This window comes from Marasmius oreades (assembly GCF_018924745.1).
Source record: "Marasmius oreades isolate 03SP1 unplaced genomic scaffold unpl_scf_1, whole genome shotgun sequence".
Taxonomy (NCBI): domain Eukaryota; kingdom Fungi; phylum Basidiomycota; class Agaricomycetes; order Agaricales; family Marasmiaceae; genus Marasmius; species Marasmius oreades.
In genome coordinates, this window is record NW_025064825.1 from 5,757 (window position 1) to 72,619 (window position 66,863).

The 66,863-nt window shown below is 45.7% G+C and overlaps 15 protein-coding genes across 16 annotated transcripts; 7 read left to right on the plus strand and 8 right to left on the minus strand.

Moving 5' to 3' along the window:
• Window positions 1–16,057: 16,057 nt before the first annotated feature.
• On the minus strand, window positions 16,058–16,929 carry E1B28_013830 (uncharacterized protein; the record flags this gene model as incomplete). Its single annotated transcript, XM_043160634.1, has 3 exons — window positions 16,058–16,716; window positions 16,779–16,859; window positions 16,920–16,929. 3 exons carry the CDS (start codon window positions 16,927–16,929, stop codon window positions 16,058–16,060), a joined length of 750 nt encoding a protein of 249 aa, XP_043001760.1.
• A 2,733-nt stretch (window positions 16,930–19,662) lies between these two features.
• E1B28_013831 (uncharacterized protein) lies at window positions 19,663–21,013 on the plus strand. Its single transcript, XM_043160635.1, has 3 exons — window positions 19,663–19,731; window positions 19,797–20,035; window positions 20,138–21,013. The coding sequence occupies exons 2-3, from the start codon at window positions 19,807–19,809 to the stop codon at window positions 20,839–20,841; spliced, it is 933 nt and encodes a 310-aa protein (XP_043001761.1). The 5' UTR covers window positions 19,663–19,731; window positions 19,797–19,806; the 3' UTR covers window positions 20,842–21,013.
• Window positions 21,014–21,314: 301 nt separating this feature from the next.
• On the minus strand, window positions 21,315–22,463 carry E1B28_013832 (uncharacterized protein; the record flags this gene model as incomplete). The annotated part of the gene is made up of 1 exon (XM_043160636.1): window positions 21,315–22,463. One exon carries the CDS (start codon window positions 22,461–22,463, stop codon window positions 21,315–21,317), a length of 1,149 nt encoding a protein of 382 aa, XP_043001762.1.
• Window positions 22,464–25,520: 3,057 nt separating this feature from the next.
• Window positions 25,521–26,753, minus strand: E1B28_013833 (uncharacterized protein). The gene is made up of 4 exons (XM_043160637.1): window positions 26,618–26,753; window positions 26,420–26,558; window positions 26,186–26,352; window positions 25,521–26,123 (listed from the first exon to the last, which is right to left on the minus strand). The coding sequence occupies exons 1-4, from the start codon at window positions 26,658–26,660 to the stop codon at window positions 25,714–25,716; spliced, it is 759 nt and encodes a 252-aa protein (XP_043001763.1). The 5' UTR covers window positions 26,661–26,753; the 3' UTR covers window positions 25,521–25,713.
• A 10,711-nt stretch (window positions 26,754–37,464) lies between these two features.
• Window positions 37,465–38,742, minus strand: E1B28_013834 (uncharacterized protein). 2 transcript variants are annotated; one of them, XM_043160638.1, is made up of 4 exons: window positions 38,603–38,742; window positions 38,254–38,538; window positions 37,853–38,173; window positions 37,465–37,772 (listed from the first exon to the last, which is right to left on the minus strand). In XM_043160638.1, the coding sequence occupies exons 1-4, from the start codon at window positions 38,699–38,701 to the stop codon at window positions 37,560–37,562; spliced, it is 918 nt and encodes a 305-aa protein (XP_043001764.1). In that variant the 5' UTR covers window positions 38,702–38,742; the 3' UTR covers window positions 37,465–37,559. The 2 variants fall into 2 exon arrangements, with proteins under 2 accessions (XP_043001764.1, XP_043001765.1); XM_043160639.1 differs by having other exon boundaries at window positions 37,465–38,173.
• Window positions 38,743–39,660: 918 nt separating this feature from the next.
• On the minus strand, window positions 39,661–40,894 carry E1B28_013835 (uncharacterized protein). The gene is made up of 3 exons (XM_043160640.1): window positions 40,488–40,894; window positions 40,308–40,410; window positions 39,661–40,248 (listed from the first exon to the last, which is right to left on the minus strand). The coding sequence occupies exons 1-3, from the start codon at window positions 40,698–40,700 to the stop codon at window positions 39,968–39,970; spliced, it is 597 nt and encodes a 198-aa protein (XP_043001766.1). The 5' UTR covers window positions 40,701–40,894; the 3' UTR covers window positions 39,661–39,967.
• Window positions 40,895–42,617: 1,723 nt separating this feature from the next.
• Window positions 42,618–43,786, plus strand: E1B28_013836 (uncharacterized protein; the record flags this gene model as incomplete). The annotated part of the gene is made up of 6 exons (XM_043160641.1): window positions 42,618–42,752; window positions 42,817–42,892; window positions 42,959–43,022; window positions 43,088–43,128; window positions 43,209–43,385; window positions 43,497–43,786. 6 exons carry the CDS (start codon window positions 42,618–42,620, stop codon window positions 43,784–43,786), a joined length of 783 nt encoding a protein of 260 aa, XP_043001767.1.
• Window positions 43,787–43,853: 67 nt separating this feature from the next.
• On the minus strand, window positions 43,854–44,955 carry E1B28_013837 (uncharacterized protein; the record flags this gene model as incomplete). Its single annotated transcript, XM_043160642.1, has 3 exons — window positions 43,854–44,619; window positions 44,706–44,875; window positions 44,935–44,955. The coding sequence occupies 3 exons, from the start codon at window positions 44,953–44,955 to the stop codon at window positions 43,854–43,856; spliced, it is 957 nt and encodes a 318-aa protein (XP_043001768.1).
• A 4,256-nt stretch (window positions 44,956–49,211) lies between these two features.
• Window positions 49,212–50,812, plus strand: STS10_4 (Sesquiterpene synthase 10). The gene is made up of 5 exons (XM_043160643.1): window positions 49,212–49,480; window positions 49,563–49,702; window positions 49,785–50,073; window positions 50,152–50,399; window positions 50,470–50,812. Exons 1-5 carry the CDS (start codon window positions 49,244–49,246, stop codon window positions 50,585–50,587), a joined length of 1,032 nt encoding a protein of 343 aa, XP_043001769.1. The 5' UTR covers window positions 49,212–49,243; the 3' UTR covers window positions 50,588–50,812.
• Window positions 50,813–52,670: 1,858 nt separating this feature from the next.
• On the plus strand, window positions 52,671–55,610 carry E1B28_013839 (uncharacterized protein; the record flags this gene model as incomplete). The annotated part of the gene is made up of 5 exons (XM_043160644.1): window positions 52,671–52,694; window positions 52,752–52,820; window positions 52,882–52,947; window positions 53,003–53,128; window positions 53,187–55,610. The coding sequence occupies 5 exons, from the start codon at window positions 52,671–52,673 to the stop codon at window positions 55,608–55,610; spliced, it is 2,709 nt and encodes a 902-aa protein (XP_043001770.1).
• A 3,672-nt stretch (window positions 55,611–59,282) lies between these two features.
• Window positions 59,283–59,681, plus strand: E1B28_013840 (uncharacterized protein; the record flags this gene model as incomplete). The annotated part of the gene is made up of 1 exon (XM_043160645.1): window positions 59,283–59,681. One exon carries the CDS (start codon window positions 59,283–59,285, stop codon window positions 59,679–59,681), a length of 399 nt encoding a protein of 132 aa, XP_043001771.1.
• Window positions 59,682–59,733: 52 nt separating this feature from the next.
• Window positions 59,734–60,102, plus strand: E1B28_013841 (uncharacterized protein; the record flags this gene model as incomplete). The annotated part of the gene is made up of 1 exon (XM_043160646.1): window positions 59,734–60,102. The coding sequence occupies one exon, from the start codon at window positions 59,734–59,736 to the stop codon at window positions 60,100–60,102; it is 369 nt and encodes a 122-aa protein (XP_043001772.1).
• A 2,098-nt stretch (window positions 60,103–62,200) lies between these two features.
• E1B28_013842 (DNA polymerase epsilon catalytic subunit) lies at window positions 62,201–62,458 on the minus strand (the record flags this gene model as incomplete). Its single annotated transcript, XM_043160647.1, has 1 exon — window positions 62,201–62,458. One exon carries the CDS (start codon window positions 62,456–62,458, stop codon window positions 62,201–62,203), a length of 258 nt encoding a protein of 85 aa, XP_043001773.1.
• Window positions 62,459–62,689: 231 nt separating this feature from the next.
• E1B28_013843 (uncharacterized protein) lies at window positions 62,690–63,496 on the minus strand (the record flags this gene model as incomplete). The annotated part of the gene is made up of 3 exons (XM_043160648.1): window positions 62,690–63,035; window positions 63,104–63,285; window positions 63,338–63,496. The coding sequence occupies 3 exons, from the start codon at window positions 63,494–63,496 to the stop codon at window positions 62,690–62,692; spliced, it is 687 nt and encodes a 228-aa protein (XP_043001774.1).
• Window positions 63,497–65,324: 1,828 nt separating this feature from the next.
• On the plus strand, window positions 65,325–65,948 carry E1B28_013844 (uncharacterized protein; the record flags this gene model as incomplete). Its single annotated transcript, XM_043160649.1, has 4 exons — window positions 65,325–65,431; window positions 65,492–65,575; window positions 65,631–65,704; window positions 65,776–65,948. 4 exons carry the CDS (start codon window positions 65,325–65,327, stop codon window positions 65,946–65,948), a joined length of 438 nt encoding a protein of 145 aa, XP_043001775.1.
• Between the last annotated feature and the right edge of the window lie 915 nt (window positions 65,949–66,863).

The following is a 66,863-nucleotide window of genomic DNA, read 5'->3' on the forward strand; positions in this document are numbered from 1 at the left end:
CTTCGAGGGTTGAACCTCTTCTAGTAGTACAAAGCAACCGTTCTTGTTCCGTAGATTCACCGTGTATGGAATCTAGGGAATTCGAAACTAGTGCTGATGAATAATAAGAAAGAAAACTGTCCGTAACACAAGGAGAAATAGAAGCACTGTTTTTGTGTTTTGTATCTTCTGTGTGTTTTTGGTCTTTTTCGTTTATATCAATGTTTTTCATCCCTCTCGAATCAGACTGACTAGTAGTCCTTTCACTATTTGAAGCTTCTATGAAGGCTCCAGCCAGCTCCGTAGGAGAGAATTTTGTATTTATCAAATTTTTATATTTTTCAATTCGTGGAACACCGTGAGCATCTACGGATATTTGTAGAGCCACCTCTCCTTGATCCTCTATCAATTCATCAAGGTGGACTGAAAATTTGAAGATTCAGTCCCTCGTTGTTCTCTTTCTTTCTGCGCTTCCTCTGAACTCTGCGTCCGTAGGGTTGGTTCCTGCTTAGGTTTTATCTTAATGCCTTCCCCTCTCATGTATGTAGGGATGACACTTTGAATTCCTTTGTTTGGGCATGAAACCGTAACCCACTGATCTCCATCCTTGAAGTTTTGCACTTTTGATTCCGTTAGGACATCGAAAGGTCTACCCAAGAGAATCTGAAAGGGAGCTTTCTCCACCACATGAAGTTGCAAGTATACTGTTACTTCACCAAACTTGAAAGGTACATTTCTGCACACTCCCAGTGTTGGTTTCAGTTGTCCATTGGCCGACTGCATGTGAATCACTGAATTCGGATCCCATTGCAAGCCTAATCCTTGAGCAACCCATGCGTCAATCGCGATTATTTGCGATCCACCATCGATCACTGCTTCTACTCTTTCCGTAGAACCGTTAACCTCAGGAAAAACACATCTGAGACCCTCGGACAATCCAGCTACTATCACGACCTTCTGCTTTTCTTCAGAATCTAACTCGGTGCGATAAACTTCCACAACATCTCGGTGAACTACTGATCCCGCTTCCAATCCGTCTTCTTCCTCTTCCAAGGTTTCGAACGAATCTACGGTCTCAATATTATCTACTTTCACGAACTCTGCTTCTTCATCAAAAGATCCCTCAGCCGCCGTAGAGTCTTTTATCGGATAGTCTAACGTTTGAAGGAACACTTTATAATTCTTCGTTCGAACGTGCTTATTCCTAACTCGCCGTAGCAATGCCTTTCGGAACTCTTCTGAAGCCGTGAGCTTGTTCAAGCAGACACTAGCCGGATTGGCCATCATTTGGTCAATTAGGTCTTGTATCACCCGTTGCTTATATCTTTTCGTTTCAACATTTTGAAGATTTTCCGTAGACGCTTTCTTCACGTTTTCGGAATGAACCTTCTTAGATTTTGAAGCACCCTTGTCTTCAGGAATTACGCTTCGGGGCAATACAGAATCCCTTGGTTGTGGGACACGTTCTACGGGTTGAATTTTATCGAATACCCTAGGCGGCGGAGTAGAAGGACGTCTATCGACCTGCGACGGAGGTTCTTCTTCATCTGATTCTGCTTCATCTTCTTCTTCAGAGACCTCTTCTTCGAAAGGCTTTCTCTGGGGTATCACATACGGTTGTTTCCTTAAGAACGACGGCGTAGATATTACTACTTGGGGTTTTGGTGGTAATTTTATTTTTTTGGGGTCCTCCGGTCTCCTCTGGGTATCTCGAGATCTATCTCTCTTATCTGAGGAGTCCATCATTGGACCTTTTAGTTTTTTGAGCTGTCGCCCGACTGGCGACGAGTCTCTACCTCCAAAGCAGCAATTCTCTGTAGCAAAACTTCTATCGTAGGCACAGATTGACGGTCTGGGAGATCATCATCAAGATCCAAGTCTCCTTGTAAGAAGAAACTGGTCTTTTCAGCACCTGGCCATCCCTTCTCTCTAGCGATAGCTCTAATTCTGTCTGCTCGCGACTCTTTCTTTACTGGATCAGGCGGTGGGAGGTTATTCCCATCGTACATCTCCAATCTATTTGTATGTTCATTCTTAACTATCCACTTCTTCTGGGATAGCTCTTGTGCTTGCCTGCATTCTCTCCAGAAATGCCCGGGTTCATCACAAATAATGCAATTTTTGTCCGTAGGCGCCCTATATGGCTGCCCCGCGGCCGTAGAGTTGGATGCGATCTGGTTCGAAGGCCTAGATCCACCGCTACTCTGCCCTTGGCTTCCATTATGATACGCCATAGCTTGCATGTTTTTGTAGAAGTTAGGCTGACTGAAGTCAGGCATCTTCTTCGAAAGCTCAGAAACTGCACGCGCGAAGTCGTTCATTCGAGTATTCTGTGCGTCTACGGAGGCCAAAAGTTTCATTGTCAACTCATCAGAAGCTATTTCCTTCTTGTACGAAGACAATGGAGCTATCGTAGGCTCGATTTTTGCACGAGTGATCAAAGGGGTTCCTACGGGAGCCGCCGCTTTCACTCCTAGAGTATAGCTAACCGGATCTAAGCCCTGAGGTGCGTAGCAATCGCCTACTAACTCATTACTTATGGTCAAAGCCATATCCCTAACTTGGGAGAAAGCAAAAGGGTCTAGCTGGGAAGCCACCCACCCACTATTTACTTCTACGGGCTTTTCTGCCTGCAGGTTTCGAATGTAGTGAGGGTCCCGTAGCCTCTTTCTGATCTCTCGCCAGAATGTCGGGTCTAGACATTCCGCAAACTTCTGTACTTTCTCTCGATTCGACAAACTTCCTGCAAGTTTGTCTGCTTCAAATTCAAACTCCATATTAAACGAAGTAAGCTTTTGTAGCTGCTCTTCTCCTATACCAGAGAACCTAGCCTTCAACAGATCTAAATTCTCCAGTGCTCCTATTTCTAAATCCCTAATCGACGGGAACGAATCAAACATCTCTTTCTCAAAGGCGGCCCAACTATAGCCTCTTGTAGATGGCAAATGATGTGCCAGGAGTCAAGAGGTCTCAAACTCCATTTGAATCATTGCTAGAATGATAAAAGATTCATCTAACTTCCAGCCCTTGACTTTCCCATACTGTAGGATAGCCGCCATCCATTCCCGTAGATTTCCAGGATCTAGTCGGTTGAACGTGGGGAGCCTTCGTTTCGACGTATCTTTGTCCAGTTCTTTCAAAGCCCCTTTAGAGAACTCCGTCCAGGACTTCTTTGTCGGTCTTTCTTCATCTGGCACACCTGCCGCTACTGGGTCATTCGATATATGGGACATACTTGTTAACGGTCTCTCAAGAAATAAACTCGGGTTTAGTTCAAAAGAATAAAACTCTTCTTCCCGTAGGTCGAAGTCTGAATTGTATTCGGAGGGTAGAGATGATAACGGTGAAGAAAACAGTTCAATGTCTTCAGTTAAAATCTCTGGGGTTTCGTATGGGGTTTCTAACGCTTGGTTTCTAGGACCTTGCGTAGATCTCGTATCTCGGAAAGCTTCTCTCGGACTTTTGTCAAAAGAGAAACCGGGATTTCTTAAATCGTTTGGGATAACTTGGGTAGCTTCTCTTCCTTGCGTAGAATTGCGCGTAGATCGAGAAGACTGACCAGCTCTCGGTACTTGAGCTGGGGTACTAGATGCTAAAGCCGTAAGACTATGTGTCTGTAAGGCTTGTTTGCCAGCCGCTAGTGAAGTGCGAGTATTACGTCGCTGTGAACTAATCTTTCTGAGAGAAGTTCTTTTGGTTTTTGCTGTTTTTGTAGTTCTCGCCGTAGGGCTAAAACTACCGGAATTTCACAATATTTTGTTTGATACTGAATGTAATCTTATTTCCACCCCCTGCGGTGGTCACCAGATAATGGGCGAAGTATACCACTCAAGAGTCAACCTAATATCAGAGCTACGGGAGTAGCACCAACACCAAATCAACCCAAAAACTAGTAAACCTCCGTGTAAAGTCTATCAATAACTCTACACACCAGGAAAGATTGCAAGGGTGGACTGCTTGGCAAAGGTTACGCACAAGATCACAGTCTCAGTATCGTATGAAGTTCTTATGAAATCAATGTGTAACTGCAAGTGTAAAAACACCACAGCTACGGGATTCTAAGGTTTGTAGGGGCTCTGTTTATTGTCCAGTGGACTAAGTGGGACTATGAATTTCGTCTACGGTAAGACTAATTTGAACGATTGGAGACTATTGCCCTCGACGGACACGAAAACTAAGTCCTCGGCGGACACGGACGCTAAGACCCTCGACGGATCACGAAACAGTAATCAAGACCTCGGCGGCCTACGGACGGATAGTTCTCTAGTTTTGACCTCGACGGTCTCGTATAGTTCAAATCAAATCTTATCGTTTCACTGCACAAAGACAGGGCAAATCTCTCTATTGGTGTCAAGAGCAGTTACTCACAGGCAACCCACTCAGGACTTTCCTACGCACGGGTAGTACTCTTTTATCTACGGATACATGAGCTGCTTTTATACTACTTCTACGCTAGCTTTGTAATCCTATCTCTACTTGTTTCATCTCTAAAAATAATGCACCGTAGCTACGAATCCATGTGGAATCTTATCGCTAGGGACTGCTACATGTGCAGAATCTTGTCTACGGAGCTTTTCCGTATTCGAATCATATGTTTTGGACCAATCTGGACCGATCTTCATTTTTGTTTCAGCCTGTAGAATGGACCTACATAGGCGTACCATATGGTATTTCCTGCCTACGGACCTTATCCTGCATTTCGACGTTATCAAATCATATGGACTTTGTGTGTCCAAGTAGTTCCAGCTTATGGATCCAGAGTTCCGAATCGCCATAGCACATGAACAGTGCGGACTCCAAGATCTGTTGTTCATTCCTGCCTGGTTCCTGGGTACTCTATCTGTGATCTGGGATCTGTATCATGTCTTTTTGTCTTTTCCTCAGATCGGGACTCGATCTACGGTCATATCAAATTTCTCCTAGTCTGTGTGGTCCAATGTCCGATTTCTTGTCAACTAAATCCCCTGTAGAAGTAGGTACTCCTAGTATGAAGGTCTTTTGACTTTGTTAAGTTCTGCTACGAACGGTTCTGTGAAGACTACAAGTCTTCTAATAGTACAATCCCTTGATATGCCAGTGCATAGTAGAATGTAGAGAGTAGAACTCGGTGAATTACCGCTTAAGTCCTCTGCTCATAGTGTTCTACAGGTTTCGAACGGTCATACAGTTTTCTGACACGATCTACGGCTCTCTCTAACTGGTCTAGCTGCGCCTACGGCACATTCTACTAGCGGCACTAGCTTTAACTAGCAATTCGGGCTCACTCTAGTTCTTAATACGATAAATATCGCTCCGTGGCACTGTTTTAAGGTGCAAAAAGAACCGTGTAGCATAGTCAACTAAGTCGCATTATCGGTGATGGGTGTAAGAAGATGATTGAAAAGTTCCATTGTTCTAATCCGAGTGCACCATGACAGATTAATGCAATCTTGCCATTTCGACTGCAAGAAAATTACACTGAAAGTACTCGAAAAAGCCAGCCTTGGGTGTATGGTATAACCACAAAGCTTTCGAGGGCGGAGGCCCTTAAGGGGGGGGTAATGTCACAAACTCATCATACTCCAAGTACTCCTCCATAGTGCTTCACATGTTATTGCGACCCCTTCTGTTTTTGCACTTGATCGTCCCGATCTCTATGATCACCATCCCTTCAATCCCTTCAGCTCCTCACCATCGACCACTCTGTCTGACTTGCAATCACTGTAGACCATCGTAGATAGAGAGGCTCCTACCTCCTTGACCCCTTACTCCTTAAGTAGTGTAGTATATAAGTACTCCAAGTGTACTGTAGAACTTCACTCTTGTTTGGTCAATCCTACCTAGGAGTCATTCTTTGCCTCACTCAAGGATCAACTCCTGACAAGTCACCACATTCGCTGTAACTGATACAGGTAAAAGTGATGTGATCATAGGATATAACTGGCTCCGACACCATAACCCAACAGTGGGAAAAAAGGGACCCTTCAGTTCAATCAGTGCCCACTGGAGTGTAAACGTTGTTGGATGTGGCAAATATGGAAGGAGGAGGATGCTGAAGCTATCGAAAAGGAGGATTGGATCTTCATGATGCAAATTTGCTTTGAGGATGAGAAAGCGGAACAGATTCGCACAGCAAGGAGCATAGCGGCAGAGTTGGCTGCCCAGTACATGTAGGCAGTGTTTGAAAAGGGAGATTTTGACTCCTTACCTGAGCAAAGGAAATGGCATCACGCTATTGAACTCAAAGAAGGTTCAGAACCCTTCAAGAGCAACTTGCATCTGCTATCAACAGAGGAACAAGAGGAACTCAATGTGTTTATAGAAGAAGACCTGAAAACTGGACGCATCCATCCATCCAAAGTGCCAATATCCTCATCCTTCTTCTTTGTAAAAAAGAAGGATGGGAAATTACATCCAGTACAGGACTATCGAAGACTTAGCGTGATGATGATAAAGAACCAATGCCCCATTCCTTTGATTTCCAACGTACTCTATAAACTTCAGAATGCCAAGATTTTCACGAAGTTACACAGTAAATTCATGGGCATTATTTTTTTTTTAATATTTATTTTATGTATCTCATAAAAAAGATCTATTTCTGTTTAAAAAGTGCTGTGTAGCAGTCTTACTTCTGCGAAACAAGGAACTAGATTAATTTTTTTTTAAATCTAAATCTTCGGAATCGAGACATCGAGACATCTCTCTCAAAGTCAAAAGTTGAGTTTGAGATCTCAAAATCTCAATCTAAATTCCATTATCTGAGTCTGGATAAACAGCTGAGGTGAGGGATGGCCTATAAAACAACATTATACCTATTCTCAAAAAATTCAACACATCTCAACCTATTTAATCTCTCAATTATTCAAATCTCAAAAATTATTTAAATTCTCAACTCGAGCTCAAATTTGAGAAAAGTGAAATTAGAATTTGAGAAGTATATCAATCAATCAATTTAAAGATAGATAACAAATAAGTAGGACATGTATGTATAAGTATACAAGATAAGGGTTACCAATCTGAAGTGTTAGAACTAGTGCTATTTACCTTAGGATGAGTTGGAGGGTAGTGTTAGCAATTATGATTGCATTACACTCGCACACACGCCATATCACAGACTAAGGAATGTTTCGGAAGTCATAAAATCACTAAGTCCATGATATAGCATGTGCGCAAGTGTAACACAACTAAAACCGCTAACATTACTCTTCGTCTCATCCTAAGGTAGGTAACATCACCTCAAACACTTCAGATTGGTAAGTCATTTAGTATACATCTATATATCTATATAGACTATATCCCACCTACTCCTTCTATATGTTTAAATCAATAAAATCAATATACTTCTAAAATTCAACAGTCTACTGACTCAAATTTAAACCTCAGTTGAGTTTTTGAGATTTGAACAATTGAGAAATTAAATATAGTGTTGAGATTTTGAATAGGTATAATTTTTTTTATGGGCCATCCCTCACCTTAGCTATTTATTGAGACTCAGATAATGGAATTGAGATTGAGATTTTGAGATCTCAAACTCAAACCTTGACATTTGGTTATTCACAGTCATTCCAGTTGTTCACAGTCATTCCAGTCATTCCATAGTCATTCCATCTTATTTCCTATTGGCTAAGTCTTATCCCCATATAGATAGCTCAGTAGTATATAAACCCACCATGTATCTAGCTTTTTCCCCAGCCTTGTAATTTTAAACCCTCCATTTGTGTTTTGTCTCTTGTGCTTTCTGCTTTTCTCTCTCTCTCTCCTCAGTGTTCCCAAGTGTTCCCCCAGGTATTCCAGTGTCCTCAGCCTCAGTATCCTTTCCAGTGTGCTATAAGCACTTCCAAGCTCCCTCCCAGTATTCTCCAGCAAGTATTTACTTTTGAGTAAATCTTGTCACCTCAGCAGTCCCTATTGTTTACACCACCAATTGTTGAACAGAAAGCTGACATATGTGCTACTTTATATAATCACCATCTGTCTCCACATATGTTCACAATATGTAGAGTCACATGACAATGCCATAAATACTCAGCACAAATGTTTCCAGTGGTCCTCCTGCCCTACTCCTGCATATGTTGACCTTTGGTAGGTAAAATATGCCATTTGGACCCATTTCCATCACGGGAGGAACAAGGGACGCTAGAATTTCCTTTGCTGGACTGTGTTATTGCATTATTACGGCATGGTCAACATATGTTCACGATATATTGAGTTTATAGGATATATAAAGTAGCACATATCTGTACGACATGGGCCGGTTTTGGTGGTGTAGCTTGCCACATAGGCCTTAAAACCCCACTAGTTGGGTGCAGTGGTTCTAAGGTTGAACAGTTTGTTTCACTGGGAAGGTTGTTGTCTATATGGACGATATTCTGATCTTTAGTGAAGACATGGACTCACACAAAGAGACGGTGGACAAGGTACTCTGCATTTCTTCAAGGAGTACCAACAGAACAACTTTCTGGTTCAGTGTTCTCATTTCTACAGTCATCGTGGGGGAACGCTGTAATCGATAATCTGTTCTTCTTCAACATCCTGTTAACCTCTTCTACCTCTAGTCATCCTCGGCTCCGGCTTCTGCCTGTCACAGTGTCAGCATCTTCAACAAGAACCTTCAGAAGGAGCCTTTTCTAACTTGAAGGACAGGATCCGTTGAAAACCACTTGCACTCAGTTTTGTAAATGAAATGTACTCACTTTGTTGACCAATTAGACAGGACTGTCGCCACAGATTTCAGTCGTTTTTCTGGAGAGAAAAGTAAAATCGTTTGGTAGTGGATGTGAGTGTCGTCAAAGAAAAATCTGCAGCATATAACTTGATTGGACCATTGACCATTGTTTGGCCTTAAATCACGATTGAATCGCGAAGCGCACTTCAAGTTCCTTCCTTATTCTTCCAGCTCTCCAGAAATAAACAGTCAAATAACTCAAAGTACGTCATATCAAGAAAGCACCTGTGGAGAGACTGGCAAGGGTTGATATCAGCAAAGAAAGAAGACCCCAACCAACTCAGATCTGTACCCACCCAAATCCTTCCCCTTCGTTCCATCCTAAAATCTCGGAGTGTAATTGCTAGAAATCGTTATCAGTAATGTAAAGAGAGGGATCCTAGTTTCAAGTAGGTAATATTCTTGAGTGATTGTCCAAACTCGTGACCTGCTGTATTCAGTACAATTGAGTCTCTGCAAAGCTCGGCTTAGTAGATTTCCAATATCCCTGTTGTTTCAAGGAGCATGAACTTAGATGTGTTATTTGAATATTTACTGAAAGCCATCCGGACTGGGATTCAAGATGGAGAGGTTCGTCAGTTTGTATTGAAAATTTACTAAGAATGAGAATGACCAGGACTTAAGAACACTGCAGTCTGCATTAACAAATCAGATGTGCTCTACTTATTAGTAATCTTAAACTAAAGTTTTATGTCCATTTAGAACAGACCACTAAGGAGTAAGAAAAATAAATGACTCACATCCTCCTTTGGTGCTACGGGAGCCTTTTCTTCAAGTGGTTGTGCAGCTGCAAGCATCATCACTAAATGAGGTAAGAATCAAAGACCGTCAGCGGACAGATGGTAGGAAAAAAACGAGCACAAAAAGGCTTACCAGATGCGACAACAATGAGGAAAGTAGAAATTTTGAATGACATCATCGTCGATAGTGAGGAGTAGTTAATGGTTAAGTACTGAAAGAAAGGTAGGAAGATAATGAAAGAAAAACAAGACACTCACCCCATCTTTATATATGTTTTCTCGAAGTATGCCTCAGCCAGCAAATCTTCCCCAATCATCCCATTCTGGCCGAGTACACCACCCCCCCCCCCCCCCAACCATTACAATGAAATATGGTGCACTCTGTAAAGGCTGTACCTTACAAGGTTGAATGTAGCGAGGATGATGCAGCAATCCGTGCCACATGTACATCCCATAAATCCTCTATCTCACAGTGACAGTAGATATCAAGGTGACATTGGGCACTGCCTGCTTGATACGCCTTGATTGAGATTATAGGACGGTGACTTTTGTAAGGATTCAGAGATGGCTGAACTGGCTGTTTATACTGATGATTCCTTTATGGTATCCAAATGGTATTCATTTTTCTCAAGTGGGCCACTCGCGTTGCAGAATATGACCTAAATTACAAACCACAGCCAGGAGAAATCTAGGAGAGAGCATGAAGAACTAAAACGATGGCAGAATGAATAGAAGAAGGAAAAAGACAAATAAGGGCGCACCTTTTCGGCGATCTCGGACTCAAAAATGCCCTTCGACCACCGAATCTGTCCACCTTCATTGAATATGAGTAGGTGTTTGTGAGGCATACTATCGGTGTCAATAGTTCTGTTTCCCTCTCCACCACCGTAACCGATGGCCACAACACCGAAATCAGCATAAAGTCTGAACACTCTCAGAACTACCCATAGTTGTAGAACCCAAGCTCAAACTGAAGCCGAAGCCACTTCACCAGCCCCAGAGCTGATCCCAACCTAGGAGACATGAGGTGCATATGTGGGAATGTGTTATGTGTTTACTTGACATGCCAGCCAAAATTGGGTCGGCACTTGTTTCAATCTATTGGATGTGATGTCGATGTCAAAGGAAGTGAAATGTGAGGTTGAAGCCAATGAAGGTGAGCACTGATCCACTGAACGATATGTTTGTGTAGGTTTGGATGAGTAAACATATGTTGTTCGAGGATTTCCATGTGCTGACAAATGGACAGGTGAATGAAGGTGGTTTAAACGGAAGAAACCATTGTCTTGGCATTAGAAAATAGGATGTTACAAGGAACACTACTCTTCTCAGTTGCACCGACCATCACCGTAATCTCCCGGTGTAGTTGCTGAAGTGGTGCAGAATTTGTCAATCGTGGAGAGCACTCGTCTTTTTCACGTTGAGGTCGAGATTGAAGATGCTGTTATATCCGTGCCGAATCCATCCAGTCCCTAGTCTATGACCAAGGATTGTTTGTAACAAAGACCAAGATGCTTTTACTTACTATCATTCCTATACTCCACACATTCACATTATTTACTCCACTATCTCTACTTGGCCGAGTGTCCATACGGTCTAGTAGCTTCGCTTAATTCCTTAGTCTGTCTGACTCAGACTCCGATCAGATCTCATCTACTTTCACTCTATCTCCTTTAGATATCTTGAGTACTATATAAGATGTACTTCTTAATAGCTAGTACTTCAGAATTTAACCCGACTCTGGTTATCTCATTGATCAGGTCTAAGACAGTTCGACTCAGGGAGCCGTTGTCCAATAACTTTGGCTACTGTCAAGACTCGTCACTCTCGTCTCTCTCATTGCTGTCTGAAACATTCCGATCACCTCCGATCACTTTTATCACTTCTTCTTTCTATCTATCTATCATTCTATTTGTTGGATCCACTCAGGTCCGATTGTCCTCCACACATTCTTAACAGATGCTGGGAGAGCTACCGATGGCGTGGAGAGAACATGATGTGTGTATTGTAAGTCAAATACTCTAAAATGTTGTTCAATGTTAGAGATTAAATCCTAAGGGTGTAGCATGCATGAAGATTCAAGAATGCCTTATTTCCATCCTCTGAGAACTTCTGTAGAGCATGGCTTACTCATTGAGTAAGAAAAGGGAGTGATGAGTGTTTAGAAATTAGGATAAACCTATCCAAGGCTCCACAACCTGGTTCAGAACTGTCCTCGATCCACAGATGATGGATGTCAGGAAGAGAAAATAGCCTGTGGGAATCTTGTGGAGGCTGTGCTGCCAGAAATTTTTGTTGCTGGATTCAGATAACTCCAATCTCATATCTCTCAATCTTTGTCTTCGGACAACATTGATGAACGATGAACGTGGATTGTGATGAAGATTAGAACCTGTAGTGCGACATTAGCATTGTCCTAGAATTCACTGGTAAACAACACGGAATATTTGACGGTAATATTATGTCTTTGAAGGAGTTAATCGTACGCCGCTATCTAGTACCTAAGAAGTTTAAGTTTTTCTGCTTGAATTTTTCTTCCCCATGAGAAGTTCCTGGAAACACACTGGCTGGTGACACAATATTTCATCTTGAATCTTCATTTCAACACAGGTAACAAACCCATTCATCTCCGACCACTACAGTGAAACGCCACCGTGAACTTGAGACATAGGTGGACTCTGTAAAGGATGTACTTGGTGTGGTACTACAGCCGAGTAAGTATTGGAGGTACAGTTGAGTTGAAGATTTCTTTTTTGTTCTCCCCCTTACCTACCTGTTTCGACCCCACCTATCCAGTTCCTCAAGTACAACAATGGTCCGGTTTTCTGTTTAGATGATGTTGTCTATATTGACACTGTACCTGTCAGGAATTGAAAACTCTTCTGATGCACTCAACAGGTGAGGTTTCAAGACTTACTCAGAGAATCATCAAGTTGACACAAGTCAGGGGGATTAGGGATGCACAATGAATACTACTAGAGGTTCACTACAGTTTTACAGACTAGAGTGTGATTTAGGAATGGAAATACTTATCCAAGGGTTTGTTGAATGGTTTCAGAAGGCTTAGAGATGCTATTTGAGCAGTAGAATTCAGACAGAGATTGGTTTGAGAGAGGAAACAGAATATATTGAGTAGATACTAGAGAAATAAGAGAAAGAAGCAAACAAACAGAGAGAGAAACAGAAGAGACAAAAGGGACAAAAGGGACAAAAGACTACAAGGGTTACAAATATCAAGGCTGAGGTTTGCTTGCAAACCTCAGGCCTTATATACTATTCTGTTATCTATCTAATGAGTCATTAATGAGTCAATTAATACATGAGTACAGCTATGCTATGACTAGAGATAAGAGATGAGTCAAAATGACTGTGCAAACCTGTGCAGACCTGTGCAGAGATGACTTGCCAGTTGGATTTACTGAGAATTGAATGGGGATAGTTGATAACAAGGATCTATTGATAAGATTAAGACTTAGAAAAATTGAAGGGGGGCCAGTACTATGTTGGTTGGCAGGGTTCAGCTGGCATAAGTGTTTTGGTTCATGACAGTACCTCTCCAAGCAACTTTGACATCATTGACATTGACCTCACCCACTGCGAAGAAGGCGATACTCGAGGCGAGGCAATGATCAACACTTTCATTACGCTTTTGTCCACAGTACATGCTACTCTCTCTCTTTCTCCAAAGGAAATCCCATGAAAAGACAGATCTGAACATTTCGTTCAAGATAGATTACTCCCCTGTTGAGTCTTGACCTCCCTCTCTACCCACTACCATACACATCACTCAAGAACAAGTGATGAGTCTACTTAAACTTTTCCCATATTCCTATCTTCATGCCCAAATAACTCCACCTTGCATCTCATGTTCCCATTTGTTTGTTCCTAATGGATATCAGCATGGAGGGTGAACACATTGACTTGGCACCCACACAGAGCTTATGAATGATGCCAGCATGCTTGTAGTACAGCCCACGCCCAACTAAATTATGGAAGAAGGATTTGGAGGGTACGCTTTGTTATCCGAGTCAGCCAAGAAGGCCGTCCTCTTCTTTCCACCTAACAAAAATTCATTTTCTCTCCTCCGTGGTTTCCCATCGGAACGGGTTTTAGAGCATGTTTGGCGGCGCAAGTGATGGGCTCATTTCAACGAAACTTACAAGTATGTACCACATTTCTAAACCTGACCCCAGGTCACCTCCGGAAGGAAGGTTCATAGAATATTTAGACAAAATCTGAATGTTCTATACACAGACTACATACAGCCTTTAAATCATCCACCAGCTCCCTTACATCCTCAAATCATTTGGCACAGTGGCGTAGTGCTCGGGATGAATGAGATGAACAGGGAAGATGGGCTGGTGACTAGCATTTATGAGCACCTAAATCTACAATCATTAGCTAGCCACACAGTGGTGTTTCAAGTACATAGCAGTCGGAGATGCATGGGATAATCAGGAGAACACTTCGGGGCCTGCGGGGTTGGGGAACAAGGGATACTCGGCCCTCGTTTAAACTGCATCAAGGCAGTGCAGTCCAATGGGCTCTGAGTCGAGGAAATGTATTTGAGAGGTATATAAGGATGGGTGAATGTCTCATTTTTCTTCATTATCATCTCAGTTTTTTTTCCAACAACCACTACTATTCTTTTTGACACAATGCAATTCAAAGTTTCTACTTTCCTCGTTGTCGTCGCATCTGGTAAGCATTTTTGTGCTCATTTGTTTCTCGCCATCCCCATCCACTGACAGTCTTTGACTGTTCCCTTATTTTAGTGATGATGCTTGCAGTTGCACAACCAGTTGAAAGTGTTCCCAAAGCACGGGCGGTGGAAGACGTGAGTGGTACTTTCTCTTATCCGTTTGTCACGGTCTGTTCCAACTGGACAAAAAATCTTTAGTTACTGTGGTGGTGGGCATCAGCAGCCATGGGAGAATAGATAAGAGTGGCTGATTCGGTGCATCTAAGCGAAAGCCCACGCAAAAAACTGCACTGTGTTTGAGCATTTTCACAGGTTGCAATTGCCCTCCGATTAACAATATACAATGGTGATCTGAGTACTAGGTAGTATAGTCCTGGAAGTAATAGAACAATATTTTTAAAAATTTAAGTCTGATTTTATTTCATTGTACTGATAATAAAATCAGTTGAGATCTTTTGCCCCGATTGAGAAAAACGCTCTATTTGAATATGGCGGACAAATTATAGAGCAGTTTCCCAAAGTTTGAGGTAAGGAGACTGTGATGCGCAGTGTTGAATACAGTGTAAGAACGGAGAAACATCGGAGTCTGTCGGAGCTCCGGAGTGCGAGAGAGTGGCTAAAGAGAGTATAACCTCAGTGACGGTTAGACACTTGTATTAAGATATAGTACCTAAAGAGAGTATACTATAGAGGGTAAGATGAGTACTTCTGAATATAGGAAAAGAAGAGAAGACGACTTACACCTCAGTGACAGTTAGACACTGAGGTGTGGTTGTACGTATTCAGTAACTATATCATAGACTAACGGAGATTAATACCACGTGTTTATTTTGATATACAACAGAGACGAAAAGCCCGACCTTGTGAAAGACGTCGACTCTCACCTTCCGAGTGGAGGCGCTTACTCGGCGCTTAATCTCATCGCAATCAGCCATACATTGTATTGATAGCCAGAGCTCGTGAGAGGGCAGCTAAGATGTATATATTGTATAGTTTGGCTAGTATATAAACTCTATCAGTGTATGGTCCTTAGCGTATGCACTTTCAAGCTTCAAGGCACAAACTGGAATGACCAGAATTTAGCTTTGGCCGGTTACTTTGAGGTTACCGGACTAAGCGAGCTATCAAAACCCTGCTGATGCCCACCAGTTACTGTACATGGAGGTCATTTTCTGAGATCTTCTCACGAGTCGGACCGGCTGATCGTTGCCGGAGCACGGGTCCTTTCCCGCTTTGAATCATACTCTATATTTCAAAATTCAGGAGGTAGAAGTTCAAATACAAGATATTCATACTGTAAAATCTTAGCTGTTTAATCTCTCTGCCCTCTCTATCACTCAGCGCTCAGCCCTTTTGTCAAAAGGAATATGCTCAGACCCGATGGCATTGCTTTCGATAGTTGTAGTTATTCAGCGGAAGTCGGCCAGTATACATGATGGAAGGAGGTGATTCAAATTACTTTGTAGCTACAGGTAAACGGGGAAAACCCAAAAATATTCATAGCAACATGAAAGAGTCCATTTCAAATACACTGCAATGATACCTGAACTGAGGGTAAAATAAGACTATCCGTTCAATGTTAAGTAGACTGTGTTACTAATTGTCAAGGGGTCCAAGGGACGACAAGGGAGAAAGAAAATACAAAGAAACGAAATGGCAGAAGGTAACAGGGTAACAAAAAATACAACGTACCGCGGCTGGAAATAAAAGGGCAGTGGGAGGTAAAAATACAAGGCGTCGTGAACCGAGGGGAGAACAAGGAGCAATAGAAATATTGAACAAACAAGAAGACTTCAGGAGGTAAGGCCCTTGAAGCCCTCTCTTTCCCTTCCAATTCCACAGACATACACACAAGTCCGATATCGGACGGTTCGTTCATTCAAATCCCTCACTTCCGGCACTCTCAAGTATACCTCCCAAATCGAAACTCGCCTAATTATCGTACGGCGGCCATGTAGGATTGGGTCCCGAAGAGCGTCCCTCCGGATTACCATCAGGCGTCGGAGAGAATCCGCCATGTTCACCATAACCAGGAGGCATCGGATACAGTGGTTCCTGGTGCGTGTACCCTGGCGGATGATAAGCTTCGAAACTGGTTGACGAGGCTGACGTGGTCAATTCAGGGTAGTACGACCCAAATTGCTGCTGCTGCTGTGGGCTCATCGGATAAGGGTTAATTTGTTGCGGCGGAGGATAGAGACCCACGCCGGCATGTGGCGGAAGAGATGGATACCGTTCGCTACTCCTGTTCCTGGATGGTTGGTGTGCCAGTGTATCGTTCTTCTTAAAATCGTATGGCGCTGCCGGACTGGGATAGGAATAAAGATGGGATGCGTACGCAGATGGAACACCAGTACTGGTGGCCAAAGTCTGGGAGGAGCCAGGTGGGATTTGGGATGTTCCGTCGCCGGACGGAGCAGTCGACAAAGAAGGCGTTTCCAAGGAGATAGCTGGTCTGGAAAGGTAGACTGGCGAACTTGAATATGTGGAATCGTGCTGCGTTGGATATGGGTTGGTTCGTGTATTTGAAGTGCTTCCGCCGTGTCGAGAAGATTTGGAATGTCGCGCCTTGGTCGCTTTAGGCTGAACACCTTCGATCAAATCATCGATCAGCTAGATACAGACACGAAGAAATTACTGTTCAGCAACGTACCGTGATACCTAGTATGAGCAAACCCGTTGGCTTCGTACGATTCCGGTGTGGTCACCACGAAACGTGTTTCGGGATTTGTCTCTACGCGGAATTGTCACTCGCTATTCACATCTCGGCCGACCGTGAAGCACGATCACTCACTTCTACTCATGATGATTATTGGGTGTTGCTTTCGTACCACGCTTGTTACAGTTGACGAACGCTGAATGTTCTCTTGCAATGTGCTTGTGAGGGTCGAGTATTCTGTTTATAATGACAATCGAGCTTTGAAGGAGACTTTCTTTTGCGTGTGTTCTTGAAGCTGCTAAAATCAGGCGTGTTTGTCTGTGGTTTGAGTTGCTTCTGAATTAAAGCGTTCTTCTCTCCAAACGAATATCAGTGCGAGCTTTTGTATCATCAATCCGCTTGGACTGTTCGACTACAACTGACTCCTCCGGTCTTGACACCCATTGTCCTGCCAGTATCGGCCAGCAGTACGCGTCACCTTCGACGCCGATCCCCTCCCCTCACTCACTTTTACGGCTATCAGACACGGCGGAATACACGAGGCAAAAGGCTGCCGATTAAGGGAAAAACGGGCAACGCTCCATTCGAATTTATCCTATAGCAGAAAGTGTATCCGGGTAAGTATGCTCAGTTTGGAACGGAAGGCGCACTCACAAGTCGGCATTCACACATTCATTCGCCCTGTCACGACGCGTGTGGTAATCCGCTTTGACTTTACGAAAACTGTATTCTTCACTTGTGGGACCAGATGAGAGTGTGGCAAAATTGAATAGAAGGACGGGCCCGGTCGCATCTGATGTGATGGAACACCTTCTATTTGCGAACTTAACGAGGATACCTGTGGATAATACATGATAGAGTCCACAGCCACAGTCGTCGACTTCAGGTTCATGTAGCTTGAGAGAGAATTTAGCGAACTTTTTGTTGGTTCAGAGAGATAAAGCGTACAATATAAAACCCCAGAGGTTCAATGAATCCTTGATCCTATGTGTCCGTAATGGGAAATCCCAAGCCGTCGGTTGTCCCGGTTTCTCAGTGTGCACAATAACGGCCCGTTATCAACGGGACATTGGCGGCACAAGAGGAAGAAGGATTGACTGAAATACCGGGAGAATATCAAGAATTATCCTCCACCTCTATTACCCGTCGATTCCAGATGCGGCGATGTTGGCATTCCCTACAGTAAAGAAAAGGTTAAGAGAGAAGATGTAGCTCGTCGATAGGGTGGCCAGAACTTACCACACATGTCAGCACGCTGGCACGTTGCCTGAGGTGATGTACTTGTACCTCTATGATCATCAAGTTCTTCCATAAACGTGTATTCGCCCTGTTTTACCCGATCAAAACGATGGATTTGCCTCGTTTTTCCGTGTGGCTCGAGCGTCGCTGGAGGGTGTTGACGTATTCAAGTTGTGGGGAAGGTGATGAGCGATGGGGAAGAAAAGGAGAAAAGAAGACTCGTAATGGATGATTGACTCGTAACTACACATTCAAAGTCCAAATAATTTCGTCGAGTTAAACGTGTTAGCGATTTCGTTAAATAAACCATGAAAATGCACGACGTGGATTTTTCCTATCTTCAACTTCTTTCACTCCGAGTCGCGTTGCGTTTGTGGTGGTACATATGTACCTAGTAGAAAGAGATGAGCAAGCTTGACGCCTGAGCATAGTAAAGCCAGTGGAGGATAGAAAGCTGTCTGTTGTTGTGTATATCGACAAGCGAGGTGGATTTGCGCAAGTAGGCACAGTGACGTGGCAATGGAAATAGTCGCACTGGTCCCTGGACTTCTTTCCCAAAAAGGAATGGTTTCAGCCGGGCCGGATTCGAGAGCGGGCAGAGCTGGGATCTTCAACTGAATACTTAGTGGATTGATCTAGATAGCTCGAGTAGGCTATACGCCGCTATAGACGACAAGCTGGCTCGAATGCGCTCGAATATCCTGTCATCGCTGCAGTGGTGCGCCGAGATCACTGAATCCCACCGATATCTTACCGATATCCTACGCCGCTTTAAGCTTTACTTGCGCTTCATTGAAGTTCCTGATGGTACAAAGGTACTAGGTATATGATCCCTAGTTTAGTTCATACCCTTTACGGCTACAAGTGATATAATTAGTTAGATATCATATGAAATTTGGAGTACCATAGCTCAGAGAAGGGTTAAAGAGCGATTATGGGAAGGTTTTGAGGCGGCCTCGTCAAGCGTCGTGGCCTGAGGAACGAGTGCCCGGACTCGGAGTCGGAAAGGCCGTCGAAGAGTGAGTAATACTGTTAAATTTGCGTGCCTGCCGAATGCGGCAACCTCCGCATTTTTCTGTTCCTGACATCCATCCCGGGCGCCTTTTTACGATGTTATGTTATGGGCGCCGAATAACTTCCTGAATGATAACAAGTAGGAATGTTAATGTTTTTGCCCCTACTGAGCTGCATCACCATTCCAATGATCCCGTCGTCAAACTTCAGAAGAACCTCAGGCGCAACCAACTTCCAAGCCTTTCGAAACACAAGCGCTTAGTGCCTTAGCACTTGGACTGCCTCAAATCGCCGTCGGCGTTATCTGGAAACCGAATGTACGGCGACGAGGCCCCTTAGAGTCCTCTATAAGAGGAGGTGCAACCCGCAAACCCAGGGCCAAGTCGACCCAAGGAGTCTATCCAAGGTCTTCGTGGATCGTCAGAAATCCCGTAAGAAGCAAACAGGAGGTATCCCTAAAACACAAGCGCGTTCCATTGACCGTCAGCATCGGGCAATGGAACGCGCTTGTGTGTTTGCGCCGACGGGGTATAGCCACGGCACATCATTACAGCCAGGCACAAACTGCCGGTCGTACGTACATAAGACGCGGAAAAGCAACCTTGGTCCCCCACTTTCCTTTTTCCCCTTACGCCCATCTATTTACTTTTAATTTGTCGCTCCTTCGTTTGGAATTTCAACCTTCTCAGAGAAGGTGAGTTATTCTGGCTTCAAGCGAGTGATAGTGGTCGTTACTCACAGACTTTTTGTACTACACAGTTTTAAGACAATGTCACCGTCTTCAACCTCCACCAAACTACGACCCTTCCTCTTTGCCGCCCTCTCAACCCTCTCCACCATATCCGCTGTCGTAATACCAACAGCTCCAGGTCCAGGTGCCGTTTTCAATCAAGGTTCAAAATGTAGTACTTCGTGGGTTGGGGATACAGAGGGAAAATGGAATGATATGACGATTGAGTTGATGACGGGTGATAACTTCAGGATGATACATTTATCTAGTGAGTGTCTATCTTGTTTTTTTACTGCATTTCTTCTATTTCTACTACGGTTTCTTCCTTCCCCCCCCCCCCCTTCCTTACTGAATTCGCATTTTATTACAGCCGTTGGATCAGGTCTAGACGGTAACAAGGATGGCACCCTCGACTTCACCTGTCCAGAAGTATCACCATACTCTGCGATCTACTTCTTCCAATACTCCTCTTCATCCTCTCCTGGAGTCTTGCAATGGGCAACACGGTTCACTATAGCGGATTCGAACGGTAACTCTGTACCTCCACCTGAAACGACTCAACCGGATGGAGCAAATATCCCATGGGGTGTTGGGTCGCTTGGTGGGGGTGGAGGGACCTCAGGTTCTTCTTCCTCAAACGGTGGTAGCACGGATACCTCCCTCATCATCACCTCTAGTACAAGCACGCTTGCCAGCGGCGCTTCGGATTCTACTACCTCTAGCACATCCAACCCGGTAACCAGCACAACTAGTACAACCTTTGCTACTCACTCCACCACTACATCCGTCGTTGGTACACCAATTACGAATGTCGTTGGTACTGGTACGGGTATGACAACCGTACGGAACATAAACACACAAGCTACGACCGGTGTTGGCCGCGCTACTACGACGCTGGGTGTTTCCGGAACTGGAGATGGAAATGGACTCGGAGCTAATAATACTAATACTCAGAACTCGAACCATGGAAGTTCATTACGGTTCGACTCTTTCGAGTTCGCTGGAGTGAAAGGCTCCCTTCCGGTCTCTTTTGTGACTGTGTGCCTTTTTTCAGTACTTGGGGTGTTCTTATAGGAGAGTCATCATTTTTTATTTATCCTTGGGTTGAGATTTGTCAATGGCTTTCGGACGTTTTATTTTAAGCAATGATATCCTTACTGATACTGATACCACTAGTGCATGGAGGTGTATCGTATTTTTGGCTACTAGTACACCTCATGCTTAATTGAATTTAATTTTGGGTGACCTGGTGGTTTTCACAAGATTCAGAAATACCAAGGACTGTATCTCCGAACATAATTTAAATATTAGGAGACGGTTCATGAACACTTCCATCGCGAATGGATAACAGAAACTTGGAGAAATAGGTATCATTGAATCATTTATTCATTTTCACTCTTCATCATGTCTAAACCCTTGGACTCCCCTCCAGAGAACATTACCACCCAGCTTCTCTGACAACCGTATAACCTATCAGACCCGACACCCAAGCCGCAACAGACTCTCGGACATCCGAAATCTTTGGCATCCTTCGTCCCATCTCCATCTCAAGGATCCGAAACCGTAGTAAGGGATCGTACCACTGGCAACTGCACCGAAGCCGAACCACCATTCGGAGTAGGCGACCCCGACCCCGTAACCAACCCCAACTTCCACACTTCCAAATCCGCCCGCTTCTCCACAAACCTAAACCCACACATCTTATCACGATGTTTCTTAAAAAACGCATCCACCGAATCCCAATATGGGAGATGAGATTCAGCACAGGTTTGGAATGAAGGGAGGGAAAGGGTATCGAGAACGGTTGATACCTGGCCCCGGAGGTGAGAAATAATGAGTGGGTCGCCTCGAACTGCCACATCAAGTGACAGATGTCTAAGTTCTGGGTGGTGGACCATACGGGATTCAGGGATATTCCTCGAAGAAAACAGTCCAATAGCCAGCGCCACCCTCAACTCTTCCACATTCGGTAAATGTTCCAACACTCGAAACACTTCTTCCGCCGAATACAAAGTATGCAAACTCAAAGATCTGAGCTGCGACAGCGGCCCTAGATCTGTAAGAGGCGGGAATATCGTACTGTCCACATTCCGCAGATGGAATGAATAAAACGACGTGGCATCCTTAAATAAAGAGATGAACGATACAATGTCCTCATTACCTCCAAAAACCGGCCCAATATCCACTTCCACCTTTCTCAAATACCCAAGCCCACCACCACCACCACCACCACCACGGGAGAGAGTAGACAAAAGGCATTTCCACACCGTACGAACACAATCCACTTTTACACAAAGCGTCTCCCACCTCCACGACTCCGAAATGATCTCTCTCAACGCCAAATCACACCCCGGAACAGATCGTGAAACCAGTGTCAGCGATATCGAGAGCGGACAACCGTGACGTTCTCCTGAACGCTTTAACCACGTTCGGATTCTATCCGAGTGGTTCTGGAGATGTCTGGGACGGAAGGAAACGGCAGGTGCGTAGGTGATGTGATTCCAAAATATGGGCGTTGAAAGGGTGATATTGCGCCAGTGACTGCAGATCGAGGGAAGAAGCAGGATGTTTTGGATGTAGTTTTCATTCTCGGGATTACCGAGGTAGTGAGAGAAAACGGATGACCAGAGTTCGGCTACTAGGTGCGGAAGTTGGGAAGCGGAGGTTGAGCAAGTGTTCTGTCGGGTAGTAAGCATAGGTAAGTAAGATCGAGTGAGGTACTGGTGAGGGGGAAAAGCCAATATTGTTGGTTTTAGATATCACGGGTGGAAAGGGGGCGTTGGAGGTAGGGTCACTGCCCGAATATATATGCCCTAAATACGCCTGCCTTCGTAAGTTTAGTTACCACGTCGGAAAGAAGGGATGATATTCGAGCCCGCAGTCACTCCATTGGGACGCCTTAAATGGGATCATGAATGCCCAGAATGCCGCTCAGAACACCGCCGAGTTCGTTCCTTGCGTATTGAATATTGAATGAGCACATCTTTTCTGTCTCTAGAGTCCGGGTTGAGAAAGAGAACTTGCTAGGCCCGGAGAATGCGGCATTGGTTTCGGGCCGGCCGGGGTCCTGATCAGTCTACCTTTCCTCTGCCAGCGCCCGTACCACGCATACACCATCCAGCTTTATACCCTACGGAGCCGATCCACTCGTGAGAGCGGAAAGCATTCATAGTCGAAGGTGAAAACTGAAACTGATGCATTTCTTTTCCTCCAAGAAACGGCGGAATTATAAAAAAAGGAGGAAAGAAGCCGGGAGAAGTTAAAACTCGGATGCCTTAGGTTTTGAGAGAGAACTCGTGTTTTAAAAGAACGCTCCGAACAAGTAGGAGGATCTTGGGATGGAGTGTTTTCGTTTGACGAGGCAGCGTGCAATATTGGAAGGTGTCAAAACATAGGCATACCGAGAGTTTAGAGTAAATCTAATCGAACGGGTGGATCAGCGCACTCGTAGGGCTAAGATACCTTGGAATGAGCTTTGGTACGCACGTCGTTGTCGTGGTTATGACTACACAATACGCGAGAGGCGAACACGCCTGATGGAGGAGCATGAATGATACGAATAACGTCAAGAGTTCGGGAGCCCTCAAATGATGTTCTCGTTGTTTTGAGCACTAATGAACCTCGTCCAATCTAGGCACAGCCTCGTAGTAGGAAACTTGACTTAAGCACGGTCATTCAGTACTTCAGTCCTTGAGCATCACAGAGGCGATTTCTTCTCTTTCTCCCATAATATACTGTACGATTCATGTCCCAGCCTCGTCCCCAGTAAATTCATGCATTTTGTTCAAAATGCATGAAACGACAGTCGTCCTTCGGATCATCTCGACGCCTTAAGAACGCGATATATCTTGTAGACGTTCTCGGCTCCCTTCCTCCGGCAAATGATTGGCCGGATCACTGCATAGGCGGCCCTATGAGATGCACGTAAGGCTTCGGCGTTCCCAAGAGCATTTCAGGTATTGCGAGGTAGGTGTGATGAGGGAAAAATAGGTCGTTATGAACTGTGACGAAGGTGTAGGTTGACTGGCACGGACGGTATACGAAGGGTGGTATGAAATTACTATGAATGGGGAAGAATTTGAAAAACAATGAAGCGCAATCGGATGGTGAATCGGTGGAAAGGGGTGTAAGTGCTTTGCAGTAGTTGAAGGATGTGAATTCGATTCGTCGTTGATAGCCGTTACACCTCGACAAGTGTGTGCATGTCAACAACGTTAACCTGCTCGTCTTCTGGCGCTCTCTGGGAGTGAACTGGGAACGAGTTTGTGACCGTGGATATAGTTGGTGAGGGCGTAACGGTAACAACACTGGCACATCCTCCGTCTTCCGAGTTTGGTGGCAAACCCACCCTCGGCAGCTATAGATTTTGGCTTTCGAGGCTTTTGTTCGTCGCCTGGGGTATTTCGTCTCTGACCAACTCCTCCTGCTCTTGCTCCTCCATTGAGCTCTGCTTCATTTCATTCTCTCCCAGCCCACTTTGACCTTTGAATCTGAGCACCTTCCTTCTGAGGGCTCGAAAGCCAAGTAACCCTCTCAAATATCCAGAACACCTCTTCTACTCCTCGCACTTGTGAACTCCAAAAGTTGTCCAGAAATACAGAACGCTCAGAAGACGTCGGGAAGGTGTACGCGCAATCATCGCCATAAATCTCAGGTGAAATGCTGACGTGTGGTGTCCAGGTGCAGAATTGCATCAACCATGGCTTCTATTGCTCTTCTTCGCGGTGGTCGAGGTCGATGTTAAAGTTGCTGGGAGATACACCGATGGCCTTGATAGAAAATGAGTGGATGTTACGTCGAATACTCTAAAATGTTATCAGTAACCAGATTCTGAGCCATAGAGGGCTGAGCACGCACGGAAGAACGACTCGTTTCTGTCCTGCTTGTGCATGTGTCAATATGTGTACCGTATCCTCCCTGTATGAGTGACTAGGGAGTGATTGTTTTTTTAGATCTATTGGTTCACATCGCGAGGGCATTCCTCGATGATGGGTGTCAGGAACAGAAAATAGCCTGTGGGAAGAGGCTGTGTGCTGCTGAGTCATTTAATCCGATCAAATCCGAGGACTTCAGGACCTTCATGAACCCATTCGCTCAGTTGCGGATTACAGAAAGTATTTGTAATTAAATAATGCAGTGGTCTTCAAGAAATTCCCGCTCATAAGCACTCATATTAAGTAGATTAAATTTTACTCTTCTCCCCGGTAGTTGAATCAAGTAATAAGTAATCGAATCGTGTACACGGTGTAATTGAATGTAAGTATGCAAGAAGAATCTGCCTCAGGCTACAGTGACTTCAATCTCAATAGTTAGTCACTATTCTCGGACAACGTGCTACATTGAAGTTGGACGGCTTCGAACGATTGACTGCGGATCGGGACGAATAATAGCAGAGCCTCTGGGGTAATATCAGCCACTCCCCTAGATTTCGCTAGTAAAGGAACTTGAAAGGGGGCAAAATGAACGACTTCGAAGTAGTCGATCTCGTCAAGCCTCGCCACCCGATACGCCACAATCTCCCGCATCCTTCACCAACCATGCCGTAGGGCCTGATCGTGAAAGCCAAGGACTGACAACCGTTTGGCTACTGAAGCCCGGGGTGTTCGTCGGGGAATTGCAGCTATCACAGCGTACAGATGGTTATAGTCTTCCTCGAGCCCTGCCATGTCGGAGTCGGCGTCACTCACCTCTGTCATTGGAAAATATATATGCCCCCCAAGTAGACACGATATAAAAAGGTCAATTTCAAAAGGTTAACCACTATTGATTCCTATTTGAGCGTAGAATATGTATATACATAAATAACAGGGTACCATGAGCATGGACGGAGGTTATAGACAATACACAAAGTATCAACACCCAACGAAGAGAATACCATTCAAGGGTCTCATTCATGTTCGCAATAAGAAATAACCACAGCAATTGGCAAAAACGACGACTGATTTTTCAAACCTGAGCATGAACTGGAGGGGACGAACTGTGCTGAGGAGGATACAGAGTCTGTCCCTGCACTGAGGCCTGACTCTGCTGGAACTGGGGTTGTACGACCGGTTGAACGTAACCCATCTGTGGCTGTTGACCTGTATACTGCGTACCCATAGTCTGGCCAGTAAATTGCGTAGGAATCGTCCCGGTATACTGAGGCTGGCTCATGAACGATGCATCACGCTGGGGGTTTTTCTTCCAAGTGAAGTAATCCGCAGCACTCGCATCAACCAACCAAACGTTATTCCCTCGAGATTTTCCGATGAGACAGAAGACGATAGTCGCAGCGGCATATCCGAAAAGAGCGATCCAAGTGATGAACGAGAAAGCTTCGACAGCTTTGAATTCTCTGCAGAATGTTTGACCGATGGCTAAATAGCAAATATATAGATTTAGCAAGTCAAAGACACCGACGGTAATTGAAAGGACGCACCGCTAAGCCGATCAGAGTTGCACTGAAGAGTCGCATACAAGATACTGTCCCATTCAGTGTAAAGGATTCCGTTTGCCAACCAGATGATGCTTAGAAAGCCCAACACTGGGACTTCGACAACGTTCATCGTGAACCAAGATCCTTTCCTCAGGAGTCCGACAACTAAACTGAAACCCGGGAACCAGTAAATGACGGGGAAAAGAGAAAAAGACCGAAAAATCGAAGGGGACATACAACACGGGAGCCGAAATGATGGTGAGTACGGCAATGGCGATGGCCAAATTCTCAAAGTCATATACGATAACTGCCCCGGTAACGCTGTACATATGCCCAGCGAGAGCAATGGTAACGAAGCTGAATAAGATCGCGATGCCTAGTTAGAGTCGTGGACGTCATTGGGTGGGTATTATGTGAGAATGGATGAAGGCTTACCCAGCACGACAATCCTTGCGATGGAGATTATCGACCAAATCATGTTCGCTCTTCGGTCTAAGAAAGAGATGATGAAAGGGGAACGAACTTGACACGACGAGACAGAACAGACAGAAACGGGGCGAAAGGGAAGTTGAGGGGATAAAGGAGAAGGGTAATAGAGTTCGGATACATATAAGTAAGGGCAGCCGTGTTCACGAGTCCGTTGTGGCGCCTATCAACTGTCAACTGTCAGTAATGTACTGTTTGAATCTATCAAAATTTAGCTGAGCTGATTAGGGTGTAAGTTTGTGGCCATTGCGGGTGACTCGGAGCGAAAGAAGAATGTTTACTGGGACTCACTTCACACTCTACTACTGGCTTAGAATACGGTATCCAAGAAGGCAAAACTTGGGGGAAAAATGAAAGGAGAGCGTGACTCCTTGATTGGCATTGACCATGAACCTTGATTGTGCAGTCGGGGTATAGTGGGCTTTTAGTGAGGCCTCGGCGTATCTGCCCAGTATTAAAAATTTCCACCTTGCTCTTATCTGTATTTCGATCTTTTGCATCAATGATATCAAGTGGAACGGTGTGAAGACAACAAATTGCACCCGAATCGAAGCCTTGCGCGTGTACCCTGAACTTTTCATCAGGACTGCTAAGCAACGGTTTTCAAGCCCACCATGACTCACATCAGCCAGCCAGAGAGATTCTTATATGTTACAGTCCTGGCATCAATAAAGAAGAATATAAGGCTACAACGATGGTTGTCAGCCAGATGTTTACGCTGAATATGGTGAAGGAAACACGTACCAGTTTACTATGCATCCTGTGTTTGATACGCGGGTCGTATCCACCTGTTTCTTCGCTTTTCAATCCACCCCCTCCAAATTTCCTCCCTTGCCGTTGGAAGCTATCGGCCCGGAGACAGAAATGGACAGTGCTGAGAGATCCGTCGTCGTCGTTGTGTGTTATCTTCTATCTACCACGTGTACCTACGTATATCTATGCCAAATACAATCAAACATTGCCTTATCTTATCTTTCGCTTCCTTGATCTCCTACTACACCGTCCACCGGTTGAAGGACGCTATCCTCGACGTTGTGGTAGTGATCCCTGGCCTTCTCGTGGATTCCGCTTAACGATGAGTCTCTGCTTTGATCCTAATTTCTTGACAATTCTCTTTATCTTGATCTTCCTAACTAAAAAAAGTCGTACTTATCTTTATTTCGAACGCAGATGCAATTTTCTTACGGCGTGTTCACGCTTACTGTCCTACCTTTCAAATTCTTAAATATGGTGAGATTCTCTTCGTTCGTTTTCCTTTTCCTTCATCCTCTTTCCGTCCGCTCCTGCAAGTCCTAGCCCAACTTGTGGTTAAATAGCCAAGCGCCGCGTTGAGACCTAATCCACCTCAAAGCGTAGTCTAAGTCAGCGTTGACGAGGATTGATAGGGATTGGATTTCGATTGATTAGATTCTCGCTATCTATTATCTTATCACGGAAAGAAGTAGATTAGCCATATAAGTCTTTTTTTTATTTGCTCTTCTTTTATTCACACGCACGGCTTTAGTACGATACATAAAATCTGTCAACGTTGTACCGAGGAAGACAATTCCTTTCTTCCCCTCCCACTCTGAGCCCCACTGAGCTGAGCGATATTTTCGAGCCTTCTCCTCCCGAGCCTTCTCCAACAATTCCGAGCTGATTCGCATTTTCGAGCCTCCTCATTTTCCATCAACAGACCGCATCTCCGAAATCTCCTTACATCAATTGACTTCTGCGGCGTCGCTCTTCGTTTACTTCTTCTTACCTACAAACGGGACTTCTTCTCTACGCTACCGATACCCGTCAGACTTCCGACCAATAGCCTCGCATTTATTTTACAAGCAGTCTGCTTTATCCTGCCGCAGTGGAGCCCACCGCGAGGGACTTGGTTTTCCGCGTTTTCTGACGAACACACTTCCTCATCATGTCTACTTCACAACACCGCCAAAACCCGTGGAATCCCGAATCCGATTCCGAAAATCCGATGTCCCGTGACACCAGTCTAGGCTCTCAGGTACAGCTTATCAGTCCGATGCCAACGCCCGGCGCTACCAATGCTCCGTACTTCTCCGGTACACGTGCTACCGTGTTCCTCGAGACGTTGAAACGCATGTGCGACGGAGCCGGACTTAAAGAAAATGAAGCCGTCGATCAGATCTACTTTTATTCTTCCGTTACCGTACAAGACACTATCAGGTATAATTCCGCTTTTAATATCGACCTTCTTGACAAGACTTGGGAGAGGGCCAAGAAGGTTTTGCTCCGACTTTACGGTTCTTCCGATTTAGCTCCAGCGGTTACTATCCTTGACCTTCAGAACTTTTGCAAGAAACAAAACGCCAAGTCTCCTTTTGTTACTCGGACGTCTATCGAACACTATTATCAAGCATTCGAGAGACTTAGCGGCGTTCTCCTTTGTAATTCTACGATCACTGATGCTGATTCCCGTTATTATTTTATCGCAGGTCTTCCTCAGGCTCAACGGCAATGGTTAGAAACGCAACTTAAAGATGACCAGAAGACTCGAGAGAATGCGCCGAGTATTGACGATGTACTCGACATTTTGTATACTCGATTCGACCTGAAGAGTCTCTTCTATGACCCATGGAAGGCGAATTCAGATCCCGATCCGAATCGCATTCGTTTCGACGATGAAGGTGAGCGTAAGGTTAAACCTAATACTGATACATCGAAGACAGGTACTAGAACGACTGGACAAGGCGTACCAGCCGCCTCGATAGACGATCTTGCTGCGCAAATGGAGGCTTTGAAGTTGAGCCAAGCACAGGTGTTGTTGTTCCTATCTTCTACTCCTAATAATCCCGTACCTCAAAACCCATCTTCCGATTCTAATAGATGGCCAAATTCGAATATTTATGACACGAAGCGATGTTTTATCTGCGGAAAAGAAGGACCTCAACTAGATCACAAGCTTCACCCTTCACATTGTCCTGAGACGAAAGCTTTAATATCTGAAGGTCTGGTCAAATGGGATGAAACTCAGCTCAAGTATATTCTAGACAACGGCAAAGACTTACCAAAGGTCGCAAGAACTCAACATGGAGGCGTAGCCGCATTCATTTGGGAACACCCATCTATCGCTAAGTCTGATTCTTCTTCGGCAGCTGACAAACATCGACAAGTTAGATTCCAGCGAGATATACCACCACACCAGTCAACATCCCGAACTAGTACTCTTGATCTTTACATTGGCGGACGCCCCGCTTTCGAGAATTCGGTTTTTGCTTCTTCTACTCTTGAATATGAAGCTAATCCCGCTACTAGGTCCGGAAAAGATACAAGTACTCGATACGACCCTATGGCTAGACCCGAATTACCTACATCGAAAGCGAAGGAACGAGCCGAACCAGCTAAACCTCTCCGCGGTCCTGGCATACCTGGTCCTTCAAACGAACGTCCTCCTCAGCAACAACCGAAACCAAAGGACAAGTCCATTGCTATACCTACGCCGCCTAATCCGATCAATTAAAGTTGATAATTGAGAGGGCAACTTCTCTTTGAAAAAAATAGATAAACCGTAAATTAAGAAATAGAACATTTCTAGTTAGGCTGCAAATGAACTTACAGACAATCTAATCATTTTAAGTATTGAATACCTTTTAAACCAATTAAAGGATGTAGCCCTGAAAATGAAAAAAAATTAATAACTTCTTGTATATCAGCTTTAGAACTTACAGAAGATTGATTATATAAGCCTTTTTCAATATATATTTTTCTTGTAGGGATGGGTGGAAGGAGTCAGTTCCTTCGAAATCAAAAGAGCAAAAGGATATCAAGATGAACGAACCGAAAGCAGATAAGCCGTCGTATCATTTTACTTCTGATATTCAACAAAAATCTGATCCAAAAGCGGTTTTTGATCATCTTATGTCGCAGATGGTATCCCTCCCTATTGTACAGATTATCGGTATTAGCCCCAGCCTACAGAAGATGTTTTCAGAAGCTACGAAATCACGTCGAGAATACAACGTGAAATCAGCTGAGTATTTTGATTCACATTCTTTTCAATCTGTCTATTCTTCAGAAGATGTCAATTGTTCTGAGGACGTGATTACTATGCGTCTTACCGAAAGAGATGAACGCAATGATACATACCGAGTTGAAGACTTGGTCGTTGATGTTCATGATGCTAAACGGATACGGGAATTTGTCGCTCGCGCCTCCACTGCATTGATGAAGGAGCCGTCGAAGAAGTTCTTCGCTATGGTTACAGGAGCGTTGGATATACAAATCAACGGACATACCTTTTCGGCTATGATTGATACTGGATCGGAGCTTAATGTTGCATCTATAGATCTTCCGGATCGTGCATCGCTCGCCACCGACTTCAAAGGTATGAATTGGAGTCTAAAAGGAATACACGGACGTCCCGAACAACTTCAAGGAGTCGTAATCGATGCGCCTATACAACTAGGACGTCATGATTTTCCTCACCATATTTTCATCTCTCACCAACGAATGGAAAAGCAAGATATCATTCTCGGACAACCATTCCTAACGACTTACGTGGCTCGTATTCAATACCACCAGTCGGGATTGGTCAATTTGATGCTATGGAAGAGTCCCGAGGAAGGTAAACGCGCTACGCTAACTATTAACTTGACACAGGCAGATGATCCTCGCAACAAGTCAACTATCGGATGCCCACGCCACTCTCAATCAGCCCGAGTAGATGAGTACGATTCCGACGATCAAAATTTCTAATGCTGGAGCCGCAACCACAGATCTTCCAAGCGTCTCCAGCAGTGGTAGGAAGATCGATGTTAGCCTTGTTGGGCGACGCTAAGTACTCTGAATTTGATTTCCTTTTTGATGTTGCTCTTCCGTCTCAATATGATTCGTTACTTTATCATTCTATTAATGCTACGAGTGATTTTTCGATCCCTTTTGACTCATATGATACCTCTCCATGGATACGGCGTGCTCTCGCTGAATCATTTAATGTTTTTACAGGAAAAATTGCACCTCCGCCTCCCAAAAAGTACAAGACCGTTGATCGTAAACATCGACCAGTACCGACATATTTCCCTAATCCCGCAGCTCAAGAGTTCAAGTCCATACCTCCACCCGATATTCTGCAACTCCCGACGCATCCTCCTCCTTGGGAAACTCTGATTTTCGGTTCACGAGTTACTCGAGAACGATGGGAGAGTATTCTCGCAAAAATAGACGTCAAGTCTTTTTCAAAGCAAGAGATTGACTTACTCGCTTGGGTAGTCGTTAAAAGGGAGCATGCTTTCGCTTTTGAATTCCACGAAAAAGGGTTCTTTTCACGAGAATTTTATCCAGACTACGAGATCCCGACTATAGAACATACGCCATGGCAACTTCCGCCGATTCCAATACCAGTTGCTATACGAGAAGAAGTACGCAAAGAAGTCCTTCTTCAAGAGAAGGCCGGACGATTCGAACCTACAACTTCAAGTTACCGTTCACCGTTATTTGCTGTCAAGAAGAAATCCGGTTTGCGTCTCGTCATTAACCTCGAGAAACTGAACTCTGTCACTATACAGGATGCTTCTTTACCTCCCAACGTACATGAATTCGCTGAAGACCATCTAGGATACGCTGTTTATGGTTTATTTGACTTATTTTCCGGATTCGACGCTCGCTACGTTCATGTCCAATCTAGACCACTACAAGCATTCACTTCGCCGGCTGGAGCTAAACAACAGTGTACGCTCGTTCAAGGTTTCACCAATTCAGTACAAGAATTCCAAAGATGCGTAGAACATTCTCTTTCTAACATTTCTGATATTGCTAAGAACTATCTAGATGATTGTACTCTCAAAGGACCCACTTCTCGATACAACGACGAGCCTATTCCCACCAATGTTCAGATCCGGCGATTCATGTTCGAGTATACGGAGAACCTCGCTCTCCTTCTAGGCGCTCTCATCAATGCTGGTATCACCGCGTCTGGTACCAAAGTTGTTTTAGCTGCATTCAAGCTTGAAATCGTGGGCTCGATCGTCTCACTCGAAGGATGGATTCTCAAGCCCAGCTTAGTCAAGAAGATTCTCAATTGGAGAACGCCTGAAAGCGTTACGGAAGTACGACAATTCCTTGGAGTAGCAGGCGTAGGTCGACGATGGATAAAAGGCTACGCTATGATAGCTAAGCCCCTTACGATTCTATTGCATAAGTCCGATGATCCTGCTGAATCTTTTGTTTTTACAGACGAAGCCAAAGACGCCATGAACGTTCTCATAGAACGAATCACTAATGCTCCAGTACTCATCAAGATAGACTATCAAGTAGCTATCAACGTTCCCAGACGTAACCGCAAGAACGACGAAGGACTTATTGTAGTAGGAGTAGACTCGTCATGGAAAGGTGCGGGATGGGCTGTTTACCAGATTCGTGATGGCAAGAAGCATCCGGCTATCTTTGGATCTTGTACGTTCAACGAACGAGAGCAAAATTATGGTCAACCGAAGACAGAAGTTTACGGGATCTTTCGGGCATTGAAAGAGTTGCGATTCAGACTTTGGGGAGTTCATTTTCGACTTGATCATGACGCTAAGTCCCTCGTTCAAATGCTTAAACAACCCGATGATGTCCCTAATGCTCCTGTTCTCCGATGGGTATCATGGATCAAGTTATTCGATTTTGAACTACACCACGTTCCGGCGGAATCTCACAAAGTCGAAGATGCATTATCCCGACGAACTCCTCATCCGGATGATCAGGACAAAATGGAAACACCAGAAGCTATCGACGAATTCATAGAAAGTTTTCTCAATGCAAGTGTCACTGCCGAATATGATGGAGATGATTATTACGCCGCTAAGTCTTCCTTTTCATTGAATGTTCCAACTATCTCTTTCGAAGAGGCTATTCTTGATGATTTGATCGCTTCCTCATTACACAATTTCCGATTGTCTGTCCCGGACGAACCTTTTCTTTCAGACGTTTACAAAATCAGAACTTCATCCTATCCGATAACTGACAGTTTCTTACTAGGGAACGAGATGCTTAGCTTGGAATATCAGGAATACGAGACTTACGCTCAAGACTTTACCTTCAACGTTCACGTAGGACACAAGTTTGGATTAATCAATCGGGACGGGCCAGAATTTTGGTCGCAGATAAGGTGTTTCCTGGAAGACGGAACTTATCCAGCTGAGTGTAGAACTTATAAATCCCGCATTTCGTTTGAAAAGAAAGCCCGTAGATTCTTCCTTCATGATAACCGTCTTTGGCACCACAAAAATCGGAAACGAAATTGATTACCTTTGCTAGTTATTGAAGACCCCGACAAACGCGAGCAACTCATCGCTCAGTCCCACAATCATATCGGACATAAAGGTAGGGACATTACTTTCAAATTACTTACTGAACGTTTTTATTGGCCCAATTTACACGATTCCATCTCCTTTTTCATCCGTTCCTGTATCGAATGTCAATGTTTCATTCGCGATCTCCCCCTCATTCCGTATAACGTGTCTTGGCAAGCTCCATTACTCCGACATTTCAATTTAGATTGCATCCACATGCCCCCGGGAAAAGGTGGTTTCAATTATATAGTCCAAGCTCTCGAACCCACGATTTTATGGTACGAAGCTCAAGCCCTCAAGGAACTCAAAGCCTGAGCAATCGCAAAGTTTATTTATCAAGAACTCATTTGCCGATTTGCGTGTATTCCGAAGATTTCAGTAGATGGCGGATCGGAATTCAAAGGTGAAGTCGAATATCTACTACGTACTCAATACAATTGTACTGTGATTATTTCTACAGCGTATCATCCGGAAGGCAATGCGACCATTGAACGTGCTCATCAGCCGCTATTAGACGCGATTTTCAAGTGTTGCAGAGATGCTAAAGGATCATGGCCGACGTTTCTACATGCAGCTCTCTTCGCGTCACGAGTTACTGTCTCTCGTGCTACTGGATATTCGCCGTACTATCTGCTATACGGTGTGCACCCCGTCTTCTCTTTCGATATCACTGAATCCACTTGGCAGACCCTGGATTGGGATCGAGTTCGAACACACGAGGACTTACTAGCTATTCGGATACTACAGCTTCAGCGACGATCGCCAGATTGGGAACAAGCGAATCAAGAAATAGTACGGACAAGACAGAAGTCCATCGATCAGATGCAACGGACACGAGGCTCGCACTTCGACTTCCACGATTACGAACCCGGAATGTACGTCTGGCTACGGGAATCGCACCTGGACAACCTGAAAGGCGCAAAAGGGAAATGGACCTATGCTGGACCATATGTAATTCACGAGAAAACGGAAAATGGAGCCTACATTTTAAAAGAGCTAAGTGGAGCTATTCTTAAAGGTCCCGTAAACGCGCAACGATTACGCCTATTCTTTTTCAGGCCGAATAACCAGACGCTTCGTACTGCAATCCCCGGAATTCGACAGACTCTTACCATGCGAGCAAATATCCCTCAATTCTCGAAATCTGTGGCCTTAACTACCGACTGTCAAGCCCGCACTTTATCCTCGACGTCTTCTCGTCATTACTCATTCGTTTTGCTTCCTTGAGATTCTTTTCGCTTCGTACTCTCTTCCAAAATTTTACCTTTTAAACTTTCGATTGGTCTTTCAGTAACCGTTCCTTCCCTCCTTTTACTTCCATGACTACCTCTGTACCCTGTTACTTCTGCAATTCCCCTATTGCTCACGCTTTTACTGCTTGTCCGGCTAGACCTTCACCCAGATCCTCCCTTCCTACCAACTCATTCAATCTCCCTCCACTCTGCGACTATACGTTCCTCTCCAGAAATTTGGTATCGTTGATGTGCCCCGATTATTCCTCTCTCGATCGATTCGCCATTCACTTTCCGATTCCCGGTCCTTTCGAACTAAAGCCCATATATTCTGTTAAATTTCTTGGTCTCAATCATTTCACATACGACGCCGATTCCTGTCCACTCAATGAGTTCGCTGATGGTCTTTCTTATACTGAACAGAACCTTATATCCTGGTGCAAAAGCGGGAGTTATCCGGACTTCGTCGGATTTCCTTACCACGGCGATGCTAAGCTTCCATTTTCTTTTCCTTATGTTTATCGTGACATTCAAGCTAAATCAGTTCTTTTTGATACAGATACTCCCTTTCTCCCTATAACGAAAACCGTCTATCGCCGCGACTGCTACCTTACGTGGTCCGAGATTGTTGAATACATTCGACTCAAAGCCGTTCCCCTCCGCTATGTGTATTATCGAACGCCTACTATGTCCGAGGATTCTTTTGCGACCCTATGTTCCGAATTCGACATTCTTGAAGACAGTCTTTTCCACTTACCAACCGGTATTGAAGTTTGTCGTTACGGCGCAGCGGCTACGTTCAAAGACGCCGCCGAAATCATTTACTACGAACCTGATATGCGAGACTGTTGGGAAGATTTTTCGCCGAAGGAGTTGTGGGATCTCGTAGAAAAGAAGACTAAAAAATGGTTTGCCGATGGAATCGTATTCGCCGAGTATTACTTGCGTTTCCCGCCACGCTCGTTGACTGAAGAGATGGAGGCTATCGCTACTCTTGGAGAGTCCGAGGACGAACTCTAAAATTTGCGCCACTGTGGTAGTGATCCCTGGCCTTCTCGTGGATTCCGCTTAACGATGAGTCTCTGCTTTGATCCTAATTTCTTGACAATTCTCTTTATCTTGATCTTCCTAACTAAAAAAAGTCGTACTTATCTTTATTTCGAACGCAGATGCAATTTTCTTACGGCGTGTTCACGCTTACTGTCCTACCTTTCAAATTCTTAAATATGGTGAGATTCTCTTCGTTCGTTTTCCTTTTCCTTCATCCTCTTTCCGTCCGCTCCTGCAAGTCCTAGCCCAACTTGTGGTTAAATAGCCAAGCGCCGCGTTGAGACCTAATCCACCTCAAAGCGTAGTCTAAGTCAGCGTTGACGAGGATTGATAGGGATTGGATTTCGATTGATTAGATTCTCGCTATCTATTATCTTATCACGGAAAGAAGTAGATTAGCCATATAAGTCTTTTTTTTATTTGCTCTTCTTTTATTCACACGCACGGCTTTAGTACGATACATAAAATCTGTCAACGTTGTACCGAGGAAGACAATTCCTTTCTTCCCCTCCCACTCTGAGCCCCACTGAGCTGAGCGATATTTTCGAGCCTTCTCCTCCCGAGCCTTCTCCAACAATTCCGAGCTGATTCGCATTTTCGAGCCTCCTCATTTTCCATCAACAGACCGCATCTCCGAAATCTCCTTACATCAATTGACTTCTGCGGCGTCGCTCTTCGTTTACTTCTTCTTACCTACAAACGGGACTTCTTCTCTACGCTACCGATACCCGTCAGACTTCCGACCAATAGCCTCGCATTTATTTTACAAGCAGTCTGCTTTATCCTGCCGCAACGTACCATCGCCAGCTCCGCCCAAGAACTCTGCTTGTCGAGTTTGTTGCTATCGTTCGTTCCATACTTCCATTTCTTGCCGTTGCTTTGCCGCACACATTTACTTACACTTCATTGTCATACCTAGAAAGATTATACAGTGTAAGTGAAGAATCAAAACATTATGAAACGAAGATATCGCATTCAAGGTACCTCAATCGGTCAAAAGTTCCGTTACAGTTCTTTTTTTGCTTCAATGGAAGTGATCGCCTTTTCGCATTCCCTTGAGGCTAGTCGTGTTTGCCACCCATCGTATGTTCGTTCACCGTACTGTGATGTTATTACACCACCGACAGATTGCTGCAGATAGCAAGTATGGAGCCACACAGTGAGCTCACAGGTTCACACTGATCGGTGTCTTGGTAGCCCGCAGACTCAAATCCCTCTCCAAAGTGAATAAGGTTTAGACGTTAAACTCGCTTTATCAGATTTGTTCACAGTACAGTACAGTAAAGGGTCAAGACGTCAAAGGTGAGTAAAAGTTAGTACTAGTTACTATTAATTCTTGCCATAAACCTGCTTCGCAACCTCCTCCAACCCAAGCGGGACATAATCAGGATACAAAACTCGTGCATCCAATGCTCCCAACGAAACAGCATTTTCAACCGTATTGTCCCCACGAATCAACGCCGACCGGTTATACTCGAAGAGAAGAGCGGTAAGAAAATCCGGTCCATCTCTGAGGGTAGACTCGATATCTTCCGCCGAGAGCTAAATGAGTAAAAAGAAACGTTCGTGAAATCAGCGCTTAACAAACAAACAAAACACCGGCAAAGAAATTCAATTTTCACCCGAGTATAATCATCAAAATTCTCTCCCGTGACTTTAGAAGCGATAGTCCAAACCTCTTCGAGCGTAGCCTCGCCATCGTAAGCTTGAACTGTCTGGTTCAAGGTTCGCGGATCCCCAATAATACGTGCAACGAATTCACCAACACGTTCGAGGGCGGTATAGGCTGTCTTCACTTTCCCCGAACCATAAAATTGTTTTCCCATCGGTGAATTACCCACGACCGAATGCGACTGTGGAAACAATAGCGATGTCAACCACCCAGCTTGGATGAAAGTGTATGGGATCTCGTTTTCGATTATGAATTGTCGTATCTTGAGTTTCTGGGTAGGGTGCCGAAATTCAATATTCAGCATTGGCCCGAGCAATACGGGGGCGAAAAAAATAGTGAACATTTCCTTACAGTGTCTTGATATTTCATCGCTCCCGGAGGCGCAGAAGGGCCAAAATCAGATGGAACCACTCTTTTAACACTAGCATTTTTGGCCGCAAGGAACAGTTTGTTCTGGTTCCCATCTTCAACCGGTATAGTGGCGTTAATGACTATATCCACATTGTTCAATTTAGTCTCCAACGACTCTTGGGTATCACCAGCCAAATCTCCCGGAACGATCTCAACTCCTAGGTTTCGAAATTCTTGAACGATAGGCTTGTCCATCGACGACCGTCGTACGAGGGCTTTTATAACCTGCATAAAACCATAACCATAAACAACCTGGAACACATAAAAAGAACGAAAGCCCTGGACATACATATTTCTCCGGCAGTTTCGCCAATGCACGAACGATGGATGATCCGGTTTTCCCAGTTGATCCTACGAGGAGGACAATGTGCTTGGTGTGAGATGCCATGAACGATCGATTAAAGATTTCTTGGACTTGTGGGGGGGGACCGTCATTGTCCAAAACATTTATACCTCTAGGCTGAATTCCCAAAAAGAGATGTGGGCTGCCGAGAGAAGATATAGCTAGATAGGGGTTAGGCTTGGGCTCGGCCTTGTTCATTTCAAGCCCGACTCGGAGCCCGCTTACCTGGACTGATATAGATAGTGCGACATACATATAAATATGAGACCGCTGTCCGAAGATAGATAGATAGATTACATAGCGTGGTCCCACAAGTAGTAACCTATCGAAGAAAAGCCACTTTTCCAAACTTCAAAGCTCTCAAGCCGATTCAGAAGCGGGCTCGGAGCGACCACACGGGAACCGCCGGCACTTTAGCAATGGTCGTTCTTCAAAATTCCTGGCAAGAAGGGTCAATTCCGGATCTCTCTTAAGTTATGACATTACGAGTGATAAGATAAGATAAGTATCTCTTTGCCGTTAACTGGAACTGGAACTGGGGTCGGCTACCCAGTGCCTTAAAAATGAAAACGAAAAACTTAAGTACGGCGCGAACGCGAACAAAACCTAAAGTGATTGGAGGTGTGCGTAGGACCTTACCGGTACCCTCGCCTGTTTTGGGTTTCGATCCTACTCGATCATCCGTGTAACATGTACGGAACAAAAGCTAAAGCGAGCGTTCAGGCAAAGTAGCCTGCATACTGCAGCTGTATGTATTTTACTGTTTTACACACTGGTAAGGGGAAATCCGAAGTAGATTCATTAATATAAATATATGCCTATAGAAATAGAGAACGGAATATGCAATACTATACAATACCTTCACATTCAATCCGGTGGTTTCACTGGCAGAGGCGCTGGTACGTTACATATTTCGACATTCCCCATGTACTTAAAAGCTTCGATCTCTAGTAACTCGTCTACAACGAATCCATTCTACATAAATAAAGAAAACCGCCACGAGGGCCGCTCGCATTCGTTCTACATTTATTATATATATAAGCTATTTGGACTCCCCTCCCTCCTCATCATAAACTCCACAATATGCGTTATAATCAAAAGAATAGGGAGAAGGGAGAAGGGACGCTGAAGCGCTGAAACGGTCGAAACAGTGAAAACGTTGAAGGCTGTATCCCGGTCCGGAAAAAGCCACGAAGAATCTTATGGCTGGGCCCCGGAACAGGGGTGCACGTGGTAAGACCTAGGTTCCTGAGCCTGATCGGTGGTATGAAACCACCAGTACCGGTACCATAGGCCTTTAATCCAATGTCGTCAAAAATACGAGGTTGAGGTTGAAGTTTCTGGAACCCGGCCCGCAGGAAGAGGACGAGGTGTTGGTGTTGGTGTTGGTGTTGGTGTTGGTGTTTTGACTCGGAGGTCGTCATCGTCAACTTCGAATTCTAGTATCCGGGGGAGAGTGCCCGGCGGGTCGCTAGTTTCGAATGTGTTGACAAAACTTGAGGAACCAGAGCGGAAGAGAGAGGTTCCGCCGGTGTATTGGATGGACTCAGTAAAGTCCTCGTCCTCGTGCGAGTGGTGGTCGTCGGCACCGTCTGTTTACGTGGAATGAGAAAGCGGGAGTAGAGGTTGGTTGTTTTTTGTTTTTACTCACTTTCTGTCTCGGACCTTTCGACCTTGGACCTCGTTGCCAATACACTGGTCCCCTTCTTTATTTTGTTATGCCCCTTTTTATGTGGAAACGACGAGTTACGATTCTAGTTGAGATTTTTCTCAGTTTCTAGCATTTAAAAATTTAAAAAAAAACGGAAATGGCAGCCTAGAACCAAATTACCTGTGAGTCTCCGTTCCCATTCCTATTCACCAAACGACCACACTGCTTTTGCTTTTTCCATTCCATCCCATCCAAATCACAAAACTCCACTTTCACACTCGCAAACTCCAACGTAAGTTCTTGATACTTGTCCTTTGACGATTTTATAGCCTCCTTCTCTTCTAGATGTTCCACCAGAAGGGGAGGTGGTACACAACATTCTGTGTTCGTCATGAATGATGACCGCCCCCCACCTCTGTGGAACCTGGGCGCGCGGACTATTTTAATTTTGAAGTAGTAAGGAGAAGGAGGTTTGGTCTTCAACTCGTCGCTAAGGAATGACTTGGGGGGGGGGGCAGGGAAACTTCAAAATTAGACTCGGAGACCCATGAAAAGATGGGGAAAGAATTCAGTGGTATCAGAGGTAGAAAAAGGGAGGTGTACAACAGGGGGGTGCGCGTGGCTTATATGGGAAAACAACCCGAAAAACCGATGACGTGCACGCGACCTAAGCGCACTGAGTTGATAAGATATTGGTGTTTGCTCTGTTGTTCCTGCCGCCCCACGACTCCATCGGGGTTAGGGCAACACGGCCTAGGCCCTGCTGCGAACGGAAAACACACATGTACAAGTTTTTTTTTTAGTATTTCGGTGGCCGTCCCAACAACCAAGCCACCAAGCCAAAGTACCGAGGCTCGGTATTGGTGGTATCGAAAGATGACGTGTTCTGCGGACATAGCGAATTTGACTCAAAAAAAAAAAACAAACACGGAATGAAGCTTAAGATAAAAATAGCAAAATCAGAGCGTTATCATCTTACAGTAAGTACTGGGTGTAGGGTTACCCACTTACTTGCAAGACTGTGATTGTAAGGGCGAAAAACTAATCTCCCCCTCTTCCTAATTAAATTTCGGCTGCTTGTATCCTCCGGATAGTAAGTACATCACGACTCTTGGCGGTATAAAAAAAAACAAGATTCAAGGTTCAAGCGCAGCGAATCAGATTGGCCCGACTGTTTTTTTTCAAGTTCGTAAATACGGCGGGCTGGTAAGATTAATTAGCTGGGAATAACGACCAAGTGAATTTTGGTTTGCGGAAGCGATGTAGAATCGAAGGTTCTTCAGTCCACATGTACAGTTGAATGCCGCATCGATGATCGACGTCATCAGATGAAAAGGTGCCTTCGCGTCTCAAGATTTGCGATGCATTGAACGACGAAGATCGTTAGGGACTGGTCGGCGTCATCGAAAATGGTACTTATAAGAGGGACTGACCGTTAGACCGGTGACCTCTTCCCAGAGGTCCCGGTGATCCCTGCATGTACAGTGTTTCCTGGCCACTGCGAGGCCATCGGAAGCCAGATTATAGAAGCTTGATGCTCCTGTACCGATATATTCGGGTCCGCATTAGAAACACTGTTCCAAATCGTATGTCCGATCTCGGATATCTCCGGCACCAACCTTATATAATTACTGCCATACTTCTTTGCGATCTCCTCCAACGCAAGCGATTCATAATCAGGATACAAAACTCGCGCATCCAGCGCTCCCAACCCAACAGCGTTCTCAACCGTATTGTCCCCTCGAATAAACACCGATCGTGTGTACTCGGACATCACCATGGATCATTTCTGAGGGTAGACTCGATATCTTCCGCCGAGAACTAAAAACAAGCGGTTAGTGCGACGAAGACGACAAATTATACCCTCGGATAATCATCAGAATTCTCGCCCGTGATTCTAGAAGCCACACCCCAAACCTCTTCGAGCGTAGTCTCGCCATCCCAAGTTTGCACTGTCTTGTTCAACGTCCGTGGATCCCCAATAATACGTGCAACAAAATCTCCGACGCGTTCGATAGCGGTATAGGCGATCTTGTTACTCTTTGACTACCAAAAACAGAAGACACAAGCTCGACGAAGTCTAGACTCGGACTTTCGAAGTCGTTAGGGAGTTCTAGAAGGGTACTAACGCCACCGGTACCTTCCCAGCCGATAACCCTATCGTACCAATCGCTCCACTTGAAAAAATAAACCTCCACTTCGAACCTTTCAGACCCGATCGGAATTTCAACTTTTTATTTTTTTAGTACCTATATAAAGTTTTGGGATCCTACTCGAAAGAGGGTTGTAACTAATACGACGGTCGACCTCATGAAATCCTCCGACCTTTTTTCGCTCTTCGCCGTGGCCCCTCAGATTATCATCATCCCTACCGTACTCGCTCATACGCGCGTGTACGGTGTTTGGGTTAACAAAGTTTTCAAAGGTGACGGGAGAGACATTTACGTGCGTGCGTTCTTTCTCCCTACTTAATGCTTTTCCCTGTGATCCATGGCTGACTAGGACGTAGATACGCTCACCCCCTACGAATGAGCCCGTGAAGGACATTTATTCAAATGATATGACATGTAATGTTCATAACCGTGGTACGCGTCTAAACTTCGACCCCCGCCCTCCCCATCGAGGGCTGACTATACTGGTACCCTATTTAGCGGTCCCACAAACGGTCAATGTGGCAACTGGCGACAACCTCACGTTTGAGTGGTATCACGAATCGTACGTGGTTTGTCCAAAAATCATTGTCTATTTCTATTAACGAATTCAAAATTGCATTTCTGAAGCCGAAAAGACGATATCATCAACGATTCACATAAAGGTGCTGGTAAGTCCCCTCCCCTCCCCTCTACTAAGTATATAAAATCGCTGTTTATATTTATATTATAAAACCGCGTCCTACTACAGTACAAGTATACATCGCTCCATCGGCATCCAACGGAACAGGCGGCGCAGTATGGACGAAGCTATTCAGCGACTCATATGCATATGCATTCGACAGCAGCTCAAACAACAAATGGGCTACGGATCGCCTTAAGAAAGCAAAAGGTCAACATCACGTTGTCATTCCTAATATCCCAACTGGTGATTATCTGTTCAGAGATAAGTGCTAAGTATTGTATTATTTATTTTTAAAAAAGCGGTTTTCGCTCGTTATTCACGAATCACCGGTTTTTTCCGTAAACGTTTGTCTAGCGGAAATAATCGCATTGCATCAAGCGCAAGTACGATATGATCAAGACCATGACAAGGGAGCGGAATTTTACATCGAATGTGTTCAAGTCCGCGTTCAGAATGATCATGAGACCTTGGGCTCGGTGGCGTTACCTGGTGGGACCAGTCTTCCTGGGACGTATTCCTACGATTCGCATGGGATTATTTGGAATTTGTTCGGATCGAAGGAAGACTGGGATCCTAGAAGCTATGTTCCACCTGGACCGGCGGTATGGGAGGGGGCCAAGGGAGGAAAGATAGAGATGGTATAAAAGCATTCAACTAGATACAGTTTACATGAAGCGACCAAAAACTAGAAAATCCATATTGAGTAACCTATTAGAATCCATTCTCCCGAGCCTCATGCCATTGCAACAAACTCTGAGCTTCAACATCCCAAAGATGCCTACTAAGCTCCTCCAACCTCCCAGAATATGCCTTCAATCCTCTCCTATCCACCACAAAATCCAAATCATCATGTCTCAACCTCCCATTCTGTTCTCCAACCACCAACCTCTCCCAAAGGTCCCTCAACCCAGTCAAGACATACCAATACCTCCCCGCCATCATTCCGCCCCCAAAATCGCGAGCGATGACATAGAACGTCGATTGTATCGCGTGAATGTTGACTGGTTTCCACGTTCTGAGATCCCCAGATAACATATCGAACAGATACATGATCTGTGCTGTAATCTTCCTATCTGGCATAGACAACTTCATCATGATCGTTCCTCCGTTCTTGATACAAAACATCCCAAGGATAAGAGAAGAGATGATCAATCGATCGCCTAGGATATGGACATCTTCGGAATCTCCGATAGCCTGTGTACGCAGTGGATGACCGTCGAGGATGATCAAGTCGAACCCTCCATGATCTGGAGCGAAAGGGAAAGTAGCAGTGAAAGTGTTGGGCCCATGGTTATGAACGAGACGGTTTCCTAGTTCAAATAACGTGATATCGGCCCATATGAGGTTAAACCGAGTGTGAAAATCTTCTTCGAGAAGTAGCTTGTGTCCTCCTTTCTCGACGGGAAGAGACATCCCAGTCCCATTCGCGAGAGGGTATCGTGAAAGGATGTAAGATGAGAATCCGCCTGGACAGCAGCTTGAAAAAGCGAAAGATAGAAACAAGAAATGGATTTGAAAATGGATCGTATATTTAAGGAAGGAAAACAAACAAGTTGAACTTACCCTACGTCTAAAAATTGGAATGGGGTGGTGAAAGGAACACACCAAAAAATTTCGTTGATTTCTTCAAACACATCTTTCATCGCATTGAACCAAGCTCGTTGGATTTCAGGGTCCTGATTATCCGCTTGTCGTTGTTGGTGGGCGAAATGAGCGGCGAGTGCAGGAACATGCTGGTCAGAGGGGGGTCTGAGTCTGAGTTTAAAACAGCGCGGAGAAACAGTGAACACACCTTTAGACTTCGTAGTCTCATCAGCAACTTACCCAATTTAGTGGTGAGCTTTCTCGGCTTTTAAGGGCTTTTCGGGGCTTTTCAGCCGGTTTGACCAGCTCGCAAGTTCAGCAGTCCACCAGCTTGTCTGTACATCGCAGCTATACTCCATAAAATAGATTTAAAACAACTTGTCTCAAGTCTAAAATATGTTATTTGCTCACCAAGGACCCCCAGCAGCAGAGGTTATCTCAAAAATGTATGTTGACCGGAAAATCTTGGCGGACGGACCCGAGCAAAATGGAGCTGGTCGGGAATCAGACATGACTGGTGGCTGGCGACTTGTTGGCTTGTACAAGCCCCAAAAAGCCGTAAAAAGTCCCCACCACCAAATTGGTAAGTTCCTGATGCTGTGAAGTGTCTTTAACTCTTTACTCTTCAACGGAAGATGCACGTTCATCGTGAAACTGGTAATGGTAGAACAGAACGAGAAGAGAGCCCGCAGCGCCACCCTGGAAGCTATATAAGGCGTGGCGTACCGCGGAATTAGGTCGTAGCAGGTCACCAGACAAGGCGTAGATCACAATATAGAGTCATCTTCCCGGCATCTGCATCGGCAAAAGCATTTCGTTTTTCGGAGTCTTGTCCCGGAAACACGAGCCCTTGGGTCTTCGAATTCAATAGCATTGAATTCTACAACCACGCCCCTCAAAGATTGACCTTCGATCGTCGATCAAATACAGGTAACAGAAAAACCAAATTCATTTGCCCAGTGCTCGTGTGACTTGCCACCATGTGAGTAATGTTATTGTCACGCCAAAGCGCAGCTTCTCCCAAGCTTCTCCCACTTCCAGGCTCAGTATGGCTGCAACGTTAACGTTTCCCTTTTTTTAGGACTCCACGCTATGTGGATCTCCCCCCGGGGGCAATGCAAGAACCATTATAAATTTGTCAATTACCCGGCTTCCCCACAGCCTGAACCTGGAGTACTTACTTATCGAGTTTGCGATCGCCGATCCCTGTTTAAATGATTCTCTGGGACGCGGAGAGAAGGAAGTAAGTACTTGCCAAACTACAAGCAGGGTTGGTTCAGGTTCAGCAATAACTAGAGAACTACACCACTACACCAACCCATGATAACTCGATATATCAGGTAGTACGCAATTCCCATTCAACGGATTCCAAAACTCCGAAAGCTCGGACATTGGACGGGCTCTTTCCCCATCTTCCATGATCAATATCAAGAAGGCTTCCTTTTTCTAAAACAAAACAGACCCGAAACGGAAGGATGGTACCGGTAAGCGCTCGCCTAGGATCAAATTACCGCCGGCGAACCGGAATCGTATTCTTTGACCTCGTTCTCGTTGAAAGACAGTTCTGGCTTTACATCCACTAATTCTAGATCTTTCCTCGTTCTTAGGCTTTGGCTCATATAGCGTCAAAAACTGATACCCAAAGCCCTCGGTTGATTTCCAGAACCCCTTACTTGATCCGCCACAGCCGTCGCCCCTTCCAATTCTCTCAATTCCTCGGTTAGAAGCGTTCGTTTACACTTTAGCTTACAAGCGTTTACGGCAACTACTGTGGAAAGGGATTCAGTATACTTACTTAGAAGATGGAGTCGATCGAGGGCTTGGTTCTCCAGATGAGGGGGCTTGCGAAATTTCCGAGCCCAGACCTCGACTGGCGAGCAATCGCGGGCAACTTTTACGTGGGATCCCGACACGGACCATGATATTGTCAGGTGTATTGGACGGAGAGGCCTGGGACTGAGTGTCGGAGGTAACGATGACAAATTACTCGACCCAGGTTGCTACGTTCGCAATCACCGGTGCTGCAGCGCCGAACATCGAGGCTCGCATGCGGCATATGTACAATACCCTTTCCGGCGGATCAGAAATTTAGATGGACATTGCGTCCCGAAAACAAACAAGGCTGACTCCAACGCTGTTTATCGATAAATGCAATCGTTGGTTTGATTTAGATAGGTGTAACTGTAAGGAGTACATTCATGTATGATGTAACGACCAGCGTGAGCTTGGGCCTCAGGGCGCTTTATGCAAAGGGAAGACGTTGAAATCATTATAACTTATAACCAAGAAAAACACGCTCTTATAATTTATTACTCACCAGTGACCACAATCACCCAAAAGGCATCCCGAAGCACAATATATATCAATATCCTCATTCTTCTCCTTTACACCTCCACCACCAAAAAATTAAATCCAACACACCAGATTCGTAAGGTCGAGTTCTGAACGACGTACGACAATGTTGGAAGGATTAAAAGGGTGTCGACGTGAAAAAGCCTTGATTTAAAGAAACGACGATGGAACGCGTACGGTGTCATAAGTATCGCTTACGATTCCAGTCGGAGCTCGTGAAAGGAGGCGACCATCGACCGCGACTCGGACGTTGAGTTGCGTTTGTCCACTGTCCACATGTACATGCTGCTGGTTGGTGTGAAAGTGACACCCGAGATCCCCGTCGGCCGTGGTCACAGGGTTCGTCAACCTTAGATCCAGACCTCCCAGGGTCCAAGCGAAGCTTATCCCAGCTTTATCCCTCACTTGGCGACTCGTAACTATAGCAACCAGGGCACCACGGTTAAGTATAAGCCAATCGCTTAAAAGGTGTATGTGGGTCCTTGGGATCCAATGTGGAAATTACCCGATCTGGATTTGGAAAAGGCGATTTGTTTTTAGATTTTTTTTTAGATGCGATATAACGCGCTAACGCGATATACAACGTAACAACTTGTTGTTGCTCGAGGGTGGGGCATGGGAATCTGGGATGTGGGATGTTAGAATGTCGTGGTCGTGGTATCGCTGGTGCCGGCGATCCCTAGCTTCGCCAATTCATTCGAACACCTTACAGCGGTTTCCGTTGTATTTATTACAAAGCACTATACATGCCCAAACCGAACGTTTGTTTGTGTCTACGAATAGCAGGCTATAGAGTGGAGAGGTCTTGTAGTCTGTGGGTCACTGTAGGCGAGCGTACTATAACATTAACATATGAATTTAGAGTTATGTATGGTACTGGCGTTTTTATGGAGTGTCTTGTACTAATACAACGAAAACGCGGTCTACAATGATTGGAATCACTGTAAAAGTGAAATTTGAATGAATAACTTTGTAGATGTAGATGTAAGAGGTTGTTGTAGGCCTAGGTGTTGAGGGAGGACGTAGTCGATAACGTCGTAGATGACAGACAGAATTATTTTTGGGTGAAAGGAACCGCCGGATTGGGGATGGACTTGTATGCACGTGCTCGGAAAGATCCGTGCCCTGATGCACGCGCTCCACCTCCTCACTAGGCTGCTTTAGGGAATTATTTCCCCGCCTCGAGGTATGGTGGTCAACGGCCTCACCAGAGGCCTGATCAAGGTCTGACCAGCGCCAAAACATTAGCATGTGCCTTTGTTGGGTGAATACACAAGTCTCAGTTGAACTAATATCAGAGGTCTGGCAGAAAGACACATCTTCAAAAATGGACAGAAACGTCGGCCGAAACAAGCGTAGTCGAGCCAGCATCTGCCATCTGGGACCATCCGATTCAGGCCGACGAGGCGCTTGAAAGTTGGTGATCGGCGATGAATAGTTTCGTAAAACGATCACGAGGCAGTAGAGATCCCGTTGCCAAATTAGTTCCGCGGAGTTCAGGCTTGTCGTCAGATCTTTGTAGAGCCTCCTCCTTTGGTCCCTTGATAAATCCGAGATTTGACCCTGCGAGAGATTAGCATTGAATGTCTATTCTGCTCGGGGGCGTCGAAAGTGACGATCCCGTGATGCTGCTTCTGCTTGTATTCCTAAAGTTTGTTTCCTCGACTACATCGTGTACAGGGTGTCTCAGACTGATTAGGTGCAGAATATACAGAAAATAGACAAGGGCTGGGCAAATCGTGACGTAAATATTATGTACACGCCGGTGACTACCTGGGCATTGGTATATGATAACCGACTTTGTATTGTCGGCCGATGAAAGTTGAAAGTTTCTGTTGTTGAAAATGGTTTCCTGGTTCTCACTGGTTGTCGAGCTCTAACGTGCGCCACATCGGCAGAGGTACAGAAAGTTTAGAAAGGGAGTGAAGTTCGAACCTCTTGGTCCCCACAAATCATATTTCACCCGGTCGGCTAACAAGTCGTCCCTGCTTCTAAACCTAATCTAATCCCAGACCCTGACCACATCTGTCAAAACATTTTCCTATTACAATGGGGCTTGCGACCACGCCGAAAGGACCTATAGGCAGAGTTGGGGTATAAAAGAACCTTGCACCTACCATCACTATCGGATACCTTCTTTCTTTCTTTCTTTCTCTTTCTCCAAAATGCCTATCCGACCCCGACAGTTTCTCCTCCCCGATCTACTCGCCATATGTCCCCTCGAAGGTGCCAAAAACCCCCACTACTGTGAAGCAGCTCCCGAATCTTCCGCCTGGATCAACAGCTACGACGTATTTACGGACCGAAAACGCGCCCACTTTATCCAAGGCTGCAACGAACTTCTCGTCGCACACACTTACCCTTATACCCCCTACGAACAGTTCCGAACATGTTGTGATTTTGTAAGTTTTTTTTTCCTTTGAAGTCTCCGCCCTTTTCCTTCGGTCGGTGGCTCACACCCACCGACGGGGATTTTTTTCCCAGGTCAATCTCCTCTTTATTGTAGACGAAATCAGCGATGAACAAAACGGCCGGGATACCGCGGTCACCGGAAACATCTTCCTCGAAACTATGCGTAATCCCAACTACTGCAATTCGTCCAAGCTCGCGCAGATAACTAAAGAGTAAGATAAGCTTCTTTGCTGAAACGATCCACACTTTTTTTGGAGCTGACCTTTGTGTTTATGTGTATGTGGAATTAAAAAGTTTCAGGACGAGATATTTCCGAACGGCAAGACCTGTGACTTCCGCTCGGTTTATAGAACACTGTGCGGACTATATCCGGGCAGTCTCTGCCGAATCAGAGCTTCGCGAACGCGGTGAAGTCCTCGACGTCGACGCCTTCATCCAACTCCGACGTAACAACAGCGCAGTCATCCTCTGCTTCGATATGATAGAATACGCACTCGGTATCAGTCTTCCGGAAGAGGTGGTTGACCATCCGACTTTCCGTGAGATGTACTGGGCTGCCACTGATATGGTGTGCTGGGCCAATGTAAGTTATTCTCGGTTTTGGTCGGTTTCTCTCTTACTGATTGTTTCTTTCCCCCCCCCTCCCCCTTCGTATACGCAGGACGTTTATTCGTGGAACATGGAACAAGCCAAGGGTATCGGTGGCAACAATATCATCACCGTCCTTATGAAACACAAAAACATGAGTCTACAATCGGCTTGCGATTACGTAGGGTTGTACTGCGAGGAGCTCGTGAACCGTTATCTTTCCGCCAAGGCCAGACTACCTTCCTGGGGATCGTCGAAACTGGATGGAGACGTGGCTCGCTATGCGGAGGCGTGTGGTCATTGGGTGAAGGGGAATTTGGAGTAAGTTTGGTTTTTTTGCTTGCTTACCCATCCGGGGGTGTTTATTTGCTTTCCCCCCCCTCCCCTGCAGCTGGAGTTTTGAGACGATACGGTATTTCGGGACTGCTCCTTACGAAGTCAAAAGAACTCGATTGGTTACCCTCCGTCGTCCTTGTGACTCTAACGACTTCGATTCCGACAGTGATTGATTGAACGTCCACCATGCGATCTTTTGTCTTGCTGAACAGAATTTAAATAAGTTAAACATAGTGTATATTTTGGCCTGTGATATTTATCTACAGTAATTTCTTCTATAGTGTTAGTAATTGTTGAACTTTTAGTATTTAATTGGTACGAGGTTGATCCTCAGCATATTTCGAGTTTACTCGTATAACATTCTTTCAATACAGCACGGCAGGTCAAGGAACTTCCACTAGGACGACTACTAGTACTGACCACGATCGATTATCTGACCGAGTAAGAGTCAGTCGTGAGGATACCATCTTGATTACCACCTTTCAATCGCTTTCCCTGAGTTTCCTACAAGTTTCTGGTCGTGGTCGAACAAGCGAGAGAAATTACGCCACTTCAAACAGTCACTGCTTTGGCTCAGCCCGCCTTCGAAGGCACCCACCGGCACGGCCGGAAGCAGAGTATGCCACGTGTCGAGCACAGCCCCCCGTACGCGTGATATTCCCCTCCCTCCATCATCCATGATCAATTGCGTATACATGAACTTGAAGGAGGAAGTGTGCTAGTTCTGCTCGATTTTCTACAAAAACCCGTCACAAATAATTCCACCAGATCAGGGCCGATTTTATTTGTACGGAACCCTTTGACGTGGATGGAGCAATGTGTTGGATGAGGTTTCCTTTCCTTTTTCTTTTTCTTTTCCATGGCTTACAACGAACGGAATCCTGACGAAGATTTTTGGTTCTCATTCAAGCTATACGAGCAAGTCTTGGGTGATGGATTGATACAGATATGGATGGATGAAGTGTAGAAGCGACAACTTGCTAGTACGTGTACAACATCATGCTCAGCAGCTGAACAGTGAACGATAACCTTTAGTTTGACTCCAGCTTTCGTTGAAATTCCTGTCTACGTGAAGTAATTCAATGAAGGCCAGTTTTGCTATCAAGAAAACTGCCCTTTTCTCAGCCCTTCAACTCGGTATTCGCTTCTTCGATTCGTGGGGGTCATAGGAATACAGTTACAGTCACAAAGAAACCGTTAGAAACAAATTTCACGAGGTCCGAGTTCTGCATGTACTTGCGGAACCCTTTGACGTGATGTGGATGGTGCAATGTGGGCGTCCGCTAGTAAGTTTTCTTTTCCTTTTTTGTTCAATGCCTTTTGAATTGGCTTACAACGAACGGAAAGCTTCGGACGGCCCCCACTCCAGCTACGAGGAATTCTCCGCTGATGGATTGATACGGATACGGATGATGAAGATTAAAAAAGGGACAACAAGCTAGTACGTATGCAATCTATGGTACTTGCAACCGAATTTTGCGTCTGATTTCCTGTATAGATACGTTAGATTCGGCAGAACGAAGGTCAGCTTAGTTAGCAAGAATTCCGCCCTACTCCCTCTTCAGCTCGGTATTCACTTTAATTCTGGAATCGGGGAGTGATAGGAGATGACACGAAGGGCTTTCTGAAAAAGGAAGCTATGGGCACCAAGGCAGAGCATCCCAATATTGGTTTGACTTCGTATGTTCTGTTCTTTCCCTTCAGTCGTATCCTCCTCCTAGTCGCTCAACAGATGGTGCTTCTCATGCGATTCAGTGATCAACATACTATTTCCTCTTAGCAACGATCTCCTCCGCTGTGGTGTCCTTCACACGGTGGGGAAAACGGTTGTCCGGTGGTGCCACCATGCCCTCCCAAATCTCGAGTAGGTATCCGCATAATCAGCTTCGCGTTTTTCGTGACTTTGACAGAGCAGTCCAACCTTGGAAGGTAAAAACGTAACACGGGGTTGGTTCATCAAGACTCAGCCCGACTGAAACGCATGGAAGCTCTGGCTTCTCTTTCGAGCGCAACACAACGCTTGGTTACTTTTTTGGAATATGACAGCTGGAATGGAATGGAAGACATAGTAGCCAATCGCCGTGGACGACTCTAGACGCAACTGGACGCTCGTGTGGGAGAAAGGACTCGAAGAAGCTATGTTGTTCGCTTCCATAAAACCGACGAACGGTCGGGGGAGGTCTCGTGTTCTGCCATTGTACTGTTTACCTCTCTCCGCCATTCTGTGAAACGATTTGGACGCTACTACTCGCAAATATGGCAGGGATCGAGGACTCGAAGGTGATGTATATTTGTACTTTCGCTGTTTGACTGTTTACTAAATCATAGTTGTGTTAGGATACTTCTCGGGGTAGATTAAGGAATACATCGGGATATTCTGATTTCGACCAGGGTGAAAAATGGGAGGTAAGCTGTTGTATTCCGATTATGAGTGGTCGACTGTCTCAGACTCTGGGTCTTGTCTTAGAGGCGATTGGACTCTATTCGTACGGATTCATTCGAAGAAAATTTGAGGGAGGCAAATGCCAATGAGGTAGCACACCTACCCAACGCAACATATTTATTTATTGACGCAATTATGTCTTCAGTTTCCTCCGGACCCCAACAAACCCACCGTCCAGCAATCTTGGGATGCAATTATGAAGATGTCAGACATGCTGGATGATGATAATATGAATGGCTATAAGGAGGATCTTGATACGCTTCTGGTTTTTGTGGGTTGACTAACTCTTTTGTAATCCATGTTCATCGCTCACCTGTTTTGGGGTACAGGCTGGCTTGTTCTCTTCGGTCGTGACCGCTTTCGTAGTGGAGTCGTATGGATGGCTGCAAGCAGATCCTGCCGATACTACCGTCGCGCTTCTCTCACAGATCGCTCATCAGATGAGCAGCGGTGGCCAGTCTCAGTCTCTACCTCCTCCTCCACCCCTTCCGTTCACTCCCTCACCCTCAGTCGTACGGATCAACACGTTTTGGTTCCTCAGTCTCACCCTCGCTCTGGTCGATGCCTTATTCGGCCTTCTTTGTAAACAATGGGTTCGTGAACAGCAACGAAAAATAATAGCACGAACTCCCGGGCAGGCGTTGACCCTCCGATGGCTGCGGTTACAAAGTTTCGAACGGTGGCACGTGCCCAAAATCCTAGCCTGCCTCCCGATCCTCCTCGAAATCGCACTCTTTCTTTTCTTTGCTGGCCTCTTGGAGCTTCTATACATCCGAAATCAAATTCTGTTCGCATTCACATTTACCGTCATCGGAATTGCGGTAGTATTCTATCTCACAACGACGTTACTTCCCGGGATAGACATCCTCCGTCAGGTGTTTGAAACCCATCCGTATTTCGCAACTGAAAATCCGGTGTTTGAGCCGGATGATATCCTTCGGTTGCCAAAGATCGAGTTTATATGCCCCTACAGATCCCCACAGTCGGGGTTTCTTTTTCACTTGTTCGCAGCGGTGTACCGTATTCCTGGGTGTAAAAGGCTGCTGTATTCGTTTATCACCACGTTTAATCGGGAATGGAAGAAGAGTACAGCGTCGATTGGGAATTTGGATTACCTCCTCACCAAAAACATTGCTGGCATTTCCAATTGGTCGTCGGTGGATATGAATACTGTCGAGCGGTTTTCGAGTATTCCCAAGTGTCCTGATCTCTATCAGTTGAAAGGGTTTCGGTGGCTTGCTCAGGGGGCTAGAGATATACCGGCTATGAAACCGCATGTGAAGAATGTGCTGGGAGAGGTACATCCGCATCTAGTTATGCCTGCTGTGTTCGATAGGTGGGAGTCACCATATGGGAAGCCCATGTGGAGTGCGACGGACGTTGAGGGTGTATTGGAACTTGGGCATCGCAGGGGTGATAATGATATGTTTAATGATCAGGCAACAGGAGAGGATTTGGGGCTCGCTTCGAGGATACTGTGTTTTCGATATTTATTGGCGACATATGACGACTATAGGGTGGTTGATTCCGGGAGCGATGACTTGGCGAGGGTGGCCGGGGAGCTTTGGGACCAGATACGTAAACATCCGCGGGGGGATAGTCGGGTTATTAGCACCCTTGTGTGTCCTGGGGAGTTTCTGATGGCTCCGGCACGGGAGTGGAGAGGGAAGGGCTTGGAGTTTTATAAAAAGCAGTGGGATAAGATGGATCTCAAATCACAAGTGAAGCTGGTGGAGAACACGTCCAAGTCGATGAACTCGTTTCTCAAGACGTCGAAGCGCAGCAAGGACGAGGTTGGCGGTACGCTTTTGGCATCCACCTATGGTCTCGACTTTTTCATTTTCTTGAACGACAAAGTCTGCGAAACAGGAACGTTGCATCAACGACCTTGGACAATCGAACATTGGATGGAGATGTTGAGTCACGTACGGAGGGTTCATCAGTTACCTATCCAATATTTCAAGTCGATTCCGGGTACTTTTCCGATACCGTCGAGCGAGCTCAAGAGAACCTTGGATTACTCTGGAACGTCGGAATCCACTCTTGTGGGCTTATTGGATACGTACGAGGAGTGTTGGAACGGCGCCCACCGGTTTGTTAAACAAAGGGCGGTTTGTGCAGTTTCTGATCATATACACCGGGTCTTACCATCCGGTTTGGATCCTCTGTCACCGTTGAGCGAGGAACCGGATCAGCTGTCTTCATCGCCCTCAAGTACCTTCATAACTTCCGCAAGAGGCCTCTCGTTTCTTACGTTTGTGAACGAGAGGTTTCATAAGGATTTTGGATTACTTGATTGGTGTGGTCAAAATACGATTTGTCGATGGGTGGATGCTTTGGAACGCGTTCGGATCCACCGTAGGTTACCTCTTAGATATTTTAGCCCTCTTCCTATGAGGTATCGGGTCACTGGTGAGGTTACGGGTTGGTATAAAGCGAAGGATTTGAAAGAAGGGGGAGGGATTTTTGATATAGGAGGTTTGGGTGTTCCAAGTGCCAAGGGCGATGAAGAAGATCAAACGGAAGAGATTCAGAAGGCAAGCAACGAAGGGGGGAGCTCATCGACATCTTCCGGTGGCGAAAAACCGTGGTCTGGGAGTGCACAAGTATTCAAATTGACAACTGACATTGACAATCATCAGCGGACTCAGGTCACGGTTTTGGAATTTGACTCGGGGGACGCAGAGAAGTGGGAGACACAGGACAGACAGAAGGTATTAGCTGGAGGGCCAGGCGCTGAAAGTAATGTTTGATGTTCCGACTAGTCAATGTAATCTTTACCAATTATCATGTTCCTACAAACGTTACAGTATGTTTGATTATTTGTTAGTACATATCGGTCAAAGCACGAGCTAATACATGTTAAAAGCTAGGTCTGTCTCCGTCGAACGTAATTTTAGTCGTGGACGCATACTGATCTCACACCTTCGGAACTGTCTGTATGTAGCGTCAGTTAGAGTACTGATGTGCGTTGGCAACTGGTGTAGGCAGGACTTCGTTGATGATAGGGACCTTATGAATATTGCACGGGAGGGATATGAGGAGCAAGGAACATCGGTCAAGCATGGGAAAGGCAAGCAGCGTGCGGTTCGACGATCGTGTTCGAAGTCGTAAAGCGATGATTGTCAGGCCGCAGCGGACGAGAGCGGTCCGTTTCAAATCATCTCGCAAGGCGGGCGCTACAAGCTTCAAGCTTCAGCTGACTCCCATGATCACAGTTCTCCCCATTTCAATACCTGAGGCTCCCACGGCTCCTCGCACGTACTTTGCATATTTGCAGATGGGTTCTGAAAGCCCTTGGTCTATTATTGTTGCTTCACCATCGCCAGAATTATAACCGTGGTTGGTTTGATGCGACGGAAACAAAGGGGAAAATAATGATATACTCCGCATTGAAAATGTTTTTGTACTGAGGTGTATAGGTAAATGAGGACCAAGCAATAGAGAGCAAGAGGTTTCAGATTTTACCGATTCGTACACCCAAAGTGTCGCATGGCAAACTGATAGGCGAGCCAGCAGCCTTGCCTGGATAGCATGTGACTATCAGCCGATGCCAAGGTTGTCAAGCTTCTTTCTTCCTCACACCCCATCAACACGCCCTCACAAATAGTCATTACATGTAATCAACACTGGAAAAATTGAGTCATTTTCAACCCATTTTCGGAAGAGGAAAATGATCCGAAAAGCGTGACTTTTTGGTGAATTGTAGAGTGTCAAATATGCAGTAGAAATGTAAAATATTCAACAGATTTTCTATGCTTGGAAATTTTACCAAAAACATATATTTTAAATGTATTCTAGATAAACCAAAACAGAAAGAAAATGCAGACTTTCAGGAGAATTTTAGTAGGTTGAACATGCACGAAACACACTCCATTTCAGCCACATTTTCGGCCTTCGAAAACTTCCCGAGAAGCCCAAATGTTGGGAGCGTATTTCTTCGTCTAAAACATCACAAAAACTTGGACTTTTCGATGAGTTTCCGGGTCACAAAATTAATACAAAACCCCCATATCTTCAACGAGTTTTAGAAACTCAAAAACGCGTCAGAAAGTTAGCTTTTTCACTTTATTCTAGAATAACGAATTTGTTGCGGAAATCCAAAATTTCCCTCATGTTTTCGAATTCTTGAAAAGTCGGTATACATACGGATGTCCGTATTCTTTGAATAATCCATCCGGAATCCGGATGCTGTCATCTTAGTATCGAAAATTAAACGAACAGCTCCGTTCTGCACCCAAAGAATCACGGTCCCTTTCTCTGCTAGTTCATATCCAGAAAAGTTGCCACCCTCACTCAACGGTAATGTTTAGGTGCTTGTCGATAAGATCTTAAAGGGACATGGACATTATTGGAAGCTCGTGGCATGCACGCATGGACATTCAAATACGGTTGAGCTTCTATTCCTCAGTTGTTGTTGTTGTTGATGTTTGAGGCTTTTAAGTTCACTCGGAACATTTGCTTTACGAGGGAAGCACGTCGAAGGTATGTGAGTTTTCGTACGAGTTCTGGGGATAACCGCAACTCGTCAAACCTCAAAAAACATACCCCATTGAAATGCAACGTGTAAGGGTATATTTTATCTTGAACAGCGTCAGAGCAGATACAAGAAAGTAATAGAAGAGATGTCGATACTCCCAACACAAAAATACAACAAGCTCTGTTCTACGACTACTGATTGAGTGGGTGCAACAAGTGTGGATTCTCCAACTTAGAGGTGCAGGTAGATCAGTGATCTAGCCAACCTTTCGCCTCCTCTGGCGAAGACGAACCTCTCTCGATGAAATATGCCACCTGACGTGCTCAGTCAGTCAGAATCGAGGCGCCAAAGGAGCACATACAACGACATCGCTGACTTGCTTTCCTAAACCCTAACAATCGCATGCTGAGATGGATTAGGGCCTCTGTGACCAAAAGGGTGAGTTGTCAAGTCAAAGCGAAAAAGAGTGAAATTACTTACCAGTTCTATGGCTTAGAGGGACCCACCATTTCCCTAAGACAGTCCGATCATTGATCCTACACCTTTCGTGCTCCTTCAACCGTCTTGTAACGTTAATCGAACGTCCGATCTTCAAAAATTCCTCCCCATTCTGCTTTCCCTTGACCAAGTAAATCCAACCCGCTTCCTCCCGCTGATATATTTTTTGCCGTCGTTTCAAATACTTTTCTCGGAGTTTGGAAGTGATAGAACGATGGACGACCATAAGGGGTACTAGTGTTGTCTGCGTTGAGGCTGATGGCGGGATTTGTAGATATTACCTTTCCTGATCAACGTGGCTCAAGACCGTCCTGTCCCGCCTTTCCTTTAGTGTAGCAACTCGTTTCTACACTACTGTCACCGACCCTCAACTCTCGACTTCCCTTGCCAGGCGAAGCAATTGTGAACTGCAGAAGGTTTCGGTTTGGAGGGTTGAGGTATCCATCCTTTGTTATTACTGAACTGACTTGGATTGTTGTTGACCATACGTTTCTGCCGACCTGTGCGAAGATGCAAGAAAACAAAGGATATCGCTGCGCCGTGAAGAAGTGGCAACAAAAGACCGGATATAAGGTCGATTCGAAGGCAATACCGCAGAAAGTTCACCCAGACGCAGGACCCGTGGCCAGTTCCTCAACTTCGGGTTAAAACTCCTATTGATTCTCGATGATGCAGGGTATTGAAACGGGGTTGGTGACCGTTAAAGATGAGTGATTCGGGTGGGAACACAGTGTTGTTTAGATTCTAATGCTGAGGTTTACCGCCGTCTGTCTCATCTTGGTGGTTGCCATCCGGTTCGAGTTCGAGTTCTCGGCCGCGGTGCGTAGACTGACGTTTGGATTGGCTGCCCTAGGCTGCCCTCCTAGGAAGCAACGACAGGTCTGCAGCGTTGGTCACAGCAGAAGGGAACCTGAGCTTCCATCATTGAGAGCCGAAGGACTTGGACCGAATATCGGAAGAGTATGTCGTATTGGTTCTGCTAGGAAGTTTCAAGCTTCGTGGTTTCAAGGAGGTGGATACTCGCGTCGTACATGTTGGGGGTGCTCGTACTAACCCGCCAAAAGTGATCAATCGACAAGGTGGCTGGACTTTGTTCATTATCTGAATCCTATCCAGAAGCCAAGTCTTAACCATGTTCTTCAGAATACTGAACGTATGGGAGGAAACATTCAATTCTCCGAGTGTGAGATCGCGTTGCCCCCCCTCCCTCTGCATACTCATTGATCGTTTTCGAGGCAGAGTCAAACGCCGTAGTTCCACCACTTCCTTCCAACTCATTCACTACTACTGAATGAATCACGGAATTAACGGCTAGGTTTCGAATCGTCAACAGAAATTGGGATATACCCCAGGCACCACAAATTCAGTGTTGGGGAGATCTCAATACCATATCCTGCTGGACAAGTCGGCGAGCAAATGTGATATCAGATGGCTGGTCGCCTTCTATATGTCCAATGGGGATATCGAAGTATTCGAGCATGCAACCTATCCGGCCACGACCCGAGCGACAGATAGCGAGCAAGCATTTTTCGTGCTATCTCATTCCAACCATACTTCCCCTTATCATCCACCCACCATCATGCCCACAATTCCAGCACCATCCGTAGACTCCAATCGTGAGGAGTGGCCAGATGCAGAGGTTGATATTCCAGAGGGCCAGCCGCTGCATTCAATAACGGACAAAGACGATGAGGAGGAGGACTGGGACCTTGAGATGGACTTGGGCAAAACCGGCAGCGCCAGAATACGAGCTCCTTCCGCCTCTATTGTCTCCGATCTCATTCCCTCCACCATGACCGGAGTGATCACCATCCGTCCACCCACAGCCTTCTATGCAGCATTCTGAAGATGATGAAGACGATGACGAGGGCATTTCCACCATCAAGGCAGCCACTATCATGCCCCGGCCACCCCAGCTTAAACACCAAGACCCCATTGATGAGGATTTCGAAGATGGTTTCTCGTTACCATCCGACCTCACTCGCCTTTCACTCGCCCCTTTGTCCCTCAATCACCGTTCCTCGAAAGAATTCTCTCGAGTGGGGCGACAAAGACCAAACGTCATCTTCACAGTCTTTCGACGCTACCCGTCTCTTGGGTTCGCTGACGCTTCACCGTCATCCAATTCCACCTCCTCTGCCTCTTCCACATCTTTGCCCGACACAGAAACAGACGATGAAGACGACGACGACGTTGAGGGTCAGATAATCCCATCCGAAATTTTTGAATCAGGTCACGGTGACTGCAAACTCAGCAAAAGAAGATGACCGTATTCGTTAATGAACAGGTCAAGGTGGCACCTCCCGATCCAGAGGATGATTTTGAGATGGGTCTAGTCATTGACGATGACGTTGATCTTAGCCCCAGCCGGCTTCTTCATAGCGCTCAGCGACGTCGGAGAGCGAAAGGCCTACATAATCAACGCAGTCGTCGCCTACCCACCCAACCAACGTCAATCTGAGGCCACCTTCAAGATTAAAACCTGAAAGAGCAAAATCCCCAGTCAATCCACCACCATCCTCTGCTCGTCAACTCCAAAAAACTTAGGCTGTCACCCTCGCCTCCTTTACATCCCCACCCGCTCACAAACATTCCAGACCTTTTCACAGACCCCATCACCGCGACGTCCTCCTTCTTAGCCCCGAAACCTGGAAGCTTACGTGGACAGAACACGGAAACTCACTAGAAAGGCATCGCTCTCCTCTCTTATGGATAAGAGTCAATCTCAAGCTTCAGGCTCGGGATCGACATCGACTAGCACAGACAAAGCTCATTACGAGGAACCCACTGCAGCCTCCCGAGCAAGGACGCAGACCTGATTTTGTCACAACCAGAGTACAAGCTTGGGAAATAGGAATCGTCTTTGCTAGAGGAAAGGACAACGGGACAGGATTTGTTTTCGTGTAAGCCCAGTTCTCGAGGTACGGCAGTTTCCGTAGTTAATACTTCGACTTCTTCCATGGTGGTGGTCTCGCAATCAATGCAAGTCTCCGAGAGGCGAGGTATTGGGGGGAAAGGGGCAAACACATGGAGCGGTGAGGTCGCCGAAAATGCATGATACAATAAAACGTAGTGCCCGCCCTTGCCACCACTGAGATGCTGGCGTGAGGTTGCGGATGTCATTGGGCTATCGGGTTGTCGTGAATCAAAACCGACGTTCTGTGCTCAATTAGAGACATCGTGATAATCGTGATATCCCTTGTGAAACTCGGGCCCGAACAACTGGTATCTGGAGAATGATGAGGATCTGACAGATAAAGTGAAAAGTCGACACGCACCTGTAATTCGAACACTCTGTCAACGTTTGGATCGCTAGCAAGGTCAATTAAATGTTCTCGCATCTCTTGATAGGCGTCTTCGCGAACCGCAAGTTTGTACAGGTTTAAGAACGGTAGCTCCCGAGGCAGACTGCGGGAAACCCCCCCCAAAGGAATAAGATTCCGGTCGAAACATGCTTTCCTTTGGTTGACGCATGTGAATGTAAAACTCTCTTGGGATGCGTAAGGGAACAGGAATCAATTCGGAATCCACGGATGACCATAGGATATAGCGACCCGGGGTGCTGCCAGGGCGAAGCTGGACAATATCCCACCTCTTATTGGTGCGGGCTTTCAGATTGTTGAACATCATAGGTACAACCGCTAACGATGCTGGAGTGCGTTCGCCCTGCTGCCTTAATCTCCATCGCGGTCTCATGGCTTTGATCCACGCAGAGTAATTGATGTATGGATCCGGAGAAAGTTTTGTAAGGGCCTCATCCTCTTCCGGCTCTGGCGTTGATTGACGAATAAACTTTCGCTCAACCGGTGCGAGTCGAACTCTAGGCACCTGGGATGGATATGTTCTTCAGAGCCATCTAGCACGCCAGCGGGTTTGAAAAAGTCTGTTAGTTTGTTCTGCTTGAATTTGTCCACGGCGTTCAATGGCAACACGCCTGTGTAACCAGTCGGGATGGTGGATTTGAGGTAAAGGGTTCGCAACCTTCTGCATCGCAGCGGGAATGGTAATCACTTTTTGGATGACTGAGCCAAGGACGCTGTTGTCCTTCAGCCATTTCCGGAGGTAGCTTCGCTTGATGCTCTCTTCCGCAGAAAACAAGAACTGCGCGCTCAGTAACCGGAGCACCATCCGGTCGCGCCGAAATGATGAACTTGCATGCGAGACCCTTGTCCTTGACCATTTGGCTCCCGAGAAACTCAGCCAGACGCCGAGCCGTGCTTATCGACATGTTTCGATTTTCAGCGATGAGGTCGACAAGCTCGTCATCCGAAAGGTCAATGGCTTTACGAAACAGTACATCAGGTTCCGAGAAGGAACTTCTCGAATAGTTGTGACTGTAAAGATCTTGATGAGCTACGCTTCACCTCAAAACCTTTCAATTCGGCCTGATTGAATGTCTTCCTCTTTCGATGAAGGCAGAATCATGGCTTTGTAGGGGCCATCAAGCTCGAAGAAAATTGGGTTCTCGCTGTGGACTTCGTAAAGGCGTGCTTCGGGATCAAGATCGTGGCATTGATGATTGGTGAACTCGGCATGGACGAGGTGATTAAGCATTGTGCAAGGGTACGAAAATCCAATAGCCTTGCCATTGCTAAGTTCGAACTTGTAGTTCTCCGGAAACATTCTAGGGAGCATGCACCATATGCCATCTGTGTCCAACTCAAGGGGACTGCCGATTTGCTCACGAGGGCCCGTGCCATCTGAATGATAGTAGCACCAGTCAGACAGGTGATCCCTGCCATCTCCATCGAATGCCAGCGAGCACGTATCCATAAAAGGAGTTGAGAATACATTTGTTTGCAAGCTGAAGCGAGTCGTAGATGACAATCATCTTCTTGGCTTCGTCGATTTCCACTATTGAGCGACCTTCGCTGACCACGTTATCCAAGTTTTCTTCCAAGTCTTGAGTAGGCCCTTGTACTCGTATCTGCGGTCACGAAAACGGCGCACAGTATCGACATAGAAGGGATTCTCCCGTTGGCACTCCTCTCCACTTTTGTGCCTTTCGTCTTTTTTGTAAACCTTACGAGAATAGTCACCCAGTCGTTTGTGCATCAACGCCGCCTGTTCAGTAGGTGTGAGGTCGGTATATCGTCGTTCTGGACCACCAGGTCGTTTCTGCGGGAAGGACTCTTGATTCAGAGCATGTCGAATCATGTTATACTCGCCATGATGAGCTGGGAAGAATTCTCCTCTCAGACTGCACAGACAGACTCGTCGACCATTGACCCAGGCTGCAGACGATTTGATAACATGATGTTGGGATACATAGCAGCGAAATCAAGATGATAAATAAGCGGGCTGTCTGTTCGTTTCGGGTTGTCGCGTAGTGTCTCAAGAGCAGACTGGATATCCGACTTGACTTGGTCGTAGTTGGTGACGTCGTCCAAAGACGCTTTGGACTCTTCGACGATACAGAAGGTCAATGTGGCATCCAAGTCACCGATCAACTTTTGACAAATAGTTAGTTCGAGATACAAATATCAAGACCGGAATCCTCACCTTCTCGACCGCTGACGGAGTTATCTTGAAGTCCGTAGAAATATCACTCCTGAAGACACCAGCTTCCAGGGCTTCAACATGTCCTCCCACGTACGTTTCCGAGGCCAAGAGATGGTCATCATAGAAATTGCCATGCTCTTCCTCGTGTTTATTTGGCATAATGATACGGTCTTTGTAGGCTTCCACCTGGAGACTGTACGTCCATCAAACCTATCATAATATAAGGGAAGGAAGTCTCACCATTAACAACCTTTCCGCAGAACCTCATCAGGATTGAGAGGGAACAACGGCATCGGAAACAGAATACTGTGCAAGAGCTTGAGATTGCCTGCACAAATTACGAAGATTGATGAAAAGGAGAACGTTCAATGCATTGCTTGTACTCACGTGTCATGAGCTCGTGATCGAGTTCAACGGGTTTATTTCGAACGCTGACTCCCTTATGAGAGGTGCTACATGTGGCTGCCGGGAAGTTGGCAAGCTTAGGTAGATGGCCTCACCCAGTGGAAGCAGTCCATATCAACGTATGTTCAGAGTTTGTCCTGGTGAGTCTTTTTGATCAGGCCTCACAACTTCCAGTGCCCTTAACGTTCGGGCGACCCTCACTCCTTTCTCACCTCGTTTCACCCGTGGAAGTAGTCCATATCAACGTATGTTCATTTGTATTCGTCAGGATCTGATCCTTCCAAAATCCTGTTTCCTTCGCGCGTGTCGAGGGGAAAGATTGAGACTCGCTTTATGTGCGGTCTTGAAAAGATACATCAACAAAAACCCCGACAGCTTAGCAAGGCCGCAAGAGTTCATGTTCAGAAAGTCTCTCAGGATTCCCTCTTAATAATTTTTCCATAGACTACAATTCCACTTTTCCTCGAATAATTAACATTGACCAAGAACTGCAGAACTTCATCGGCAGCTATGATGGTGGTGCATGTAGCTATAGGATGCTCGCGCAGGGTTTTGAATGTAGATGCTGAAGGTCCTGGGAAGTAGAAACTGAAAGTAGGGCGTCGCCACACTTAATTGGAAGCTATCCACGGAGGTTCGTGTGCTTGCTGGAAAACTTTAGAGACGAGTGAGAGGTTCCTCGTGGGTCCAGACTGGTCCAGAGCAGAGACTCTGTACAAATGAGAGAGGAATTAACCGAGTAGACACACGGGTGCAGAGCAGAGACCGTCTGTCTGACACATACATTCTCACACATTTTCACACGAGCCGACTTGAAAACTCTCCTGCCTAAACACTTCCAAAAAAACGCGTACTTTGAATTATGGGACAAACCGAAAACCCTGGAACTAGCGATATTCATGAGAAACTGAAGGGAGAGTTCCAACGGTTTTACAGTTTGAGAAGAATAGCTATTGCACGAAAAATCTCGTGGCGCAAACAACATGCAAATGAGGTTAAATCCTGCCATTACGCTTGAACACTTAAAACTGACCTCCTATCCCCCCACCCATTTAGAGCTGCGACCTCTGCAGCAAACGTAGAATTGAATGTAATGTCTCACTGTCAGCTGACACCGCCTCCCTCGCGATCGGCTGCAAACAATGCCTCAGAATGCACAGAGTATGCTCGAAACCGGCACAAGCACGCAAAGAGCTGCTTATGGAGAAACTAAAAATCACTGCCGAGCAGTTTGATGCTTTGAGCGAGTGGTGGAATAGAAGTAGGAGTTCTAAGAAAAAAACTCGAAGGCGTTTGCTGGTAGAGAGGCACTGATAAAAACGAATACAAAGGACGAGCGTTTTGACGATACCTCGATGGAAACAAAAAACGAGCGCTTTGACGATACCTCGATGGAAACAAAAAATGAGCGCTTTGACGATACCTCGATGGAAACAAAAAATGAGCGCTTTGACGATACTGAGATGGAAACAAAAAACGAGCACTCCAATGATCGTAGTGAGATGTCAGATTTAGAAGTAGAAGTTCAAGTTGCCTCTGGCCAGGTAAACCGATCCCACTCCCTTGGGCGTTGCATCTGCTAATGGAATTCGTTGAGCAGAACTTTGTGACCGCTAAAAGGAAATTGAATGTTGAACCAGAGACTAGAGCAAAGAGGACGAAAACCGGCACGCCCAATGATGACGAGGAGTGAGTGTCGTAGTGTGGGAAGTGCAACTCAGTCAAACTGAATGTCGCTTTCTCCATTAGAAACAGCGTACTTGAAGTACTTGGCCCAGAGACAGGAGCAAAGGGGACGGGACAGGCTAGCAACGCAGCAGCCTCACTCGAGGAGTGAGTACCCGAGTGCAGGAACTCCAAGGTTGAGGCCACTGAGTTCCTCTATTAGAATCAGAGCACCGCCAACCGAGATAACAAGGCCTCTTGGCGACGGCGCGCCTACGAACCAAGAAACAGATGCTGGTGAGTCTCACTTGACATAAGAATCCGCATTATCGAGATTTCTGGTGACTTGACGGTTTCTGTCAAAACAGCGCTAGCGCAGTTCCCTGCACATGTGGTGCTTCGACAGCTGAAACGCGAGTTGGAGGACGTCACGACAGATATTCGGTTCAGAAGAGTGATGCCGGCGGAAGGGGCGGATATGTACGATCAGATTGCATGGAAACTTGGGTCATTCATGGAGAGGTTTGGTGTATCTAATTGAGTCAGTCGTGTAGATCAGAAATGTTCCCCTCCGACGCGAAAGGAGAATCCCATCGGACAATTGCAGTACTAGTGGTATATTGCTATATAAAAACACGGCAACGGGCTACTTACAAAGTGAAGACTCGAACAAAGACTCATGTATCATAAGCAGAGGAAAGAAGGACGATTGGCGAGCTCATGTGGAAACACCCAAAGGCAGTCTGAGGAATGTATATGAATGGCTGAAGCGCTGAGCGCTGAGGCTTGAAGCTTGAAGGCCTGAGGTCTTGTCATGGACAAGAACTTGACAAGAACCGCGGCAGTAAGTACGAATATTCCGGATTCCGGATGTAAATTCAAGGCATCAGTGGCAGTGCGAATCTACAACTCACCGCTCACGTGTCCAAGTCCTCCTTCAACGCGAATGCGTCAGTGGTCTTAGCCATTGACTGGTGACTTCCCGAGTACGGTGCATTTCTGCCTATTTCAGTCACTCGTTGGCCATTATAAACCAGTACCGTATATACAGCGAACTTGTGACATGTTGAACAGACGTCTGTAGAATCCATTGTCTCTGATGACTTCTAACTAATGTAACGGTCCTCTGAAGTTACAGATGGAACCGCCGGCAGAAGAGTACGGGCAAGGACGGAAACCAACAAGGTACTACATTCAGATCTCGATTGATTCCTTTATCCGCTGACGTATAACTTACAGGTATTATTAGATAGGGAGAGACGACGCAATCAACTGATCACCTTTCCTTCTTCAGAAGAACCTTCCACCTTTCGTGATTGACGTCGATAACCCCTCAGCAAATCCTTCAGCTTCCAATCTTTGGAACCCACCCAGCAATTTCGCTATCGATGCGGATGATCGAGACAAAACTTATAAAGTAAGTCAATCCTTGTATCCCAACTCATGTTACCATGTT

What these genes read in the sequence shown, in the direction of transcription:
- E1B28_013833 (XM_043160637.1), bottom strand. Translation starts at nt 26,660, where the DNA reads ATGATTTGGTCGATAATCTCCATCGCAAGGATTGTCGTGCTGG. An exon ending in CGCAAGGATTGTCGTGCTGG is followed by an intron (nt 26,559 to 26,617) that starts GTAAGCCTTCAT and finishes GACTCTAACTAG; the next exon opens with GCATCGCGATCTTATTCAGC. An exon ending in CAACTCTGATCGGCTTAGCG is followed by an intron (nt 26,124 to 26,185) that starts GTGCGTCCTTTC and finishes TTTGCTATTTAG; the next exon opens with CCATCGGTCAAACATTCTGC.
- E1B28_013835 (XM_043160640.1), bottom strand. Translation starts at nt 40,700, where the DNA reads ATGACGAACACAGAATGTTGTGTACCACCTCCCCTTCTGGTGGAACAT. An exon ending in ATGGGAACGGAGACTCACAG is followed by an intron (nt 40,411 to 40,487) that starts GTAATTTGGTTC and finishes AATCTCAACTAG; the next exon opens with AATCGTAACTCGTCGTTTCC. An exon ending in CGAAAGGTCCGAGACAGAAA is followed by an intron (nt 40,249 to 40,307) that starts GTGAGTAAAAAC and finishes CCACGTAAACAG; the next exon opens with ACGGTGCCGACGACCACCAC.
- E1B28_013831 (XM_043160635.1), top strand. Translation starts at nt 19,807, where the DNA reads ATGTCACCGTCTTCAACCTCCACCAAACTACGACCCTTCCTCTTTGCC. An exon ending in CAGGATGATACATTTATCTA is followed by an intron (nt 20,036 to 20,137) that starts GTGAGTGTCTAT and finishes ATTTTATTACAG; the next exon opens with CCGTTGGATCAGGTCTAGAC.
- STS10_4 (XM_043160643.1), top strand. Translation starts at nt 49,244, where the DNA reads ATGCCTATCCGACCCCGACAGTTTCTCCTCCCCGATCTACTCGCCATA. An exon ending in CTCGCGCAGATAACTAAAGA is followed by an intron (nt 49,703 to 49,784) that starts GTAAGATAAGCT and finishes GGAATTAAAAAG; the next exon opens with TTTCAGGACGAGATATTTCC. An exon ending in TGGGTGAAGGGGAATTTGGA is followed by an intron (nt 50,400 to 50,469) that starts GTAAGTTTGGTT and finishes CCTCCCCTGCAG; the next exon opens with CTGGAGTTTTGAGACGATAC.
- E1B28_013834 (XM_043160638.1), bottom strand. Translation starts at nt 38,701, where the DNA reads ATGGCATCTCACACCAAGCACATTGTCCTCCTCGTAGGATCAACTGGG. An exon ending in CGAAACTGCCGGAGAAATAT is followed by an intron (nt 38,539 to 38,602) that starts GTATGTCCAGGG and finishes GGTTTTATGCAG; the next exon opens with GTTATAAAAGCCCTCGTACG. An exon ending in CGATGAAATATCAAGACACT is followed by an intron (nt 38,174 to 38,253) that starts GTAAGGAAATGT and finishes CACCCTACCCAG; the next exon opens with AAACTCAAGATACGACAATT.